The sequence below is a fragment of the Carassius auratus genome, linkage group LG28B, assembly GCF_003368295.1.
Source record: "Carassius auratus strain Wakin linkage group LG28B, ASM336829v1, whole genome shotgun sequence".
Lineage (NCBI taxonomy): Eukaryota > Metazoa > Chordata > Actinopteri > Cypriniformes > Cyprinidae > Carassius > Carassius auratus.
This window is the reverse complement of record NC_039293.1, coordinates 5419967-5484946: the sequence shown is the minus strand read 5'-3', so window position 1 is coordinate 5484946 and position 64980 is coordinate 5419967. Positions and strand designations below refer to the sequence as shown.

The 64980-nt window shown below is 36.9% G+C and overlaps 2 protein-coding genes across 3 annotated transcripts; one reads left to right on the top strand and one right to left on the bottom strand.

The window, feature by feature from the left end:
* Positions 1-8042: 8042 nt before the first annotated feature.
* Positions 8043-16134, top strand: LOC113067843 (monocyte to macrophage differentiation factor-like). Its single transcript, XM_026240332.1, has 7 exons — positions 8043-8354; positions 10030-10111; positions 10223-10383; positions 10963-11037; positions 11273-11374; positions 13015-13084; positions 15147-16134. The coding sequence occupies exons 1-7, from the start codon at positions 8329-8331 to the stop codon at positions 15348-15350; spliced, it is 720 nt and encodes a 239-aa protein (XP_026096117.1). The 5' UTR covers positions 8043-8328; the 3' UTR covers positions 15351-16134.
* A 4575-nt stretch (positions 16135-20709) lies between these two features.
* LOC113067842 (hepatic leukemia factor-like) lies at positions 20710-31873 on the bottom strand. 2 transcript variants are annotated; one of them, XM_026240330.1, is made up of 4 exons: positions 31571-31873; positions 29515-29862; positions 22471-22682; positions 20710-21618 (listed from the first exon to the last, which is right to left on the bottom strand). In XM_026240330.1, exons 1-4 carry the CDS (start codon positions 31689-31691, stop codon positions 21403-21405), a joined length of 897 nt encoding a protein of 298 aa, XP_026096115.1. In that variant the 5' UTR covers positions 31692-31873; the 3' UTR covers positions 20710-21402. The 2 variants fall into 2 exon arrangements, with proteins under 2 accessions (XP_026096115.1, XP_026096116.1); XM_026240331.1 differs by having other exon boundaries at positions 31577-31873.
* Between the last annotated feature and the right edge of the window lie 33107 nt (positions 31874-64980).

The window sequence follows — 64980 nt, the reverse complement described above, 5'->3', positions numbered from 1 at the left end:
ATAATTTGGACGATAAAGAAATTGCTAACAATAGTATAATAGAGCATGTTTTATGTTTTTAGGCGTTTAGATGCAGAAATGGACAAATCAAATGTAAAATAAAATGTAATTGATTAAATTAAATATAAATTCATTCTTGTTAGAGCAAAATAATAAATAAATACGTACACACATTAAAAAAGCAGCCAAGATGAATGAATTTCATTTTTTATATAGATTAAAATTGAAGACAGAAGCAGCTGGTATATGCGGTCACTTAATATTCAAATCCACTTCAGATATATTTCTTAACAGTTTATGTTCACGTGGCTGTTTTCGTTTATAGTCACCAAGCTATTATGTGTTTTGAAATAATCTTGTCCGTTATGTGTTCGTTCGTACGACGAAAGGCAGAATCCTGCAGCTCGAGAGATATATGTTATTCTGCCAGTCGCGATTTCAAATAGTCTTGCGCATTTAAACGGGTCACAAACACCTGCATTTAGCTCTTGTTGTGTTACAATGGGTTTATTGTGTGCATTTGTGGTAATATTTTATTCAAAAAAGCTCTTAAACAAGAATAAATTCGTTTGTTTTGAGCTCGACACTGTACGCGCTGATCGGAGGCGGTGATTTCAGATAGGCAGCCACAAATATTTCATTTTCACACAAACAGTTCAAAAACATCTGAATTTAGCTCTTGGTGTGTTCTAATTGGTGAATTGTGTGATATCGCTGCAATATTTTATTTGTAAAAGCTATAAAACAAGAATAAACTAGTTTTTTCTGAGCTCGTCATTCCACACGCTCGTGCTCAGAGCGGTGATTCATCTCTCGTGTTTCTCACGTATCACTGACTAGACATCAATTATTAATGAGCCCTGACCCTGTAGTAATCATACATGTTGGTTTAGCTTGTCAGTGTGAATTAAATCCAAGTATTTATTTGTATTTTAACCGATTTAAAAGTGAAACTAAAAGAGAGTCTCCTCCCTTTTTGAGATGCCTTTTTTTAGTCCAGGAATTAAACCTGTAGGGGCGCTATTTCTCTCAGACAATGGAAGTCTAAGCACACACACTCAAACAGAGGGACAGAGTGAGATGAGATGTCTGACAGTTTTTATTAATTTTCTGTTATCCATACAGTGTTGTAAAGTCATGAAACTATGCATATTTCCTCAGAATGACTTTTTTTCTTTATGACAAAAGGTTTTGAAGTGTTTGGAATTAAAAAATGCAGGAAAATTAATAATTCCATTTTTACTGTCATTTAAAAAAATCACCACGACAAAACCGTTCAAGCTATCCAAAATCCATTGGCAATTTAAGTTGTTTAAAATGTTTTGGCATCATGTAGACAAAGTTTGGTGTGTATAGTGTTACTCTCCTCAAATATTTATGAGTTCTGTGTTTGTTTATTTTATTTATTTTATTTTTTATTTTACATTTTTTTAGGAAGATTACAGCCTTTAATCTCCTCAAAATAAATGTGCATATAAACCATGAACAATTAAATTATAGCTGTATTTATAAAATGCTTACTAAAATATTAATTTTGGGAGAAGGCTATATAAAGCATGAACTGACTATTTACTAATGCTTAGCTAAGAATTGCAGCTATTATGAAGTGTTACCAATGCATTTACTAATGTTAACAATTGAGACATTATTTTAAAGTGTTACCAAATCCTTAAATAATTTAAAAGTGTTTTGTTATGATTTCATTAACCTATAAGCATTTTTGAAATAGTTCTGCTTGCATTACAGCTTAGTCTTCATCTGTGAGCTGAACAGTTTTACTGTTACATCCTTGAGATTATGTAAATTCAAATAAATGTCATGTCACAGGGTGTCAGAGGTCAGTATCAAATGAGTTTGAAATTATTATTTGCAGCACAAATAAGGTTTTTTAGGATTTTTTTTAATCCCTGAAACTGTCAGAAAAGGATAAGGCCTAAGATATTTCTTAAGCTGTAATGAAAACAGCACAATTAGCAACAACAACAAAAAAATAACAATTTAAAAAACAGTTTTTTTTTTTTTCTGGTGATTAAAGAGATGTTTAAGTCTCTCTCTCTCTCTCTCCCTCTCTCTGTTTGTCTGCCACTCAGCTCACACCCCTCCCCCACTCACACTCACACACACACACAGTCAGCCCTCATACATTCCTCAAACAGAGTGACAGAGTGAGATCAGATGTCTGACAGTTTTTTAATTTTCTTTTAATCATACAGCGCTGTAAAGTCATGAAACTATGCATATTTCCTCAGAATCACTGGTTTTCTAAATGAAAAATGTTTTTTAAAGGTTTGGAAGCTGCAATTTAAAAATAGAAGACGATTAATGTTTCACTTTTTACTGTCATTTCAAAAAATCACCACGACAAAACCGTTCAAGCTAACCAAAATCTGTTCGCAATTTAAGTTCCTCGATGTTTTTTCTTAATGTAGACAAAGTTTTGTGTGTATAGTGTACTTCCCCTGTGAGGAGTATTCATTAATTTTACAACTGTAAAATCTCAAAAATACACATTCAAATCAAAATAGTCGACTTCCTGTTGATCGTAGCTTATGACTGTGAATTAGAAAGTTGTCCGTCTTGATAAGAACAATTTATGTACCAAGTTTGGTGTCTGTAGCTAAAACTAACCCCCCCACTTTTGACAAAAGGTGGCGCTATAGAGTGCCTCTTCCACGCCCTTTTCAAAGCTTTTGCCATGGTTTAGCTATCTTTAATACTGATATCTGTTTCGAGTTTCATGTAAATCTGAGCTTGTTGTCTGCCTAAAAATCACCAGAACAGAACATTCAAGTTTGACACGTTGCCATGGCAACACTATATTAGCTATCAATATCCCCACAACAGATTTTCTTCGGCCGTATTTTGTCATTATTCTGATGAAGTTTGAAGCAAATCGAGTAAAAATAAGATGCTGAATTCAAAGAGTTTTGAAAATGATTCACTTCCTGCTGCCAGTTGGTGGGGCTATAACTTTGACTCCTAATAGTCACATATATACGATCGGTATCATACAACGAACAAACAAATTAAGTTTGATCAAATTCAGGAAATGTATGTGGATGTTATTAGACATTTCCTGTTTCTCATTTCTCGCCATAATTTCAACGCCTCGCCACGGGCAAACCGTTCGAGATATCAAAAATCTCTTCGCAATTTAGCATCCCCAATGTCTTGAGATCGTGTTCACCGAGTTTTGTGGTGAACGGATGGAGTTCCTCAGAGGAGTATATCAAATTCCAGAGCATGTGTTTTTCATAAAACCCTAAATAGCCAACTTCCTGTTGGGCGGAGCTTATGACATGCAGTGTGAAAGTTGTTTGGTTTGATGAGTTATATATATGTACCAAGTTTCATATGTATACGTGCAAGTATGCATGATATATGGCCCTCAGTACTACAGGGGGCGCTGTAGAGCCCCTGTGCCACGCCCGTGTATCAGACTCTGCCCGGCCCTAATGGCCGCAGGTTCCAAGGTGTGTGCCAATTTTCAAGAGTTTTTGAGTATGTTAAGGACCCCAAAAGCCCCCGAAACCTTGGAAAAAAATTAGAAGAATAAAGAAAAAAAAAAAAAAAAAAAATAATCCTAAGGAAAACAATAGGGCTCTCGCCCTCCAGGCTTGAGCCCTAATAATAATAAACGGAGCAATTCCAATAGGGTCCTCACACCATCGGTGCTCGGGCCCTAATAATAATAATAATAATAATAATAATAATAATAATAATAAACGGAGCAATTCCAAGAGGGTCCTCACACCATCGGTGCTCGGGCCCTAATAATAATAATAATAATAAACGGAGCAATTCCAAGAGGGTCCTCACACCATCGGTGCTCGGGCCCTAATAAAAAACAAAGCAGATACAAGAGGGTCCTCACACCATCGGTGCTCGGGCCCTAATAAAAAAAATGTATACTGAAAGTAATAATGTATGATAAATTCTAATAGAATTCTATCAAAATAAATATTTTCTAATAATATTAATAATAATTTTTTTTTCAGTCGTAAAAATGCACTTTAGAAGTTCAAAGGGTCAGTAAAAAAAAAAATTTTTTTAAGAAATTGTGATTGATATGTAAAAAGTTTTGAAAGAAATATGAAGCAGCACAACTATTTTCAACACTGATAATAATCAGAAATGTTTCTTGAGAAGCAACTCAACATATCAGTATGATTTCTGAAGATCATGTGACACTGAAGACTGAAGTAATGATGCTGAAAATACAGCTTTGATCACAGCAATAAATTATAAAAAATAACCGCATAAAAATTGTAAATATTTAATAATAAATTGTAATAATATTTCACTATACCACTTTTATATATATATATATATATATATATATATATATAAATGAAGCCTTGGTGAGCAAAATAAACTTTCTTCAAAAAATTTACAAAATCTTACTGATCCCAAACTTTTGAACAGTAGTGTATTTACTGTTATGGAAACTGTGCATACATTATTTAAACAGAGCATCATAAAAATGCTTGCCAGCTCACAGCGCTGGTGATTAGATAAATTAGATAAAGTTTATCGTTGTCGAACCATCATTAACAAACACACACTCATCTGTTTCAAAGGTTGAGTGACTCATAGTAAATATTTAACATAAAGACAACAGAAGATAGCGTTGTGTCACACTAACACACGAACGAAGAGACACATATACTTTGTTTCATTTCCATTATGAAAATTACTCATCAAGCTATTTAATGGGGTCTTTAAAGGGGTCATATGATGCGATTTCAATTTTTACTTTCTCTTTGGAGTGCTACAAGCTGTTGGTGCATTTAGAAGATCTGTAAAGTTGCAAAGACTAAAGTCTCAAATCCGAAGAGATATTCATTATTTTATAACATCATTTGACCCCTTTAATGAAGACCCTTCTGAAATACAAACTTTTAGCATTAGCTCTGTTAGCTAGAAAAGCTAAGAGCAAGAGAACAACATATCTGACATCTCCACTGGGATAAACGCATGCATCCAGGACAAATTTCCGTAACAGAAACATGGCCAGGGGAGCAGGTTTGATCCGGGCCGGTCCTGAGAGGCTCTGTGAGGAGACAGACAGAGAGGATTCTGGGAGCTCGGCGCTGTGTCTGGGGCAGGGTGTTTGTCCCTGCTCTCTGGGATATTATTTCAGCTTTCTCCTCTCAGGTGGACCATTTTGTTACGTCACCGCGGTTCCTACTCTCTTACAGTCCATGAAAGAGTAATGAGAGATGTTTCCCTCTGGGAAAAACTATCTGGGTGTAATTTCATTTTCAAATCCCTCCAGACTTTTACCTTGAGACAAAGTGAAAATGTTGTTCGTTTGGCGACCTGGATCTATGGATGGTCTTTTTATAATGAAAACATTAGGCTAGCCTAGGTTACCGTTAGCATTTCAGTTGATCTATGATTTTAACTGGAATATATTACATATTTTGGGTGTGTGTTTGGGTACATGGGGGTAAGTGATTAGGGACAAAATTTCTCTTTTCGGGTTGGAGTATCCCTTAAATGTTTTCAGATTGAACAGAAGATTTGACTGTTGAGAAATACGTCATGAAAGATTACAAGAAGGAAGAGAAGGATCAGCTTTCCTGTTAGTGTCTTAGTGTAATTCCCCAGTTTATTTAGCCCTCTCAGCTTCCTCTTGCTGTACTGCACTCTCTCTAGCAACAAGAGTTAGCTGGTTTCTGAGAGCTGGGCTGCGTTGAGAGTGCAAATCATTGCGATATCCAAGAAGGATCTTAAGGACCTTATCTTGGTTATCATGCATTTATCTGAGACTGAAGCACATAATGTCAATCCGCTCTAAAAGCAGTTGGGTTGGTGCCATTTAAACTCATATTGCACTCTATCTTGTCCTGCAAATAAAAATCACAGGTCCTGTGATGGTTTTATAGGACTTATTAAAAAAAAAAACAATTTCTGCAATGTTTTTTGGTTTGTTTTATTATTTGGTGCATGTGGTTGCACTTCTCAGTTCTATTTCTGGTGCACTGTGGGATGCAACAGCTAAACAAGAACCAACCCTTGTGAGGAAGTGATTTAAGCCTCCGTCTGAATGGTGTAAAGGTCAAGAACATTTGCTCATAATCCCATTAAATCGTGAAAATGCTGTAACCTGTGTTCATTTTTTGATTCTTCTTTGTTATACAAATGCTAAGAAGAATTCAATGATTTTAATGTTATGAAGACGTGTGTGTGTGTATGTGTAAAGACCTCTAACACTAGCTTGCTCTGTTCTTTTTCTATTCTATTGGTTTTTCTTTTTATTTATTATATTATTTAAAATCCCATGCTACGTGTACTGTGTTTAAGCTAACTGAGACTTGTTATAGCACTTATCATTGCTCTTTTTGTTGTTTTTGATTGCTTCCACTGTCCTCATTTGTACGTCGCTTTGGATAAAAGCGTCAGCTAAATGAATAAATGTAAATTTAAATGTAATGTTACACACATTATTTTAGTAACACTGATAGATCGTTCATTCAAAGTTAACTGGTCTTAAATAATATTCTCAAAATGTTAGCACATAAATGTTGTTCATTGAATGTATTTTTTTCCACCTTCTGAAACAGTTTAGTTGGACATTAATCTAAAATGTTTTAAACTTTACAACTTATTAGTTTTAGATGGTTCAGAGAACATTTATGTTTGCAAAATCCTAAACAGAACAGTCCCTTAATGATTTCGCTATAGATTCACATAAACAAGAATGCACGTTTTCTTTAAAAATGTAAAGAAATTTCCAATTTCCAGTGTTGAATGTTCCAGCTTAGACCTAATGTTTTCATAACTTGATGCGAACATAAGTGAAATGTTCTTAGAACATTTTTTTTCTTAGCTCGGTACGGTACTTTGTAATAAGATGACCTGGCAAAAAGTCTGAGACTATTAGACCTACAGTCAGAAAGCTAAACCCGTCTGTAGTGCAGTTAATAGATCTTGTTATTGTCAACACTATACTGAATGAGTACCATATTTTTTTATTCAACAAAGTATTTGAGTTTTATATAAGGAGAACAATATTTTATTCTTGCACCAATGAAAAACCAATTGACAGTTTCTCTGAAAACAAGAAACATTCAGTAAAACTCTCAAAACAAGAACATTTCTTTTCTTTTCTCAGTGATGCTTGGATGTTTTTTCCTGGAAAACAAGTCAAAATGTAGGGACACACGACACAGACGTCTTCTCAATTCAGTTAACAGCCTTACATAAATGTTGGGTGACATCTAATGCCATTGGTGCTGGTTTATGTAATGTTTCTTCTGGTCACAGAGTCCAGAAGCCATGGTGGCTCTTCACCCAAACACGCTGTTTCACATTCATATTGTGCAAGTTTGCCTTCAGCAGAGTTGCAACATGCAGGTCGGGACACATTTAATGCGTAAGTGTATGTGTGTTCATACACAGAAGAAGGTGCCAGTCCAACCGGACGAATATTCCTGCATCCTGAGGGAAATCTCAGTACAAAACACGAGCACAAGTGCACAATTAGCTACACAACAACACTTTGATGGTATCAGAAAAATATCACATGATACAGATAAGGGCAGCAGCAGTAGGCTATCACCTGGTAAAACCACGTACTTTGGAAATGTATGAACACATTTCCATATAACATGGTATTTACATGTATCTCCATGGTATTTGAAATACCTGAAAGTATAATTTGACACCAAAGCTGTAAAAGATTACATTATGCATATACCACGGTATTTAAATATTGCTCCGAGGTCATTTAAAGATTGTGCAAGTCCAAAAGCATGGTAGATTTTATTTTTAGAAATTAGGAAATGAGTAGTGTGTTGCTCATGGCATTAGGTTTAGGTTACTGTAACACAATCGTCCTTTTCGGTGTCACTTTTGATAAGGACACGATTCAAACAGGTATGGCAACTCTCTCGCCACCATAAGCCCCGCCCTCTATTCTTGCGTCAAACAAAGCGATATCATTCCTGCTGATGATTGGTCGAACGCATCGAGCGGCTCACGCCGATCGCGCTCCCATTGGCGGAAGGACCCGTCAATCATGTGTGCCTAAAAAAATGCTTAAAATGTACGACACCGGCTTTCGATTTGACACAGAAAGAGGGATAAATGCAGAGAAAGAGAGCGGAATCGTACACGAGGTGAAATGATGCGACAAAACGCCGTTTTATGAATGATTTGGGGTGTATTCGAGCAGTTATGGTGCCACGGACGCGTTTCGTTTCGATCTGGGATTGATTTTTGTGAATGGAGATTTCGTCGTAGGCCACGGACATCTGAATCAATTTCATTATCTGATTGATTTACTGATCTCAGATCTGTTTTTATTTGAGATTTCGCGAGATGAAGAGAGTTAATAGTTTCCAGAGGTGAGTACTGATCAGTTAACGGGTTCGACTACGTGCTTTTCTGATTATTAATGCATCTCTGTTGTTGCTTGTTATGTGTACTTTGTTCATTTATGCAGTCTGTTCAGAAATCAGATATTGAATGGATCATGCATCTTCAAGCTGTATCCAGAGAGCAGATCGTGCATGTTTATTGATTCTGTGCTGTTCTGAGATCAGACCGTTCACTGACATACAGACACATCCTGATGTGATGCTTTTGTTTTAATGCATGATGTTTATTAATGTATTCAGTTCATGCATGGAAAGCAGGGTGTTTTTTTTTACTGACTGTATATTCTGTATTAAGAGATCAGACTGTATTTATTGTGGTCTGAACATGTATTTTACAGTTCAAATCAAGCCAATAAGGTTTTTTATTGATTTTCTATTTGGAGATAAGACCATGCATAGATTACAGATTATGTGTTTTTGTTGACTGTATATTGCATAATCACAGATCAGACTATAAACTCTATTCTTGATGCAGAAATCGGACCACAAACATGCTTTATTTATGAATCAGAACACACATTGAGTTTAAAGCATGCTCTGTGGTCTGATCAGGCCAGTAAAAATGCACTGTTTAGAGATGAGACGTTGCATTGACATAAGATTGTCTCCATATTCTCTACACTGACTCTTCGACTCGTTTCTGCAGTCTGATTGTGGTTTTCTGCTCTCCAAGCATCAGCAGTGTCAGAATTGGTCCGCATGGGTGTAGGGACGCAGGGAGCGGGGAATGCAGCATGGATACGGATGCGTGTGTGTTTTTAATGAGCATGCACCACTGCATCACACACCACAATGTTTGACATCACTGCTGCATCCTTGAGGAGTTTCCGACTTAAACAAACAAACAAACAAACAAAGACCTGAGAAAACAGAACATGTGCATGAGTCACACTGCAGATTATGAGGCTAATGGCCATTTACTGATGGGGTGAAAGATATGAGAGAAAAAGAAAAGTCACAGGGTGTTGTCTATGCACAAAAAAAAAAAAAAACAACAACAACACATCATGCATATGTTTGAAATAAAATATATGAATCTAATATATATATATATATATATATATATATATATATATATATATATATATATATATATATAATTAGATTCATTCAGAAGTATAAACGTCTCTTAGGGTTTAATTGAGTTTCGTTTTTTTATTTTTATTATTTAGAAATGTTGTAGTGTGTATTTTGGAAACATTTGGATGCATTTGTTTTTCATGATGAAAATATTTTGATTGCAAGGCTTTTGCATATACATATATATTTTATAGAAGATTATGTGTGTGTGTATATATATATATATATATATATATATATGTATGTATATATATATAATTTTTTTTTTTTTTTTAGCTACAGTTTTAATATAGTTGTGTCTGTTTTATTATTTTTAAATATGAGTTTATTTTTATTATTTCCTCCGCTTTATTTTAGTTATTTTCAGTTTTGGTAATTTGGGAAACTAACTGGAATATTTACAAAAATTATTATAAAAAAATTTTGTTTCCTTTTCATTATTATTATTATAATTTTTTTAATTTCTAAATAATTTCAGTTAAGGAAAACAACACCTTTTCCGAACATATGTCAGATGAAAGTGGTGTTATTAAATATGAATGCGTGGTTTGTTGTGTTTCAGGTTTATGAACACCCGAGCCGCTGTGAACTGCCGTTACCAGCCCACATGTTACGAGCACGCAGCCAACTGCTACACCCATGCGGTAACGAACATGCATTCCTTCATCAATAGAGTTCAACAGATCCAGCTCAGTGCTTGCCTGGAGTGTCATGTGACTCAGTGCTTTATTTCCTCCTCAAACTCTGGCCTGTAGCTGCTGATTGTGCCGGCGTTCGTGGGCATGGCTCTGTTACACCGGCTGTCTGATGACCGCTGGGAGCGGTTCACGGCCTGGGTGTACGGCATGGGTCTGATCGCTCTGTTCCTCGTCTCCACCGTCTTTCACATCATTTCCTGGAAAAAGAGCCACTTGAGGTATGATCGCACAGCATCACGGTGAAGGACGGTGGGAGTAACAAGCACGTTTAGATGCAAGACTTAATCACCTCAGTTATTGTTTCATGTGGATCACTGCTTAATGATCCATTGCTTAACATTTACACATCCAAGATCCAGGTGAGCTTGTTTCTTCATCAGATTTGGATAAATTTAGCTTTACATCGGTTGTTCAGCAGTGGATCCTCTGCAGTGAATAGGTGCCGTCAGAATGAGAGTCCAAACAGCTGATAAAAACATTTACTGATGGACTGGAGTGGTGTGGATTATTGTGATGTTTTTATCAGCTGTTTGGACTCTCATTCTGACGGCACCCATTCACTACAGAGCATCCTTTGCTGAGCAAGTGATATAACGCTCCATTTCTCCACATGTGATGAAGAAACAAACTCATCTGCATCTTGGATTACCTGAGGGTGAGCACATTTTCAATTAGCTATTCACTAGTTGTGCACTATAATCAACTTTAACATGCATCAGAATCAGATATCTCGGTGCACATGGTACACAAACTCACAGTTCACATGAATATTGTCTCCTGTGTGCTTTATTCCTCAGGACCATGGAGCACTGCTTCCACATGTGTGACAGAGTCGTCATATACTTCTTTATCGCTGCCTCTTATACACCATGGTATGTTTTCTTGAAACACATTTATTGCTTTTGCATTTAGATGCATCTAAAAAAAACAACAACATACTACTAGCTTCATAATTAAATGACCATGTTTTTATGTGTGTGTGTGTGTGTGTGTGTGTGTGTGTTTTTTTTCGTTTGGTCACTGTACTCTGCGGGTGTGAACGATTCAGTGTGTTTCAGCAGTAAAGTGAAGCTTTGTGAGCACTAATGAGGGAGTGTTTTCCCGCAGGCTCAATCTCCGGGAGCTCGGGCCGCTCGCCGCTCACATGCGCTGGTTTGTGTGGCTGATGGCGGCCGCTGGGACCATCTATGTGTTCAACTACCACGAGAAGTATGTTTGACGTCACCACCATGTCTGTAGATGTCAGGGGATGCCAGATGCATGAGATCTTTATTATGCAAAATTGATAATAGACACACAGTTTTCGGTTATATGGTGTTGAATGTGCAATTACATTGGTTGTGATTATTGGTAGAGTATACACAAGTATTTTGCAAGTCCCAGTCATGTAGAGTACAGTGAGGACACGTACAGTTCAATACATAACATTTTAAAATATTACAATTATGCACTTTATTATTTATCAATTATTATTGTTAAAATTAGGAGCAAGATTGATAATCAGTATGCACAAAGTGTTATTGTTTTATTTTAATTTTATTTTTTTGTTTTTTAATGTACAACTTGGCCAGTTGGGATTTATTTAGGGTAGCCACAATTATTTAGCATTTTAAAGTCTCAATGATGTACAGCCACCCAACTGAACACCTATGCATTTTAAATAAACAAAATAGTAAATATTTAATGTTATGATTTGTAGCATTCATAAATTATTAATACAATCATAAATTATTATTGTTATCATTTATATAACATCACCACCAACAACAACTATTATTATTATTATTATTATTATTATTTGTATAACACCACCAACAACAACAATTATTATAATTTATACAACAACAACAACTCTTATTATTATTATTATTATTATTATTATTATTATTATTATTATTTATTTATTTAACAACAATTATTATTATTTGTATAACACCACCAAGAACAACAATTATTATTATAATTTATACAACAACAACTATTATTATTATTATTTATTTATTTAACAACAACAACAACTATTATTATTATTATTATTTGTATAACACCACCACCAACAACAATTATTATTATAATTTATACAACAAAAACTATTATTATTATTTATTTATTTAACAACAACAACAACAATTATTATTTGTATAACACCACCACCAACAACAATTATTATTATAATTTATTAAACAACAACAACTATTGTTATTATTATGTATTTAACAACAACTTATTATTATTATTATTATTTATTTATTTATTTAACATCAATTATTATTATTTGTATTACACCACCAAGAACAACAATTATTATTATAATTTATACAACAAAAACTATTATTATTATTTATTTATTTAACAACAACAACAATTATTATTATTATTATTATTATTATTTGTATAACACCACCACCAACAACAATTATTATTATAATTTATTCAACAACAACAACTATTGTTATTATTATTATTTATTTAACAACAACAACAATTATTATTATTATTATTATTATTATTATTATTATTATCTATATAGAAATAAATATTATTATTTATATAATAATACTAATAATAATACTAATAATAATAATAATAATAAATTATTTACAAAATACTTTAAAGTGTTATTTGCAATATTGGTTTACACATCCTACAAATCTGTATTCAAATATATAGCATTTTTATATATAGCAAGTTTATTGCAGATAAATAATTTCTTAAATCGTATGTGGGTTCAGCACAACAGAAAACATGCACAAAATAGAGGATGAAATAAATGAACAATATTTACCTCTGTAGTAATTCCCCTCGAGTGAGAGAGGTGTGATTGTCATGGTGTGTTTGTGTTTGTGTAGGTATAAGTTAGTGGAGCTGGCCTTCTACCTGACCATGGGCTTCTTTCCTGCGCTGGTGGTGACATCAATGGTGAGTCTATGAGCTCGTCTTAATCTGATCTATGTGCTTCTAAAGGCCAAGCGCTAATTAGCAGACCCCATAATTAACCCGACTATTTAAAGCTGGTGTGGGACGAGTCATTACAGAGGACGGAGAAAGCCTTAACAAAAGCCTTACAAATGACTTCAGAAGTAATTCTGTAATATAGATTTGAAGAAAACTAAATGTTTAGCCACACTGATGTTTTATTGTGAAACAAGAAATTTCCGACCTGCCCTTGAATGTTATTCCCCTGACGGAAATCTGATCACCTTCACCTTTGACCCATATATTATTATATATTTATAGATATACATGTTAGGCTAGTTTAATATAATGCACTTTATAATGTTTTTTTTTTCTTTTCATGTAATCCCAGTCATTTTAATGTATTGTTTATAAAAAAATATATTTTTAATTGTTCTAAAATATGTATTTATTTATTTTTAAAATATTTTTTTCTTGAGTTAATGAAATTATCGAGAATAAAATAAGGTTAATGAGTTAATTATTATTATTATTATTTTGTATAATTTAAATTTTTCTGCTTTATTACCAACAATACTAATATTAAAAATATATTACAATGATACATCCATATGATTCATATATCAATTTTCATTATTATTTATTTATTTATTTATTTTTTCTTTTGACTTCTGGATGAAATATGATCCAGGCATAGTTTGACAGCTTTTGTGAGACTCACCCTTACATACACAGTGTAAATACAGCACATGTGTGCAGTGTGTATTGTGCAATACAGTAAAGACTTGGGTTCGGTGGAGTGAGCAAACCGAGATGCTTTGAAATTCAATCACTATTGATAACCTTTGCGTTGGGTTTGTATGATGTTCGAGTCAGAGACAGCAGCAGATCGGTGTTCATTACATTCAAAATACAGCAAGTGTCTCGTGTACATCATGTTTTCACAGACAGTGACGCCACCTTGTGGTTAGGAGCAGTAGCTACACTTGCTTGAAAAAAATCCAAGGGCACCAATTAAAACTCCCTGCATTCAAAGCTCAACATTTCCTTTGGCTTTTGGATTATTGCAATAAAATAAACTCTGTGACCAACAAAGGTTTATGATTTTGTCTCTTCATTGTGATGGTTTAATGTCCTTAATGACCTCTGTAGTCCCATTTGGACACTTGTTAGCACCTGCCTTTTTCAAGACAAGAGTTTCAGAAAGAAAAATCGCAGGGATCCATCTTGCTAGTGTATTTTTATTTATATATATATATATTTTTTTTTTTTGTAGAATAAAAAATGAGAATATATTGATCTTAACCCCCAGCTTAACCCTAAACTTAACCTGTGTTAACCACAGACCCTGTTTCAGGCAATAAATCAAATAAAAGAACCTGTCTCAGGGTGTTGGCCTCCAAAAATATTTAATTCCTGCAGCACTCTATATGCAACACCATGAAAACATTGTTAAATTACCTTTTACACATATGAAATGAAAATATAGTAGATGACACTCTTAAAAATAAAAGTTATTTTATTGTCATTGATGGTTCTATGTAGAACTTTTTGTTGTAGAATAAAATGTAATTTTTTTTAGAAAATGTAAAAATTCAGATTTAACCTGAACTTAACCTGAGTTTAACCTAAACCTAACCTGAGTTTAACCTGAACCTAACCTGAGTTTAACCTGAGTTTAGCCTGAACCTAACCTGAGTTTAACCTAAACCTAACCTGAGTTTAACCTAAACTTTACCTAAACTTAATCTTAACCTGAATTTAACCCAAACTTAACCTTGAACTTGACACACATGGTTCTATGAAGGACCTTTAACAATATTTCAATTTTCCATGATAAAGGACCTTTTGTGCAGTGTTCCACACTAAGATAAAATGCTTCTTTTAGGAACTGACCACTGAAAGGTTCTTTGTGGAACCAAATATGGTTATTCTGTGGCATCAGTGTTCTTTTTTGGAACCTTTTAGTTTTATGGATTTTTACCTGGTTGTCAAACATGTCATAGCACACCTTTATTTGCTGATTTTCATGTCAGTAACTGTGTCTGGTTCTGGTTTTGATCAGAGTAACACAGACGGGCTGTACGAGCTGGCGTTCGGAGGTGTGGTCTACTGCCTGGGTGTCGTCTTCTTCAAATCAGACGGTGTGATACCGTTCGCTCACGCCATCTGGCACGTGTTCGTGGCTCTTGCTGCTGCCATCCATTACTACGCCATCTGGAAGTACCTGTACCGCAGTTCCTCGCTGGAGGACATCAGGGATGCTTGAGCCTCCTCCTCCATCACCAAAACATCACAACACCAACGGTTACCAGTACGACCATGCAATGTTTACGGTTTTCTATCCAACTGGGATCAGTGAAGTGTGTGTGTGTGTGTGTCACAGTACTGGATGCACATTTACCACAGTTGCAACAAGACGGCAATGGTTGTGTTTTTCCATTTTCATCAGTATTATGTAAATACATTCCACTAAAAGCAGATGAATTGTGATTCTTTTTGATATTTAATTATGTTTCCGTGCATTCAGTCTCACACACACACACACACACACACACTCAGTAGCAGTTTCTTATCATCTGTAGTGAATTACTTTACTTGTGTGACTTTCTGTATCAAATCTGCATTTTTGCATCTCAACTAACTGGGTTTTTACTTCAAACGTACGGCTAGTTGTTTTCTACAAAGCGCTGGGGGTTTTCTACCCTCCTTCCCCTGAGTTTCTGCTCTTTCAGCAGGATTTGAAAGCGTTGCACAGAGCTTTTTTTTCTATGCGGCACTTTTCTAACAGGAAGAACCACTTCTCTTTGATACTCCAGTTGTAGGCTGATGGCAGATAGAAACGATGTTGAATGCTTCTCTGCACAACCAGGTTTATGGGATGTTTTATCTCACCGCCTCAACCACCTTAAAGACACTTTGTGAAGTTTCTGAAAGTTGGCACAATATTTGATGGGTTTGTGATTAAGAAGTGTTGGCCAATGACATGTGAATGACATCCTGGAATAACATCCTGTTTCTGTTGTGATGAATCTGACAAAAATGGCTCATATTTCACCCCAAAATCTTGAAACTTTGAATTGCAAAAAGAAAAGTAGTTTAATCTGTAAAATTGCATTGCAAGAAACTAAAGCATACTGATTTGACGTGAAATATGACTCTACAATGTTTTCTACAGATTAATGAGATGTACTTCGATATCGACCGTGCAATATGTGCAAACTAAACGTTTCTGAACTAATGCTCTCTGTCTGCCATGATATCTCTTGCTAAACGGTGGCAGCATTCGCTCCTCTTCCCATCATGCACATGACGACCTGACAGCAGCAGGATCATCTTTCATCATTCCCTGGTTTCTGTCGTGTTTCTGCGATGCGACACTGTGAATGCGTTCGGCTTGGATCGCAGTTTGACTGGGCAGTTCTGTTGCAGCACTGATCTGAAAGCGATTCAGGAAACTACGCAGCTTCTCGCTAGTGAAGTGTTTTTCACACAAAGGCTGAAGCTCTTGTTTTGTAATATTTTCACTGTGCTGGTCTATGAACATCTTCTCGTGTTGTGTCGGAATATCCATAATTACTTGTTCATCCTGTAATGATGTTAAAGTGAAAGCCTTTTTTTCTTCATATGCTGTTTGATCATTTTTGCAGAGTTTGAATATGATTTGGGGATGTTTGATGAGATGTGTTAGGACTGCATGAACGGAGTCATTTTGACCACCTCTTCTTCTCTGGGACAGACTTTTGTAAAAATCTTTCTACATCCTGTTTTGGCACATAATTCTGCTCTGGCCTTCTCAAAACCAACCACAAAACCTCTTCTAACGCTTCTGATGTCCTCATCACACATCATTCTAGTGTTTCGGTGCTGGTGTTACTATAAAAACTACATGTGTCCAATAATGAACAAGTTTCTAAAGTTAATAAACACGAGCTGTAACTCTCATGCATGTGTGTCTGTGATCATTTCATCTGGAATATGAAGAATTAGCACTTCTATTAATTCATTAATCTCAATGTTCTCATGCTATTGTTAACATTATATTATCTTAATGCAGTGTGTTAATGTTGTGAAATGAGAGTGAAAATGATTATTTTGAATAGAAATTGTTAAGAAATTTACTTTTTAGAGGCAAATGAATTAGCAAAGTAATCTAAATACAAAAAAAGTATATGTATATATTTTTAGAAGTATTTTTTATATAGTAAAACATATTACATTTTATTGTTATACTGTATTTTGTTTCATGTTATTTTATTCTATTGTATTGCATTATTAATAATCCATGTATACTAATTATACATGTATAATACTAATTTATGTACTCTAATAATGTTTTGGAGTGATTTATCAGTGCATATTATTCCTATAAGAATTTTTATTATTATTATTATTTTAATCAAAATGTAACAACATACCCTGATTTCAATCATTTTCAAAAAGCATGGAACATATAGGCTAATGTCTAGAATTCAGACAAACCAAGTTATGAAAAAAGACAATCACAGACTTTGAGAGAAAAACTGAAGTCTTTATTGGACACTAAATGTACAGAGAAACAAGGAGTCAAAAGGTGGCAGCATTCTGCTTCATTCGCGTGACACACAAGCTCAAACATCTCCAGTCTCTCTCATAGACTGTCTGCAGGTGTTGCCTTCAATACGGCGGTTTTATTTCTATTCGAGACGAATAAGGGGTGCACCTGTCGAATAAGGGGTGGATTTTGGAGTCAGTCTGATTGGAGCAGCGCGCGAGCCCTTTCCACGCGGGTCCGATCCGGTCCAAGTAATATAAGCTTTAAAATGTGTCTGGAATCGTGTGTGGTAATTCAAGGCACTGGACTAAACAGGTTCAATTTGGTTATAGGTTCCTTTCAAGACTGAGGTAGTGAGTTTTACCAAAGTAAGTCAATTCACAGAATCTCACTGCTGTGTCCCAGAAAACAGGGAATAGACTAATGCCAAAAATGAATTTATAAGATGATGCATATGGCCTTTAAAGTAAGATGATTTGCTATGTGGGCTAATCAAACTGTCCTGGGGTGCGTTTCCCAAAAGCATAGTTGCTAACTTAGTTAGCAACTTTGTTTGTTGCAATACAATTTCCCATTGCCAACCAAGTTGCTAACAGGTTAGCAACTACTTTTGGGAAATGCACCCCAGCTCGAGATGTTTCTGGTCTGACGCTGCTTTCACGTGCTATCGGAAATGTCTAATTTCTGAAGTTGGGTAAAAACGAATTAATCGAGTTCAGCTGCTTTTATGTCGAAAGAAATTGATTATTATGATCTACTGCTTAAGAAAATCTTGTAAAAGCCTAAATGTATTCGATATTTTATAAATACCCAACATATGATGAATAAAATCTGGTTTGTTTACAATTCGCGCTAAATATCGAGATTATAAGATTGCTACTTTGTTCTTAAATTTCAGATAAATATGATGCTTTCGCTGTGTAAAATACATAATACACACCAATTTGTTATACGTCAATATAGAGGTAAGGAATGCGGCCATATTTACTTTTTTCAGCGTAAATTCGCGGGCGAAATCCAGTCATTCGTGATAGCGAAAACGTTTATTTACTAGTTGGTTAGGCTACATGATGTATGCTATGATTTCTGTGTGAGCAATGCTTTAGCCTGTATGTTACTTGACAATTGAAAATGGATATTTCGCGCGTGCGAGATCTCGTTAATGTTCACTTCTTTCCTCCGCCATGTTTAAAATGATTCAATCATAAATACAACCTGATACGCAGTCCAATTTGTTAATATTTACGGTAATTTTGATAGCACATGAAGGAACCATAAATGGTGGCCTAGGAGTCAAACCTATTTAACCTGAGATTACTTTCTTGTCTAACAAGGAGAGGAAACAGATTGGTGAAAGGCTGAAAACTGGGTTGGGTTGTCCTCACGCCCTCAGGGAGGTATTTCCGGGGGTCATTATTCACGAGAAGGGGTTTGGCTTAATCCTGGATTTATTTCAGTTTTGCACAGATAGAAACAGTCTACACAGGGCTTTATACACGCATCTCACATCTGCATTTATGCAACAAACAAACAGACACAAGGAATAAAATCAAGGGAAACATTTCTGCCCCATCAATCTTCGATAATACAAATCTGTGTACCTCTCAACTTTGGCCTGAACTGGGGCAGACGAGGACTTTAAAAAGGTAACCAGCGCATCAAACGCAACTTCTGACCTTTGATCAGAAGTCCTGGATTTAAACCCTGTAACTTCTAATAGAATAAACAGAATAAAAACTGATCTCAGAATCTCTTACGAAACCTTGCACTCAAACCCCTTCGACAGCAAGACTTTTCTAACATTCAACCAAGCGAAATCTCTCAGAGCCGCCGCACTTAACATTCAATATCAACACTCTGCTGACTCCATTATAGAGACTAAAAAAGCATAGCCTTTAGATTTCCATTCAAAGAACCAATAGCAATACTGTAAAATGCTCTGTAATGAAACACAGCATCAAGAGTGTGAGTTAAGACTGAGGAATTGCAGCTCCTCTCGATAGGAAAAAACTACTGATGTACAGAACACAGCTATAAATACAAGATATATATTTCATATTTATTAGGAGTTATGGTTCGAGGTCCGGCTGCTAGCGTTCCCTGAGACAGAATACTAAAGGCTATTTGAATATGAGGGTGCAGAAGGTTTTTAATGCCCAAAATAGAGGAAATGATGGCGGGTTTCGCATTAACTCCCAGTTATATTCTTTATAATATATCAAAACACTATGTCACTTAGCTCTGAATAATAGATATATATGTAAGCTATCATATATTTCTGGTTTTGTTGTGCCTTGAAAATATTCAGATGGTATTATATAGGAAAAATACTGTACAAAAAACCAACTTAGAATAGATTTCATATATATATATATATATCAACTCTGTTTTATCAATAAATCTGTGTGCTGTATCTTTTGGTCTGCAGTAAACAAACTGATTTCAACCACAGTATTTGAGACAACACCGTCCTGCTCAACGAACGCCTCAAAACCTCTTAAAACACATTCATTACAGTCATACACCCGACAGAAACGCGAAGCTACGAAACTAAAAGAAAGAAAATAAATCACTACAAATATCTGCTAGTGCAGACAAATATTCTAATGCATGCTCTGGGTAAAAAAAAAACAAATAAAAATTAAAAGACAGGATAGAATAATCATCCACCCTAAAAAAGAAGGGGAAAAAATAAAAGGAAATAAAAAGACCCATTTACAATTAGATTCAGGCCGCAGCTCTGAAACAAAAGTCATGCTGAAATATCCAATGAAACATTAAACAATCAGGAAAAATTACTATACAGCCATAACAATAAGAACAGCTACAACAATAGTAGTAATTAACAACTGAATATTTTTGAAAACATTTCTTCCATTCAAAAAAACAAAAACAACAAAAGTCCATAAATATATCAGGCAGATTATAGTGTAGGTAGAAACATTGCACCAGATCAGATTGTGAAACACGCATTAGTGCAGGGAGTTAGAGCGAGACAGACATATACGGATTCAGCATTTTTGGAGGGAAAGTTTCGAAGGGAAAGTTTCCGCACTACAGCGGAAATGATGGCGCTATGATACAGGCTAGCTTACATTTCATGTGTTTTGCCCTCTGAAGAGATTCAGGCTTATTGCTCCATGGACAATGTGGGAAAGACGCCAAAAACTACGCTGGTGTTGGTTTAAAAGAAATGGTCAAATAAAACAGACAAAACACACATAACAGGAAAAGAACAAAACAAACATCATGTTCTGATGCTAGCTAGTGTTTTACACACTTCACAGAACGAAAGGTGTCGGTGCGTTACAGCTATTCAACTAAAATACATTAATATACACAAAAAGAAGCTCGGGCAACAGGAAGTGGGTGGAGCCTCTGGGAAAAGGGGGTGGGGTCGAACGGTTCATTGACAGACAGGAGGGTGAGCGGCGAGGAAAATATTTATAAGTCTGTGTTACAGGTGTACAAAACACTCCAGAGAAAACCATTTCCAGACAAACGATCCATCGTTGGTGAAGGAATAAATGGACGTATGGAACAAATGAAAGGAAAGCGAGAAAAGTGAATGTGTGAAACTACACGAGGAAAAACACACGCATGAAATACACAATCAACTAAAGAATGCAAACTGGGTTTGTAAAGAGAAAAGTGAAAAGAGAAACGTGAAAAAAAAGGAGAGGAGAATATGTCGCCTCTTAAAGAGGTACGCAGAAGTCCCTTGGGGTTGGTGGTGGGCGGGGGGCGTTTGTGGAGGTGGGCGGGGTTTGTGTGGGGTGGGAGGGGCTCACAGAGGGCCGTGTCGCGCCTCGTATTTGGCCAGAATGTTCTTACAGCGGCCGAGTTCCTTTCGCAGGTCGGCCACTTCCTGTCTGAGCGCCGTGTTTTCTTTCTCCAGGAATCCCGCGCGGATGGCGATCTGGTTCTCTTTCAGCCGACGAGCGTCCCGGGAACGCTTGGCTGCGAAGTTGTTCTTTCTGCGCCGTGCCCAGTATCTGTCGTCCTGTGTGGAGATGGAGAGAGAGAGAGAAATAAATGAAAAACCAGTTATTCATTTTGTTATTAATATTAATTTTTAGTGTTCATTTTGACAGCAAATTTCGATTTAGTTTTAGTCATCTGAATTGTTATAGTTTCAGTCTAGTTTTAGTCGACTAAATATCATACAATTTTAGTTGACTTAATTTGAAGTAGATTTAGACGACTAAAATCTAAAGGGTTTATTTAAATTGTAATGCATTATTTATTTATTTTTTTCTGGTTTGTTTATTTTAGTACATTCTTTTAAGCTAAAGCTTCTAAACTAAATGAAATAAAATAAGTATTTTTTTTATTGACGTATTTTTGATATTTATTTGCTATGTTGTAGATTTGTTTTGTAATTTCAGTTAACATTTATTTTATTCCAATTCATGAAGAATATTTTTATGATTATATTTTTAATTTTTTACGTACAGCGTCACATTTTCTCACGGTTAGATCAGGACGCTACAATGTACTTAAGACATTAGTCCTGACTGAGTCTGACTGTACAGTATATCTTCCCAAATCGTCCGTCCTTAACATTTCCATCTCGTTTTTATTCGTTAACAGAAATTAGATTATATTTTAGTTTTAGTTTTTGTCATTAAAAACAGTTTTTTTTTATTATTGTCTCGTTTTCATCGATGAGAAAAAGTTGTTGACGGAAATTGACACAAATAATCCATCAACAAAATGAACACTGCCGTTTGAAAATTCCGCTGGTGACAAAATATTCTATTCCGTAAAAATTATCTATTCCGAGTCACATGACTCGTGACGAACTCTCTGATTGGCTGCTCTCTGTGCGTCATGCTTCGCTGTTTATGTTTACCTTCAGGTCTTCTGGAATGAAGACCTTGCGCGCCTTCTTGATCATGGGCTGCGGCTTCAGCTCCTCTGCTGAGAATTTGCGCTTGCGTGGGTCGAAGATTTCTTGTCCCGGGACGCTGGAGAGGGCGAGGTCGGCGGGGTCGGGCTCGTACCTGACCGGAACCTGGATGGAGTCTGGATCTATGGGACTGGGTGTGTCACGCGAAGGGAGAGCTGAGGGAGAAAGACAGAGACAGAGAAGAGAGAAAACCATTCAGGGTTTGTTTAAACATGTCTATTAAAATTATAGAAAGGAAACTTGCTCAGCAAGAAAAAAAAGTAGCATAATCAAAACATTAACATTAATATAAAATGCTTATTATACTAGATAAATGTATTTTAGAAAGTAAATCTTGTTCAATTTTGGTTATGTGCAACACCAAAGGACAAATGAACCCCCCTTATAGACACACATATTTACAAATATTTTAAATGTTTTGATTAAAATTATCATAATATCTGAATAAGTAATACCGATGAATAAAAAACTATATAAACTATATATATATATATATATATATATATATATATATATTTTTTTTTTTTTTAAATCAGTTATATATATATAAGTTTTATAGTTGTTTATTATAATTTCGCTACTAAGTAACAACAATAATAATAATATTTATATGTTTATAATATCATTGTTATTACTATAACAATACAATTTATTATATATTATGAAAATAAATTATTATTTATATTTTATTCATATTTTATAAATGTTTTATAGTATAATTTATATCACCAATAAATCATATAAAAATAAATGTTATATATACAGTTTTATTATTTATATAATTGTATTTTTTATATATTATTTATATGTATTGTATATTGTTTTTATTATTAGTTGATGTCTTATTATATCATTTGAACTACAAGATGGTAATATGATTTATAATGATTTTATAAATACAGTACATTTACTTATACATAATATTACACACAATAACACAAGTTTAACTGCACGTGAAGCAGACAATCTGAATCACACAACCAGATTATACAATAAGACTCAAAAGCTGCTTGTCCTTCATGAGCTGCAGCAGCGTGAAAATGAGAAGCTGTACAGAAACACACAGCAGGGGTCAGAGGTCACAGCTGTAAGAAATGGGAGGTTTTTTTCAGGACCCAGATTGCTGTTTAAGCTTGACAAAGGTCTTTCTCTATCTGTGTGTGTGTGTGTGTGTGTGTGCCAGATCACAAACAAGTAGACAGTAACTCATGAACTACTCTATCGAAACTGACCCGATCAAGACGAAAGTGCGATGTAATGATAATATCTTTACTGCCTTTAAATGATAATATTATGCAAGTTCATGCTTATGAGACAAAATCCTATAATAATATTAATAATAATAATAACAACAACAAAAGTAACAGCCTAATTAATAATAATATTTATATGTTATTATAGAGTATAATAATGATTGACTGTTTATGGTCTACAAGTAGGATAAGAAATATTCAAGACAATACATGATATATAAGAATAAATTCATGATAAATATTACTATAAATCAGTAATAATAATAATACGTATTTAAAATAGTATAATAAAGTAATATAACCTCTAATTATAATAAAACATATAATAACATATTTATTATGCATTAAATATAATACTATTCTAGCGGAGCGCTGACGCAGTGAAAGCATGTGAGAGTGTTTAGGAGTGGGACCGTGACCGTCCCATGAACCCCGGCCTTTTCACTTCCTCAAACACACACACACACACACACACACACAGAAGGAAGGAAGGAAGGGAGGTGTCTGTGTCTTTGGGGAAGTGGACGGCTGCAGGAACAAACCCCCCTAACAAGCTCTATTTTAACCTGTGATGAGAGCAGTGCCTTAAAACCAGCAGCTGTTAATGTCTTAGACTCAGAACGTCACCGCATTTGACAAACAGATACTGTTTACTGTACAGAAACACCTCAAAACACACCAAAAAGAGACGTGTAAATATATGTGTAGTACATGCACATTTAATGAAATTAAGGGGAAAAGTAGAAGACCAACGTAGATAATAACAATAAAATAATTGTTATTGATAATATTATAACTAATAATAATAAAATTAGAAACAGCACACAATGTCTCTATCCAAATAAAAGACAAATATAATGCAATAAAATATGAAAACAAAGTGACTTGTGACAAAGTGTCCAATAAATAATTATATTATATATATAGAGAGAGAGAGAGAGAGAGAGATTTGTGAGTTTCTTTCACTTTTAGTAGTTTATTCTAGCAGTTTATGTCTATATATATTATTATTATTATTTTAGCTTTAATTTTAGTTATTTTAGCAGATTAAGTTAAACAGAAATAAAATGAGATGTTGCCTTGCTAACTTGCTGATGCAAGTTTTTTTCTTATCCAGTTAATGTATATTTTATTTAAAGCAACAGAAATGCGTTTTAATACATTTTAGTAAAATTAAAATTAAAATAAAATTTTTACTTTAATTTAAGAAATGTTGTAATTTTGATGGGTCTCTCTCTCTAGTTTTTATCAATTTATCACAAATAATAAAAAATATTAACAGTTACATTAATTTTAACTTCAGTTTAATTTGTTATTTCAGTGCATCAAGTTAATTAAAATGAGGAATGTTTGCAACTTGGCAACAACCAGAAATAGATCAAAAGTTGATTTATTTTAGTTCATCTATAATAACCCTGCAGTCCAAATATGTTTTTGAGTTCAGTGAGTGTTTTCACTTTTTCTAAATTGATATCAAACTCACTAAACATTCTCTGTATTCAGTTTGGTTTAAATGTGTCCTGGAGAGTTTTAGGGAGCAGCAGACTGCAGATAAGAGCCTCTAATAGGATTCAGTGCGAGGAGCAGCTTCCCATTGGCTGTGTGCTTCTGGACTGTTCCACGGTGCAGGACTTCATCCGATCAGGAATTCTGATCTTTCCTGAAAACACTAAATCCCTCTGAAGCCGCCAGCAGCGAGGAAGAGCTTCGGGAAGCCTGCTTTGTTTAGAACCTTTTTTATTTTTAGTTTTTTATGCAGTTGTTTTTCAAAGATACATTACTAATTTTAAATGAAAAAAAAAAAAAAAAAAAAAAAAAACTTTGATTTTGAATGTTGCAGTTACAACACTGACCAGCAGGGGCTGAACTACGCTACAATTTTAGAGTGTATTTCTTTATCTTTTATATTATTATTTTGATTAGATTGTACATTTTTTTCAGCAAAGATGCATTAAATTATATTATATTTATTAACAATAAATACATTTGTATTGTTACAAAAGTTTCTTAAATACTGCAGTGCATTTTTTAACTTTCTATTCATCAAAAAAATCCTGCAAGATAAAGTGGCTCACAGTTTTCATAAAATTATGAAATTATGAATTTTCAACATTGATAATAATCAGAAATGTTTCAGTACATTACAATGATTTCTGAAGGATCACGTGACACTGAAAACTTGCGTAATGATGCTGAAAATACTTTGATGGCATGAATAAATTAAGTTTTACAATATATTGATATAGAAAACAAATCTTTTTAGTAGTGATAATATCTCACAATTTTACAAGTTTTACTGTATTTTTAATCATATAAATGTAGCCTTGGTGAGCAGAAGAGATTTTGGAGGTGTCAGGACATTTTTTTTTTTTTTTTTTTTATTGTTTTTAACTTTTATTTTCTTTTATTTTTTAATTGATTTAGTTGATGATTTAAGATGATTTAATTAACATATAATTACATTTTCATTTTATGAACCATGGTTGAAGAACTATTAAATCGCATACCAAATCATAATATATCAAATATATAATATTAAATACATAGAGTATTACATAAAATAATATAAATTAAAATGTTTACATTTAATATTAAAAAATACGAAATATTCTTAAGTTCTCTGAAAATAAATTAGAGAGAAAAGTTAAAAAACTTTATTTATGTTGATTATTTAATTAATTATTTTATAAACCATAGTGGAATAATAGTTCATGTATTAATATTTCTTAAATAATTTATTAAATTATTAATATGTGAATATATTTTAATAAATATCAAATACATATATTATTAAATAATATATTTTAATACAAATATTATTGTATTAAAATAATCTGAATATAAAGTATATTCAATATTACATTAATATTATTAAATTAATACTAATATTGCACAAAATATTATTAAGTTTGGATGGCTCTTCATTTGTAAAATGTATACTACCTATTAAAGAATAATCAGACAAAATTAATTGTGCCATTTAAGTTCTGTGAATTGAAATACAATAAACTCTGAATTTCGCTCAAGCCTGCAAAACAACAGTAGGTGGCTGCAGCCTACATCCCAAAACACAAGCTCTGTAGTGAAAACACTTTTATCTCAGTTTCCCTCAGGAAAAGCGTGTGTTTTCGGCTCAAGCGCACGTGAATCGGCACGACGCAGGCAATGTGAGTCTCATTGAGAACATACTGTACTTCTGTTCGAGAAACACACACACACACGGGTGGGAGGGGCGGGGCGTGTCAGCGAGCGAGGGGCGGGGCCTAACCAGACCGCTGGAAAGGAATGGGAGGGGCGTGTCATTCGCTCTCTCTGTGGCACACGCGGGCGCATGTGTTGATCACATGGACGCGCACGCTGCTTTGAGAACGCGCTGGTTTCACGTGAGCCGAAATGTGCAGAACAGAGCCTGAACTGTCAATCTAGACAGAAAACACACACACACACATGTAAATGCGCATGCAAGACCGCGGTCAGACGCTTTAACAGCATCGCTTGTGTTCCTAACTAATATATTTCAAGCCTATAAACCGAGAATTATAGAGACATTATAGAGACTCTTCTGTCTCTGTAAGCAGGCAGAGGGTTACTGTACACACTCTACACTTTTATTCCCTTGAAGTGGCTATAAAGTCTGCAGGTTGTTGCAAATCCTGGCAGATATATATTCTCAACTGCTTTCAGATGCATCAGAGGATGAGTCTGCTGTCAAAACATGCCTGGTTCAATATTTCACCCAATCAGAATAAGGAGATAGAAATGTCATTGATATTTATACACATGATATAGAACCTTATAAAAAAAGGAAAAAAAAGTTGATATAAAAAAAAAAAGTTTGCAATGACATTTACAAATATGATTTAATTTATTCGTGTAATTAAATAGAACAATATTTTTTTCAGAATGAATTTATTCAGAATGCAATATATGTTATAGATTAAATAAATACATTTAAATACAAAAAAACATATATTTTTACATTTGAATACATTTTTACATTTAAATAAAACAACTAATATTTTTTATATTAAACATAAAAAAATATTTGTAATATTTTTAATAAAATAAGACAATATATATGTTTCTTTAATATATATATAATAAATTCTTATCAAGTTTTTTAAAAAGTTTTGATGGCCTTTGAGATGATTCATTTCACTTTATTTTTAATCAATAAAAGAAGATTTTATAAACCCTTACACTAAAATATATTAAACTGTCAACTTGTCTCTTAACATCAAAAATGTCAATAAAATGTTATAGAAATATATTCCTCATATGTGAATAAATTAATCTCCTGAAACTTGTCGAAACGATGTTTCACTATTATATTATAATATATTATTACAAATTATATAATGTAAATTAGTGATAATTAATTATATCAATTTGTAAATAAAAGAAACAGACTTCTTAGGATTTTTCTGAAAAGTACATAAATAAATAATAATAAATTATTGTGATTGCATATTATTTATATTCCTTGGTAGAATTTACTGTGCATTTAATTGATGTTAATTTATGTTTGCTTGCATATTTATTTATTAATTAAAACTGTTTAAAAGGTTTCATTGTAATTCAGTAATGGGAATTCAGGGTGAAATTGTGCTTTATTATTATTGTTGCAATACAAAAAATGGTAATGTCATGAAAATATGCTTGATTTTCTTCATGCATAATAGTATTATTTTTACTCGTTTTGATTTTGGAGATTAAATGGACCGTGTTTTGTAGGATTTACACAAATGATCTCCATTTATGTTTGCTGGAGTGTGTTGGGTGTGTTTGTTTGTCATTGCTCATCCATGCGTGTTTAAATATAACATCCATAAACTATCTGCTGTAGTTTGGTGTGTAACAGGATGAATGTCACATTCATTCCTCTCACATTAGCCATAAAACATACATGATTTAATGCACTAACTGCATTTACACAAATTAAAGGCGTAACGCATGTTGTCGGAAATTTGTCACGACAGGTTTAATGGCTTTCAAAGCGTGTGAAGTATGTGTGAAAGTCAGTGGTTCATGAAGCCATGTCTGATCAGTGTGACGGGTGACTCTGACGGCTCCTCCTGAGCTGTCAGTCACGTCTGGGCAGAACTAAACGCTGTGATGCATACGAACGCACTAGTGCAGCAAACACCATCACTATTTATTTGTTTCACATGACCTGTACCATGTGCAAACCATCTATGGCTTTTCTTACAAAATCTGCAACGTCAAATGAATTCAGATGCACATTATTCCTGTTTTCCTCTAGAGAAAAACAGGCTTCGATTGATCTGAAAGGTGGCAGAGATAAAGCTTCCAACACAGCTGCGAGTGAACATGATCCGCAAACACCTGACCACATGGACTTCAGCCAAACACACAGTAGTCGCCGCTGAGCGAAGTCCAAGGAATCTGACGGACGCTTGAAAACTCCACGACAGACGCTTCAGGTTCGGATTATTACACTGTTGAATCTATAAAGCTCTACAGAGGTCAGACAACACTGATGATTAACCAAAGCGACATGCAGAAGATGATAAACAAGTAATGGTTCTTTATTTGCACCGATGATTCCATGAAGAACCTGTTCATTCCACCGAGGGTTCTGAAGATTCTAAATATGTTCTAAATACAGTTCTCGGAACTGTTCACTCAAAGGTTCTTTTTGGAACCCAGAATGGATCTTCTATGGAAAAGCTGCTATGTTTAAGAGCGTAGGTGAACAGAAACAGATGGGTACCTGCTCTGCTGGGACTCTGGAGGCAGTTCTGGCCCACGATGCCGGAGTGAACGGACGTGGCTGTCCGGTTACTGAGATCCACCACCGAAGGCGTGGGTGGGGCGGAGGGCGGCTGCTGCTGCTGCAGGGGCTGCTGGGAAGGCTGGCTCTGCTCGCTCCCAGGGTTGGCGGGAATATTGTTCTCCAACAGAAACTCCTCTAAATCCATATACTCCAGCTGGAAGTTGTCGCCATCATATGACAGGGTCTTGTCCCACAGCGTCGGGCCCAAGAAGGCAGACTGAGGAGTGTTGATGGCATTTCCATCCTCTTCCAACTTCTTCTCCTTCTCTTTCTCTTTCCCAAACCCTGGAGGAACAAGATGGAGGCGTTAGAGTCACTGTCCGGCTAAAACATTATCACTTTGTAATCGTTCATGTATATCTGTGTTGTGATGCATGCCAATTTTAATGAAAACATTGCAGTATTCAAGTCATTTTTCACTGTCATTTCACTGGAAATGTGCTTAATTGACATATAAAAAATATCCCTTTTTTTTTTAATGCAAAATATTATTTATTACACCTTTGTGTTGTCCCAAATCTGCATATATATATATAATTGTAATAAAGTAATACGACTTTGGGGTTAAAATAATTACTGCATGCTTGATTTTCAAAATTTTGCTATGCAAACATAATCCTGATAATATACTTTATCTTCTTAATACAAAATGGTGTTATATATTACACATCTGTGTTGTTCCAAGACTTAATGTATGATGATTTGATTAAATAAATTACTTTATTAAAGTAATTTTACACTGTAATGCGAATAATGCGAATTTGGGTGTAAAAACAGGCTTGTTTTCCTTAATTTAATTAATGGAAATTATTATTTTGTATTATTTATTACTTATGTTTTCGCAAACCAACAGTTCATTTAGAAAGATTTTAATAACAAAAAAAGTTTTGCAGTAATGAAAATTTAGGATGAAAATGTAAATTTCACAATGCAAAAACGCTTTATGAAAATATGCTTCCTCATGCAAAATATTTTATTTATTTTCCCCCAAAAGGCTTTGACTTTCATTTTCACTAAATAAGGAAATTTGAGCTTTACTCAGGCACTAATTTTTCATTTAACAAAAGTTGCAGCTCAAGTTCCTTAAAAAAGAGCACCACAGAAGTATCAGCATTCGATTCAGTTGAAATCATTTTACGCAGCTTTTACAACACGCACTGTTCCAACGCATCTTAAAAGAGCCCCATAACACATTATTGCACTCTGTTCAAGGTCTTCTGAACTCATATGAAAGCACAGACTTTTATGCTTTTTGTGATTTTGTGCTCAGTCCGGGAAAAATATGGCTATTTCTCAGCACTTCTCCAGAGAAGAAAGAAAATACAGTTTTACAAAGAATGACATGAGAGTGAAGAAACCGGGTGATCCAAAAACGCAACCAAATAAACATTTATTTTGCAAACTGGAGAAAACAAAAGACAGCATGCATGTGTTATATCTTGACAATGCACGACCTTCATATGGGTATCCAAAGATAAAACAGCCTTTTATTTATACTATAAACGTGTGATGAGGATTGAGGACAATCAGAGTCTCTCAGTAGCGCCCTCTATAGGGAACTATAAGTACAAATCATCTCCATTGCGTGCGAACTTCATTATCCAAATAAAGTCAGTGTCAGTTGAGCAGACTCAGCTTATTCATTCTCTATGTGAGTAAATGCTTAATAAACAGTAAAATACGCGTATTTTAAGCAGGTAACATCATGCATTCCGGCTGAATTCACTGCGCAAAGGATCTGCGTTTGCGCGTAAAATGAATACATTGCACTGTACTGCAATGCAAGTATCAACATAAATATGATAATACATATAAATTAACATCTAAAATCACACCAGAATTCAAATCAGTTATACATGACAGCATGCATGCATGAGCAGGTACTGATGCGCTTTACGCGCAGATTGTAATGAAAGCAAAGCGCGCACCGCGCCTGACACCCAACAGCTGATGCAGAAGACCATTTAAACTTTCCAAAGCAACATCCACATACCTTTACCTTCATCGTGGTGGAAGGGCAGCTTCATGGGGTTCTCCAGCAGGGATTTCAGGACGCCGTGGGTCGGAGGTAGGAAAGTTGGGTTTATAGAAAGAGGTCGAGACATCTTCTCCATCGCGTAAAGGAGATATCAGTCTTCCTGTAGAAACGGAATTAAAAAGCCAATTTATAAAGATGAGAGCTCTGCAGTGGGGTGTCGGAATACAGTCCTCAGCCCGTGCGCACTGGAGAGCGGCGGCTGCTCTGTTCTCGCGCGTCCGTGACCTCGGCTGGCTTCAGCGCAAAAGCGCAACTGATTCGCAATTCCATGTGCGAAGACTGACGTCCGTGACGTCAATGGACAGGCCAAGCTGTTGAATTGAGCCCCGACCAATGAGAGTGCGGGGGCGTGTTCTTCCATCATGGCTCGATATATTGTTGCACGTTCTCGATTGCATTCTTTTTGCGTTTCAAGATTATTACATTGTAACCACTGGAAATGTATTAACCCTGTGCTGTTTTAAAATCAGTAAAAGAATGTGAGAGGAAACAAATATTATAACAAAACATTGTTATTTTAGAATTATTTTTATACTACTATAGATTATGATTATGTATAGTAATATTTTAATTCACTTTCATTTATATATTTTCTGTTTTAATGTTTAGCAATTTTGTTTTGGACTTTTTTAACATTATTATTATTATTAAATATTACTAATTAATTATTTATATATTTAATTTGTTTTAGTTCATTTTAGCTTTTATTTATTTCCATTTAGTAATTTTAGTGATTTGATTGAAACTCAGTTTATCATGGCCATTTCTTTTATATTAATGTTACATTGAGTAATATTAATAATCAATATAACATTTATGTAATGATATTGATCTAGTTTTATGCAGTCAACAACCATGCTTTTAGTTTTGGTTAGCAATAACAAAAGTCTTCCAAACCTAGCGATCTGGATCTCTCTACAGAAGCAGAAGCTGCCTGTTGCCTTACAATGCTGCTTATAGGCAGCTCACTGTGGTTTTGAAGGACAGCTATAGAATGCTTTGTTGAACAACATTTAGAAAGCATATGGGATCACACTCTGAAACACAAAATGAACAAAGTTGACCTGAATGCATTGTTTTATATTAAGCCCTCCTGCATTCGACCGTCTCTAAACACAAAATCCTCTTCTTGGAATGGCCAGTGCTCCCTGACTACACAGTAACAGGCAGTGTTAGTAACCAGCAGTCACCAGAAAGAGAACACGCATGCATGTGATTGGTGCAGAGTTGCGTGCGCGGAACGGAACATCCAATCACAGCGAAGCCGGTGCGCAATGCGCTGACTTTAGGAACATCTGGGCAGCGTTCAGCCCTCGGCTGGAACTGACCTAATTTTGTCCAATAGCAGCATCCAGTCGGTAATTCCGGTGAGATCAGTACGGGCCACGGCACATTGAATGTCATGTGTTGTGTTCGCGGTCCCCGGTACAGTGAGTCAGTGAAAGCAGCTCCAGCTCTGACTTCACGTCTGCACATTTACACTGATGAGCACAACACCAGAGCTCTTGTGGAAATCAGCTTTCGTCGCCTATTGAGTCCCTAGATATAACAGTGGGATTATACAGTCGAAGGTGAGCGCTTTGAAATGAGGTAGTTATCTACTCTCATGCAAGTCCCCAAAATGTACCAGCGGCGACTTCGTGAGCGCGCAGGGGCTGTGCGCGTGCACCGGCAGGTGCGTGAGACGGAGCGTGCGACAGAGTGCGCATGTGTCATGCTTAGTAACCGCGGTTGCCACAGCAAAGGACTGTTGTGACGACGCGAGCACAAAAGTAGGACACACACACACACACAGAGAAAGAATGAGCAGTGACAGCAATGAACAGACGCCATGACAACTGCATCATCATCATCATCATCATCTTACAGCAGCTGTGAAATCTCACTGTATGCACTGAACACTGACACTGCAGATACAACAGGAGGATAAACCTATCTATCTATCTATCTCTCTATCTATCTATCTATCTATCTATCTATCTATCTATCTATCTATCTATCTATCTATCTATCTATCTATCTATCTATCTATCTATCTATCTATCCATCCATCCATCCATCCAAATCGGATTGTCCAATGTGAGGTCTTGATAGATTCTATTCTATTCTATTCTATCATCAAATTGATTGGATCGCTCTCACAGATTTAATGATGATGCTCGTGGGGTAACAGTGGCACAGATGGTGGATCTCATCTGTTCCCTGTCCTGAGAGATAAATTAGGATGCAGAGGAAACTCACTCGCTGCTGAGACTGCAGTTTCAGAGACGTGTCACCTGCATTCTCTCCTGTCTCAGAGAGTATAGCCGACGAAACGACAGATTTCACAATTAAAGAGATGCACCAGTCTGATAGGAGTCCAATGAAATACAGTGGCGTCTAAATATAGCGAGATGCACTGACGGGCGTCTGTGCCAAATGAAAGGAAGCTTGTTAGGATGCTGTGTTGTGTTGTGTTGGGTCCACTCACTCCACCCACAGGTGCACGACCCTCCGGCTGGAGCGAAAGACCCACGGTCACAGCTCCTGTCCTCTCCGCTTTCCTTTCACCCTTCACATCCTGCAGCAGCTACTGTATTCATCCTGTGTGAATCACAGAGGGGGGAGAATGGTAAAAATAGACACATTTCTAGTAGGAGTTATGTGAATTCATTCAAGCTGTGGGCCCTTTGCAGCACATACCACAGATAATAAAAGGATTATTGGCCAAATACATGAATGTTACAAAAAATATCTGCAGCAATGTATGCCTGTGTCTTTCTTAGTTGATAAAATGTCATAAATTATACACAAAACGTTTTTGATTTTTAGACAGAAATTAATATATATATTTTTTTAGCATGGATGCATTCACATGATCAGGATTTCAAATTACATTTTACAATATATTCACATAGAGAACAGTTATTTTAAATTGTAATAATATTTCACAGTTTTACTGCACTTTTTGATCAAATAAATGCAGCCTAAGTGAACATAATATACTTTTTTCAAAAACAAACTTTCAGGAAAGTGGTTCATTTATTTCTAATTAACTATATACTTTCAACAAAACTAAACTGACATATAACCATCCTAAATATTTAACAGATCAAGACATTTGGATCTTTATTGCATCTTTAAAGTGCTAGAAAACAGGTATAACACAAGATACTTGCTTGTGTAAACTCGATGATCATGTTTCACTCCAGACAATAGAAACATGAGATCACATTATTATCAGTTGAGGAAGAGAAATGGAGATTTTACAGGTACTTCACACTGTCAGATACAGTTTCTTTCCCGTAAAGTCTTTTGTGTGTGTTTTCATCGTCACCTTTTTTAATGCATGAAGAGATGCTTTGCCTTTTTCTATTGCATTGTTTATAAAGTACTGCATTTTTAATATCATCGCCTTTCATGTTCAAAATGAATGTACTATATAATAGATGTTTAATTATACAGAAAACCAAACAGTGATGTCTTTCTTGGGGGGGGGGGGGGGGTTCAGATTTCCAGAGAGATGCTTTTAGAAACACCTCCTTGTTTGTGTTTCTTTTAGCTGTTTCCTAGTTAAAGCATTTCCTTTATTGAAGCTCTGTGTTTCCTTCAATGAAAGCGGCTTCTTTCTTTGTATTTCTGGTCAGAACCTCCCCTTCGGTTTACAGGTAATGTCACTCCTACGTGATCAATGAATATAAGCAGCCAATGAGTTTCTACTTCCGACTCGCGAAGACATGTCAAGCATTCAGAAAGAAAATACGAAATGCAGAAACAACGGTGTGTTCTGTCTCCGCTGTGAAAATTCATGCATATAGGGATATTCAGCAATTTTAAGCTCGGTAGTTTGTGCTCACGACATTTACTGATGCATTTTTCAGATTAATTACTCTCTGTGGTTAGTACTATCACACAAATGAGAGAAAATGATGACACATTATCTGACTAACAGTATAGTTAACCGTTGGAATGGCAGGTAACTGTAGTTCGTTTTCATTGGCTGCCCCAGTTTTCTAGGGAAATTTGAAGGAATTTACAGGACTAGTTCATCCAAAAATGAAAATGTACTCACCCTCAGGCCATCCAAGATGGAGTTGAGTTTGTTTCTTCATCAGATTTGGAGAAATGGAGCATCGCTTGCTCACCAAAGCATCCTCTGCAGTGAATGGGTGCCGTCAGAATCCATTGGAATCCAAATCTGATGAAGAAATAAGCTCATCTCCATCTTGGATGTCCTGAGGGTGATTTGATGTTACTTGAGTGCGTGTCTGTGTGTATTGTAAGCGACCGAGACTCGACTGTAAACAAATGAACTCTTTGTGTTTGTGTGCATCATGTGATTTTTTTTTAGACTGGCTATTTCTGCCCGATACTTTATCAGCGTGAAGCATGGGTTTGACAAATACAGTAACTCAACTTTGGCAAAAACGTTCTCAGATGGGCTAATTGCATGTGTGTGTTCATACGCAGATGTTGGTTCTGATTGTGTTTCTTATGTGGAGTTGATAGCTTCACGTCTCTCAGGGGACGACAGTGGCAGGGCGGTCACTTCCTGCGAGATGAACGGAGGAACAACAACAACAACAGGCACATTCTCTGTCTCACACACACACACACACAGTCTTCTGTGAAGCGTTACAGTCTCGTAGACGTCAGTGAGCACTGTTACAGGTGTAACTCTTCCTCTCAGTCGTCTGGAGTCTCTGTGGCAGGCTGTGGAAAGACATGCAGTCAGAGCCAGAGCTGCTGTTATGTAACATAATCCAGCACTCGCTCCGCTGCGTTCCAGCAGACTCACGCTGAGATAACACGCACGAACCTCCACTGATGCTCATCATCAACCTCGTGACTGTCTGTGCACATACAAGAGGAAAATCATACATGACATCTCTTTAATATCTCAGCCGTGTCTCCTGGACAGATCCTCATATTTCTACTGAGAGCTGAGAGGGAGCTTGCAGAGTGAGGGAGCAACTTTTGAACAATATAGGGTTCCTCTAGAACTATAATGATTTTATATATTTTTTTAATAATAATAATAATAATAATTTTACATTAAAATGTATTACACACACAGTGTGGAAGCTCGAGGCCAGATTGGGAAAGTGGGTTATTTTAGGATTTATTTGGCCTGTTCAGCAGTGGGAACTGAGATCAGAGAGCGGAGAAGACGCAGATAATCCTGATTACAGAGAACATCTGACTGCTACACACACTCACACACACACACACTCAGAATCTCTCCCTTATTTTGACAAATACCCGATATTTATCATGCTTTATTGATATTTTCTCTTTACTGTCAGGGTCGGGGTATATTTTAACTGTATAATCATGTGAAGGACATTTTACCATGGTAAAAATAGATGTACTAAGTGGATTAACAGTCACCCGCTCTTTACTTGTGTTCACGTCACTAAACTTAGGCCGCTAAAACTGAATTAGCATACTGCTAGTTTTGAAAAATAGCACTGTTTTAGCTGGATAAACACACACACACACACACACACACATCAGTTCTTCAGTGCCATCATTGATTTAGTCTGTCTGCCGACTGTAGCTAGAAGAAGTACAAGTACGTGCAATTTCATTTGTTTTCCATTCATTTAAGATGGATCATCTCTCATCTGAGGATAGCGCGTCCAAAACACACAGTGCTGCCAGTTTACAGTGAAAATGGCTGTGAAACTGTGAAACTGTACATTACATTCTTTTATTAAAATATATTATAATATATAAGATGGTTTCTCTTTTAATGCTTGAATCAAGCAGTGATACAGATACTAGCTCTATATAGAGAGTGTTTTGTAAAAAGAAAATAATAATAATAATAATAAAAAAGCAAAAACTGGTAAAAGACAAATCTAAATTTATTAAACCTAAAACCTAAAATATTTATTTCATTCACATATATCAGAGTTAGACAATTTTGAAAGCATGCTTATTGTGTGTATATAAATAACATTATTTTCTTGCAATGTATTTGTATTACAGTTTTTGCCCGTTGCTTGAACACATTTTGCAAAACTTCGCTCATTGTGCCAAAACTCTACACACAAGTAAACATGACACAACACTGGGGAATATACCATTCACATCTGTGTCAAATTGAAACTCTAATATCAAAACCTAACATTCCTTTGTCAAAGTGTAACATCTGATGACAAAATGACACATACTTGCATCATATGCACACACTTTCAGATCAGGGGGAACACACTGGTCTACTTTATATAAAACACTGCAGTCTTTTAAATTTCACTGTTTATTCAGAAGGCATATTTTCAGGAGGTACATTTTCACACAACCAAAAAAGCAAATAGGTTCAATATTGTACATTGTAGCACTGTACATTGCAGTAACATGAATTCAGATAAAGCAAAAAATAAATAAATAAATAAATAAATATATATAAACACTATACTGTAAACACAGAAAATCATGGCAAAATGTGTATTCGTGGGCTCATGGATCCAAGCAATGTCTTCTCTCGCTAGGCACCGGGGAAAATATCCCCTTGCATGTCGAAACCATCCATGGATTGCTGTCACCTGTCTGTAGTCACAGGTCTGTTCCATTGCCTGCAGAAGAGACATGCGGCGTGTGGGTGGACTCTCTGCCCAGCTTCCCTCACAGTCAGGCCATGGTTGATGACATGGTCCACCAAAGTTGCTCTTATATCATCAGAAATAGGGGTCCGTGCATGGCCTCTTTGACCTCCTCTTCCTCCTCCTCCTCCTCCTCCTCCTCCACTTCCTGCTCTTCCTCTTCCTGCACCTCCTCTTCTTCTTGCTCTTCCTCTTCCTCTTGCTCTCCCTCCATCCATGCTTGCAAAGTTCTTGAAATGGCTAAACTGAGGGCTTTTTGTAGCTGGCTGATTGGTGTTCAGTTTTGCAAGTAAGTGTCTTCAGTTGTGTATTTGAGTGGTAGCAATTGCCCGATGTGTTTTGTATATTTGATACATGTGTTTTCCAAATGGCACTCTGAGATTTCACTTTTGAACAAAGTGTCTTATGTATGAAATAGAGTGCAGTGCAGTATGCAGGACCAAGTGTTTGCATAAAGGAGTAAGTGTGTTGCAGAATTGCAACTAGAGTGCAAAGCAGCACTTTTGTTTAAGGTATGGGTACATGTGTTTGAGGCATGGTAACAAAAGCTTCAAGTTGTGTTACTTTAGTCTAAGCATGGGTCTATAGTGTTCAAGCAACGGGCAAAAACTTTAAATATGATTTGGTACTTTATTTCTCTTTTTTTAACTTTTAATTGCATAAAGATGGATAAAAATTTGTTTAAAACTTCTTGCAATTACCTTTTTTATTCTGAGGCAGTAATGGGCTTCTATAGCATTCGAAGCATAAATTATGCTGCAATTACTAAATTGCACAGTTTTGTTATAATAATAATAATAATTTTTTTTAATGCAATTCAAAATTGGGTAAGGGTTAATGGACTAGTTTACCTATAAATAAACTTGCTCTCACATTTTCCTCACTCTCATGTCGTTCTGTGTGGCTTTCTATCTTCAGACGTTTAAACAGTTGATGATGCTGTAACTTTTCAGGACCTGAAAAATAAAACCACATTTAAGTATAATAACAGTCTATATCCAAGTCTTCTGAAGTCACATGATGCTTCGTGTGATAAACAGAGTAAAAGAGTATTCATTATTTCATGAAAATCTTCCTCACGGCCATTCTCATTCACACTTCCACATATTCAAAGGCTGTATTCAGCATTATACGGCCAAAACACTAAATATATGTGTGCATGACACAGATTGTAGAGCTCATTTTCGGGTGACTCATTACTTTAATTTTGGACTCTGTAGGGAGCTCACAAGATCTAAAGCTCTTCACATATGGTGACGTAGTGAGGCTCATGATCACTTTGGATTTCCTTTGGGCTGAACACTGTTTAGTCATAACAGTTCACAGTAAGTTTTCTTCTGTACAATGACTGATTTTCACTACAGGACAGTTCAGCTCTGAACTCGAGGGAATGAGCGGTTAACCAGCGATTCCCTCAGCTTTCTGGAAGCATCTGATGCCACTGTGCGGCTCAGGGGTCAAATCTTTTAAAAGCTCATGGTTTGTGCGTTCAACGGTGACGTGATTCTCTGTGCTGCACTGCTGCTGCAGCCCTCAGCGCCTCACTGTGTGAAAATCTACTGTGAATAATAATAATTACAATAATAATAATCAATTACTTATTTCACTGCATTCATACCCAAAAAACAAAATATACCTACCAACTAACTAAACGCACTACATCCCCCTCCACCCATTTCATTACCATCATTTCTATTACTTATCAAATTGTCACTGAGTTATTCCTCAAACCAACACTTTAGGGTAAGTTTACCCAAAAGTGAAAATCAGCTCATGTTTAACTTACCCTCAAAGCATCCTAAGTGTATATGACTTTCTTATTTCAGACGAATCCAATCGGAGCTATATAAAACAGTTTCCTTACTCTTCCAAGTGTTAGAAAGGGAATAGGTGGGTGTTTTTGTTCGACAGTCCAAAAGTAGTCAAATAAAGCATGCACATCCATAATAAAATGTGCCTCACACGGCTCCAGGGGGTAAATAAAGACCTCCTTGTAGTGAATCGATGTGTTTTGTATGAAAAAATAACCAAATGTAACTTATTATGAATACTTTTTTCTTACTTCTGCTGAAAGTTTCGGGGGGATGATGTAAGACGAACGTGCCATGCACGCTTTGAGGGTGAGTAAAACATGGACTAATTTTTATTTTTTGGTGAACTAACCCTTTAAAACTAACAAAATTATTAACTAATAAAATAAAACTCACTCACTCACTGATTTCCAATGGAACAGGGAAAAATAGTGAGTGAGTGAGTGAGTGAGTGAGTGAGTGAGCGAGCGAGTGAGCGAGTGAGGGAGTGAGTGAGGGAGTGAGTGATTGAGTGAGTGAGGGAGTGAGGGAGTGAGGGAATGAGTGAGTGAGCGAGTGAGCGAGTGAGCGAGGGATTGAGTGAGGGAGTGAGGGAGTGAGTGAGTGAGTGAGTGATTGAGTGAGCGAGGGAGTGAGGGAGTGAGGGAGTGAGTGAGCGAGTGAGTGAGTGAGTGAGTGAGTGAGCGAGTGAGGGAGTGAGGGAGTGAGTGAGTGAGGGAGTGAGGGAGTGAGGGAGGGAGTGAGTGAGTGAGGGAGGGAGTGAGTGAGTGAGCGAGTGAGGGAGTGAGGGAGCGAGTGAGGGAGTGAGTGAGTGAGTGAGGGAGTGAGGGAGTGAGTGAGAGAGTGAGCGAGTGAGTTAGTGAGTGAGTGAGTGAGGGAGTGAGTGAGGGAGTGAGGGAGCGAGTGAGGGAGTGAGCGAGTGAGTGAGTGCAAGTTAGTTTTAGTTAGTTAGAACTGTCACATGTGCTCTGTGTCTGCCCTAAGTTTTGGTGTTTTTGTGTTTTAGTTCCTGTTCCTTCCTTGCTTGCTTGTTAGCTCCCATGGTTACCCTTGTTTGTTTCTAATAACAGAAATGTTTAAGCTTGATTTCTAGTTTATGGTTTATCAGTTCATGGTAACTAACTTTTTGCTACATCTTTCCATAATACAAATCATCAGTGATCACGATTATTGATAGTTAGATAATCAGCAGGATTTAAATGTCCATGAACATTTCATTCCTGCAGGATAGTAATAAGAAGTTGATATCTCAGTAATTGAGCTCAGCCCATGAGTGCTGCAAGTTTTCCCATCTCTGTGAGAAAAGAGAGATGTGAGAGGAGAGACGGGGAGGTGTGAAATGCCACACGCTCCACTCAGCCAACAACAATCACAGACGGATGATGCCAAGCTGCATTTCCAGTCAATTTCATTAATGTTTCTGCATGAAAACAGGACTTTTCTTGCTCTGTTTTGAAGCAAAAGTGCTTCATTCTGTAACTTTTAGAAAAGTAATTATTCCTCTATAACTATATAAATACATACATAAATTACATTCTGACAACGGGCATGCTTGACTCCTGAAAAAAAAAATCTTACAGTGTGTGTGTGATTAATCATTTATTTCTGTTAACATTTATTGTAATTTCAAGTAACAAAAGTTTGCAGTAAATGAAGAGGTATCATATCAGTCCCAAGTTCGGTATGGAGTACTGCAGGGCTCAGTTCTAGGACCATTGTTTTTCACCCTGTACATGTTACCCTACCCTCAGAATTAATTGATAGATTATTAAAAAAGGGAGCTCTTTAAAACCACTGACATACCTACCTACCTACCTACCTAAGTAATTAACTAAATGTGTTCTGTTCCAGTAATTTTCCCCTGGATTATTCCCAAAGTGTACACTCAGTAACACACGGCACAGGTGCGTCTCAAGTGTCAGGTGTTGGTTTCCACAATAACCCTGCCTCTGCTACTTAGCCAATATATATTTCTTTCTCTCTTGTTGCACTCACACATACAGGTTTTGAATAAAATCTCAATCTCCCAGTAGACTTATTCACACCAGACAACGTCTCATTACAATGTTGCCATGGCGATATGTGCACTCAGAAAGATTCCCTATCGAGGAGAAAACAGATCAGGATCGATGGCAAGCAGAGAAAATGAGTCTTTCATCAGGGGCCGACACCAGGGTCTGATTAGTTCCTGATTATTGTCCTTTTCAATGAGCCACAGTGTGTTTAGCTCATGGAAAGATGAGAGAGCGACAGATGTAATTGGGTTTGAAGCAGCGCCTGGTTTTACACCCACTGCGTTTCATTAGAGCTGCTTTGCCGTCAACAGGACTGAAGCGGTTTAATCTACAAATGAAAGACGACTGGAGATCTGCTGTATGATCCACGAGCACCAGAGACACCAGATGAAAGCACATGTAAAGATGATAATAATAACTTTTTGTTCAGCATATGATGAGTCACGGATACTAACAAAGTTGAAACTACATCCAGAAATCAAATCAGTCACATGCATAAACATTTGCTGAGAGAAGAAAATGGCTTTTTAGAAATAAATATGTTGTTATATTTTCATATCACTGAACATAAGCCATTCCAGTCCAGTCTGTTATACACATTCAAGCTGATATCTGTGGCTATTTCTCAGATTTTCACATGCCATATTTATTATTTATTTATTTTATATATTTTGCTCCAGAACTATATAGGAAAAGATAACATGGTCAGAGATTAACAAGTGATTTTTGCCCCCATTCACTTTTGTCGAGGACAGATTTTTTTAGAACCATATATCAACACGCCACATGCATATTGTCAAATATATATAAAAAAAAACAATTAAAAGAAATAAAAAAATAATAATAATAATTGAAGCAGTCTGTGTCGTTTTTATGTACTCCATGCAGCTTTATGAGCTCGATTTAATTAAGAGGTAGCATGGGATATTTTAACAAACTAACTCACTAACTAGATTTGTCTATTTCTAGAATATTATATCACAGAATTATTCCACTGAATTATTTCTAAAGCATGATATAAGTCTGTTGCAAATTCTTTGATGATTTTCTATTTCTAATTATTTTGCCAATGCAATTAATATGCATGCTAGTTAAATGAGAGGTTGCATGAGATATTTGTACATGCAAAAAATTATTAATCACACCACAGCAATATTTCAAATAATAATAATAATTTGTCAAATAGGTGTGACCAAAAGGTAAGCACCTTCCCACACACGTTTGGACTGTAAAATATTGATTGATTATTGATTCAAAAAATCCCCATGGACATGCTGTGCATCAGCAGCCCTGCCACATCTCTAATATCTGAGACTGAGACATTATTGTTTAGAGTCTCTGATCTTTCTTCATCTTCGCATTTCCATGTTAGGCTTGTTAACTGCCAGCGAATGTCTTCGTTTATCTCAGTCGATGACGTACTACCTCTGATAAACCATCTGATAGCCGTGAACACTGAATACGTCATAAAACTACATTCACCACATATTAAAAGTGATATTCTTTAATAATTTACTCAAACACATGTCGATCCAATGCCATATTCTTAAAAATAAATAAATAAATAAATAAATAAAAAGCTCCATACTTGATTTGAGAAACACAGAATATAACATGCACTGCTGAATTAGGCACAATACATCCATGGACATTTGTTAAAAGGAGGAGTGCATTTTGATTTCTCATTTGTAGCTGTTTTGCACCGAACATCATTGTTTGGAATTTGGATTTCATGACAGCGCTGGTTTATAGGGTCAAATCTGATCTTGTAAGTTCCACTTTTAACCAAAAACGGCTGTGAAGAGATTGATGTAAATGTGTACACCCAAGTAATTTCCCACAGATCAGTGTGAAACCTGAAGAAATCACTGAGGAAACAACAGTCAAGTGTTAGCATTCACTGCGTCTGCTGAATTTAGGTTTTCATTTCAGACCATTTAGTGCAGTGTTCTAAAATCTATAATACAGAAAATTTGAAAAAGTGAAATATTATTACAATTCAAAATAACTATTTTCTATGTGGATATATTTTAAAATGTAATTCATTTCTGTGATCAAATCAGAATTTTCGGCATCATTTCTCCAATCTACAGTGTTACATGATCCATCAGAAATCATACTAAAATGCCAAAAAAATAATAATAATAAACCGCAGTGTCAGATATAGCAGCTGATTATGGTCTGACTTCAGTCGCTCTGTAATATTCCTCTTTTTATCGTCATATGTCATGTTAATATCTGATCTCGGCCCCTTCAATGACCTTGTCATGAGCTGCAACAGCATAATAGCTTCTTACATAAAGAGCATCCGTTTGGGATGAAGGTAGAGAGATGAATGAATGCTGGAAGATGCTTGAAACAAACTCAAGTGTGTCTCTGTTAATTAGGGCTTCATTCAGGTCAGTCTGAGAAGAAAATTACACACAGGTTCTGGGCTTCTACTTCACTCACAGTCAAAGCCATAATTCACAAGGCTACAAAGAAACAAGGCCGATTCAAGATGATGCCAATTTAAAAGGTCATGAAAGGAGAATTAAATTGGGTTCACTAACAAACGTGTACCATATTTGTCAAAGCCGCTGTCACTGTGACCATGGTTCAACCTGACATCAACCTGTCAAAGTAAGGCAAAAAAGATAATTAATTTAAAAACAAACAAACAAAAACCATCAACAACAACAATGTATAAAATATAAACACAAATATACCAATAAAGAAATTGTCAAAGTTGCTTTAAATAACATCAAATACTAATTACGTCATTTACATTTTACAGTGGTGTAACATTTACTCGGGTGTGTGTTTGATGTGGATCCTCACATGGTGAACACAAGATTGTAGTGATGCAATTTTTCACATAGTGTGTGTGTGTGTGTGTGTGTGTGTGTGTGTGTGTGTGTGTGTGTGTGTGAATGCTATTTAACCACAACAGGTATCTAGATGCAAGTGTGCCACTCGTTACCAAAAACACAAACACACACACACACACACACAGGTTCACAGCTGACTGAATTAGCACTAAAATGCATACAGCACCACACACACACACACTAAAATGTTTCTCAGCATGTTTTTGTTCTTCCTGCTGGTTTGTGTTATGTGATTATGTATCGCTTCTCTATTAGGCTGTGGCCTAATGGTTAGAGAGCCGGACTAGATACCAGAAGGTCGCCGGTTTGAGTCTTGGTGCTGGCAGGAGTTGGAGGGAGTTAATGAACACTGCTCTCTTCCACTCATAATACCCATGGCTGAAGAGCCCTTGAGCAAGGCACTGAATCCCCAGTTGCTCCCCGGGAGCTGGATCTATAGCCAGGTGTGTCTTCACTTCTCACTGCTGTGTGTGTGTGCACTTGGATGGGTTAAATGCAGAGCACCAATTCTGAGTATGGGTAACCATATGTCATGACTTTCACTTTCTACCTGTTTGCCTCTTGATAACACAGAGATGTTTTGCTTCTCCGTTTCCCTCAATCTATAACTATATAAATACATACATAAATTACATTCTGACAACAGGCATGCCTGATTCCTAAAAAAAAAAAAAAAAATACAAAATCTTACAGTGTGTGTGTGTGTGATTAATCATTTATTTCTGTTAACATTTATTGTATTTCAAGTAACAAAAGTTTGCAGTAAATGAAGAGGTATCATATCAGTCACAAGTTCGGTATGGAGTACTGCAGGGCTCAGTTCTAGGACCATTGCCGTTCACCCTGTACATGTTACCCTTGGGAGATATCATTAGGAAATATGGTGTTACTTTTATCTGTTATGCTAAAGATACTCAGCTCTATATGTCTTGCGGCCTTATAAAACACACCAATTCTGACAACAGGCATGCTTGATTCCCAGGGAAGTCGTGGCCTAATAGTAAAGAGTTGGACTCATAACCCAAAGTCTGTCGGTTCAAGTCTTGTACTGGCAGTGATTGTAGGTGGGGGGAGTGAATGTATAGTGCTCTCTCCCACCTTCAATACCATGACTGAGGTGCCCTTGAGCAAGGCACTGAAACCCTGGGTGCAGCAGCAAAATATGGCTGCAAATTGCTCTGGGTGTGTGTGTACTTTGGATGGGTTAAATGCTGAGTATTGGTCACCATACTTGGCTGTATGTCATGTCACTTTCACTTTTTTTCAATTCACAAAATTAACAGAATATATATATATATATATATATATATATATATATATATATATATATATATATATATATAAATCCTACTACTGATAAAAAACAGGGGTTTTGGTGATTGCACTGTTGACTTCTTTTATAATTTTTTGCTACTCTGATGTGAGAATCGGGTCTCCGGTGGATGATTGTGCCAGCATATGGTCTGTCCAGGTTGAGCTGGAGGACACACTGTGCACTGACGTACAACGACACATGAACCGCCTCAAACTACTCATAAAAACAAACCAGCAAGACACGTACGCCAACATATGCTGCATCTCTGCCGTCTTTGTGTGTGTTTGTGTGACCTTTCATCCCCTCACTGAGTCAAGTGTGTTTGCAAAGAAGCTCTTCTGCCCCCAAACTGATTTGTGGCTAATGTCTTTCTTTGCATGCTCAGAGTGATTTATCTAAAAATAAAGCCACTCTGCTTCTTATCTATGGAAATGTCCTCCGCAACGGCGCAACACTGTTTTTCTCTGCCAGCAGCACGAATGCCAACACAATCGATGCGCATATGTGTGCTTCCTTTAGATATTTTTGACTGTAGCGGTGATGTTCCTTGGTTCTTTTGAGCCTTGAACGCCTACACCGCCCCCTCCAAGAGGGAGAGAGAGAGAGAGAGCAATGAGGAAGAGGAAATGTTGTAGTTGTACATGTGGAGGTTGTCGCACTGAAGTTGTAAGAGTGTGGGCAGGCGAAATAAAAAAGCACAGGTTGCTCTTTTTTATTATTTACAAAAGAAACATAGACGCAGATTGACAGAGGCGTCTGCATTCTTGTAGCAACAGACTGACAGTATAAGCTGAATATGTGGGCTATTGAAATCAAATACTCAACGATTGGCTTTTAAAGATAGTGACACACTCCAGATACAACCTGCTGTATTTAATGCCAAATCTGCACGCTGATTTCAATCACAGCATGAAAAGTATGTCAGCTAAGGTGAACAGGGTCACATTGTTCATAAAGGGCACTACGTGGAATCTGTCGCGTCAAACGAGTTGAATAAAAGGTCATCAGAGCGACCTCACGAAACAGGAAATCATGTGCGGGTGCAAACGCCTTACTCTCATGAATATGATTTAGTGAACAGGGCAAGAGACTTCCTGGTTTGTGGGCTAAGTAGGCCATTAACCACTTGCTCAGATATTGCACTTGATCTCATCATTTGTGACCTGATTCAATATAAGTTAGCTGTTATATTGCCTTTGTACTAAAGCAAATTGTTCAAATATGTACAGTATTTAATAAATAAAAGATAAATACAAAAATTGCAAATACTTTTATGATTTACGTCTTCAGCAAAATACAATGCATCTGGAAAGTATTTAAAGCGCTTCTCTTTTTCCACATTTTGTTATGTTAAAGCCTTATTCCAAAATTCATTCAATTCATTATTTTCCATAAAATTCTACAAACAATACCCCAACATGACAACGTTAAAGAAGCTGGTTTGAAATCTTTGCAAATTTATAAAAAGTGAAGTGAATACTTTCCGGATGCACTGTATAACAGAATATTTCGAAAATTGTGGAGATTGTGCAGCAGCTTGAGTTAACATTGAGATCTGTGACTTGTTTGTAGATTTTGCTCTCTTTGCCAATCTGAGCACAGTATGAGACACTGTTTGGATGAAATGACACATGTGAGGAGCAGATGACTTCAGCTAAAGTCTCCATTTGCTCTCCATTTATTGTCATTGCTGTCTAACAGTGATACTGTGTGTGAATGAATCACACACACACACACACACACACAAACCATCAATTTTCCTACAGGCGTCAAACTGTTTGTATCATTAAAGCGCTGGCTATAGGTTGCTATTGGTAACGGCTTAGGTGCATCTGAATATTTCCACTTTGCATAAATCATTTTACAGCCTGATCAGATGGTAATAGATTTGCATATGATGGAGAAAATATCTCAAGGGTGTTTGACTCAACCGAGAAAAAAACTCTTCAAACTCACGCAGAGTTTTCAATGAAATGCTTTTCAGTTTATTCTGTTTTGGAGTCACCTTGACAGTACGGACATGCCCACATACAGCCCGAGGACAAATACACTGATTTTAACTGAACACATTATTACATAATCTATGACACACCATAAAACGGCTCCTCCGGTGTTGTTGTTTCTTTTCTCTTTTTTTTTTTCATAACATCAACTAATGAACTAGAACTAATTCAAGCAATCTTTATACAAAACTTCTGTATACTGCTTGATAACGTGCGTTTTTAAAGAAAGTTCAAAAAAAGGAACATTTGCTAAAAGTCAATGGGTGCCGTCAGCATGAGAGTCCAAACAGCTGATAAAAACATCACAATAATAAACAAGTAATCCACACCACTCCAGTTCATTAGTTAATGTATTTGTGAGGTGAAAAGCTGTTTCTTTGTAAGAAACAAATCCATCATTAAGATGATTTTAACTTTAAACTGACATTTCTGACCAAAATATGAGTTCATAATCCATAATAAAGCTTCCTTCAGTGAAAAGGTCCATATCCTGTTGTTTCTAACATCAAAATGCACTGACATATTTGTTTCGTTTTCGATCCATGTATATTTCTCCTGATTCAGATGAGACAACCTTTCCAATGGAAAAAACAAGAGTTTGGACTCTCGTTCTGACGGCACCCATTCACTCCAGAGGATCCATTGGTGAGCAAGTGATGTAATGCTACATTTCTCCAAATCTGATGAATAATTGATGATAGCGCCTCCTGTAAAAATAGGAATTTGTGAAAATGGTGCAGTCATGCATGGCGTATTACACGTTCAATCCATATGAATACATATGTGCGCATTCGCATAGTGTTTCTTTACTTTACTGGCCTGGCACGCATAATGCATCTAGTTGTTTTCTTGGATTTGCGGGAATAAAAAAAAAAAAACTTTACAAAAAAAAAAGTCACTTAAAAAGATCAAAAGTGAAAGCAAAGATGTTTTAAACAGGACAAAAGATCCTATTGCAAATAAACACTCTTCTTTTAAACTGTATAGCAGAAACAAATGAGATATTAAGGAGATCTCATTTGTGATTTCTTCCCTTATGAGACGACACTGGAGTGACCCTGATAACCCTGTCTCTGACACACGCTCTAAACATTAAGATACACAGAGACTGGAACGCTTCCTGGTGGCGTGATGCCAGTATCTTTATCATGAGGAACCTATTACAGGGGCATCTGAGGTCTTATGCAATCGCTAGCACAGGTTAGTAGAAACAGCAACAAGTGCTTTACACGCATACCAGGTTTGTTTCTCAAGGCCTCAAACAGTTTACAACAAAACATGGGGCCGCACAGCACAAACACATGCAGAAACCGTCGCATCAGCAAAGAGAATAAAAAAAATGCAGAAACTACTGGTTCAGAGCAACAGGAAAACTCAACTATTTTTGACACTGCTCAATGTGGTTAAAATGTCACCTCTGCTTTTACACTTTCGTTCAAGAGTAACGAAGGAAGCTGATGCACAAAACACATCAAAGCAGAGTGTAGTTGTATCTCAACGATTTTTAAGTATCAGTTGCACTGAATAAAAGTGCATCTTTATAGCAGTTTTTGCTGTGAGTGAAAGAAAAAAAAAACACTTATTATAACTGTTGAATAATTTTGGCCAATAAGCAGAACACCCAAGCAACCAAATAACAAAGCCAACACAAAAACTAAAGCAACTACCCAGACTGTCTCCAAACTGTCAACCATTCAGAACCCCTTAACAACTCAACTGCATTCATAACACCATGGCAACAACAAGTTACAAACCAGCCAACGCTCCTTGGCAACCACCTACAATACTGTAGCATTTCCCAAGCAACCAGTCACAACCAGGCGGCAAGGAAGTCGACCGGAAGTTGAAGTCGGCCGCGTGCCGCCATCTTGTAGCAGAACTTCACTTGCGTTTAAAGACTCAATTTGTCCATTGTTTATTTCTAAAGATACACGACAATGTATAAAGGGCACCATTACCTTCTATGTTACATTATGGCCCCGTAGAAACAGTTTTTGTAAAAATAGGCTAACGATTGCGTCATAACCACTCGACTCTCTGTCACATTACCGTACAGACAGGAGGAGAAGCTCGCAGGCAATTAACTTAATATGGCGTACTGGCGTTACATTTTAAAATACTATACAAAATAATGAATCAGAATACTTACTCCTGCTCACTCACGCCAAAGAACTCCCCGCTCAAGCACGCCGTCTCTGCAAGATTAACGATGGCAGTTTTCACGCACAGCTACTAGAAGATTTACATCTGTCAGACAGGTTGCTGACGTCATCAAGCTTAGTTTGAGTCTGCGCATCAGAAACGGAAGTGCTAAAAAATGCTAAAAATGGGCTTCACTTGTCTAAATTGAGTTCCAATGGGGTCGCTGTGTCCATTTCTTTTACTGTCTATGGTCACAACCCAGTAGCAACCACATGGAATTGCTTTAGCAACCACGCAGAACACCCTAAGAACTTTTTTACAATGTACAAACGCTTAAGTCCCTTTCACACTGCGAGTCCAGAAAATACACGGGTAATGTTTCCCAGCAATTGTTTGCGGGTCACTAGATTTTTCACTTTCACAGTGCCAGTCTCGGAGCCTGCTGCATCTACAGTCCCGCACTCAGAGTCCCGCATTCTCAGACCCCTTGCAGCTCGATCTCACGGCAATTCGTACATATTTTATGAGGTGGCTAATTCGGACGAATTCGTAAGACCACACTTGTACAAATTCATACGATTTTTGCCAAATCGTTGGTATTTTACGAGTTACACAATTCGTATGAATTTGTACGAATGACCTACACCTTAGCCCGCCCCTAAACCTAACCAACACAGGGGTTTAGACAAATCTACCAATCCGTATGTATTTTACGAGGGGGCTAAGGATGCGGGACTCTGGGTGCGGGCCTGTAGATGCACTTGAGTGACAGGTGGATTGCCGCTGCTGACACTGCCGTCGAGCTAGGTGGGCGTGGCTTCAGCAACCAGCTCCCGCCTTTTTGCCCAATTTTGATTGTCCGGGAGAGTCACGTTGTGATGCGGTGCCAAGATGGAGACGGCCCGCTCTGCACACTTTAAGCTTCAAAAACACAGGAGTCTGCGGGTGACATCACGGACACTACGTCCATGTTTTTATACAGTCTATGGTTCACAAACACAACACCTAAACGTCCCGTGAAGATACGTGACATCAGGGCGTGACGTGTAATGTACGAGTCGAGAAACGCTCAGAAACCATGCAAAACACCCCTAGCAACTTGGCAGCAATGTGCTTTAACTCGGAGCACTCTAGCAACTGCACAGCTACAGCTCAAAACTACTTAGCAGCCATCTAGAACGTCACAGAAGACATACTAGTAACTGCATTAAAGCAAGTTAAAAACCACCCAGAGCTCAATATTCATAACTCAGTTAGCAATGCTAAACTAAATGCATTTAAGTACTAATGCAAGCCTCTGCTAGAATCCAGCCTGGACCACCAAGTGGCATGTTAACAGCTACTAAACACCTGACTGCATAGTACCACCCTAGTGACCACCCAAGACACCCTAGAACATGCACCACGAACACTTTCTTTAAAAATGGTAAACATCTCATGTCTGTATTGCATAAAATGCACACATTTTTGCTTTCATTTATGTATTTGTAATAAGTTTAGTTGACTTCATTTTTTTCCCCACAATCACAAGTGCTCTGTTTGGCCTCCTGGACTTCCTCCGGCTGAGGAATGCAGCAAACAGCCAGAGAGGAAAGTACATTGGGTCATTATCACAGGGAACGGAGCCATCGGGAGGGGAAGAGCAAGCGGCAGATGAAGGTTAGGAACAGTAGCGTACTGTGTGCTGCAAGGTCTGCTGGGATTGGCGCTCCGTGTCTCCGGAATGCAGGTCTGATTTTAGCTGACAACCTTCGGTCTGCGGAGCAGCAGCCCCTGCTAATGAGCCATCAGACACAGGCTGGCATGAGACTGCAAAACACACACACACACACACTAATGCAATGATGAGGCCTGGATGTGAGATCGTGTTAAAGATCCCTCTCTACCACCCCCCCTCCTCTCCCTCTCTCTAATCAGCCCAGTTGCTGAATAATACAAAGCAAACACTGACCTACTTTTACACACAGGGAACATGCGAAAACGAAAACCAGGAATGGATCGGCTGGACAGGAGCAAGAGCGCTGAGAGAGAGACAGGGGTGGTGGAGTGCACCAATCTCTGCTGTGTTCACTTGGAGTTGATGCTCTGGTCCCTATGGCCTGGGTGGGAGACCCGGATGCTTGTGTCTTAACCCCTTTCTAACTTAAATGTCCAGTCGGGCAACGGTCTTCAAATTTCGATCAAAAATATAAAAATAATAATTAAGAAATAAATAAATACAAACCTCTACACGGCCCTTAAACATGCTGTATTTTAACCAGAAACTACATTGATTTTTAAAACAAACAAACATTATTATTTATTCAGCGGCTTGTTACCATCATGAAGTGGCCTTAATGTAAATTCAACTTTATTATAAAGATTATTAAGTATAGAACAAATAAAATTCATGGCATTCAACAGAGAAAATGTATTGAACAATATAATAAAATGTCATAAAATATAATGTGTATATGATCTATGGATTTTTGTTTTCTATGTAGAAATGATCTACAGTATATGTTATGTATCGATGTATCGTATGTTTGTTGTTTAAAACAACTTCTGACCATTATATATTTTCAGATATAATAGTCAGTTGTTGAATGTGAGTGTATATATGTAAGCAAAAATGGTGTGTGATTTTACTTCAAATAATACACACACACACACACACACACACACACACACACACACACATTCAAATCTAGTTAATCTCACAAAATGCAGAAATTCATGCAACATTAACTTGTGAAGAACCATGACTTGCTATATTTATTTGTGAGCATATTACATAGAAACACTGATCTGCTGTTTGGGGAGAAATGTGTTTAGTTGTCACGATGAGACAATGTAAATCATAATGGTCCTACGAACAGGTTTCATTTTCTTTCAGGCCAAACACAATCCTTCTTCTTTCTTCTGATTCTGTGCTTAAATCTGTCCTAGACATGTTCTCAACAGCTTTCATGAGCTGCTCAGTGGATTGCAGTCTGTCTCGCTCCGGGTTTTCCAAGTGTTCGTAATGTGATTAAACACGGAGGCACCCAGAATACCACAGGCAGGAGGGCCTCTCCTCTCCTAGAGGCCAGTCTCGTATCCTCCTCTCTCCCACTCACTCACTGACACACACACACACACACACACACACAGAACGGGCCCTCACGCATATGTCAGACTATCCATCTGATCCACACACCATTATTTACCTCTCCCTCTCCTTGATTTTCATGCAGGAGGCTGGTATTTTCCATTCCATGCAAGGCAACGCTCCAGACAAGATCAGACAGGCTTGTTCATGGGCTCCTCTGAAGCCAAAACACATCCCTTGATCCAAACTCCACAGCTCCATCACGGCTCCAGCTGATTTTGAGTAGGCCCAAGTCTTTTCTACTTTTCTGTCTGCCGTCTGATGAAGTAGAACAATGTTTCGCCCCATGCTGAGAGTGTGACAGAGAGAGAGAGAGATTGTCAAGTTGTCAAGGACAGGCCGACAGACAAACGAAGGGTTTAAACGATTGTGTGAAACACTGAATGAATGCTACTCAAACGCTGCAGCCAATATCGTCATGAGATGTTGATGTTAGAACCAGACATCAGACATGACTCAACCCGCAAATGAGACCCTTTCACCTCGCTCTGAAAGAGAAACAAAGAACAAATCAATGTAGGAAAGAAAGAACAGTTTTCCTAGACGACAATGAGACCAAATGGATATAAATCAGAGACTTTTTCCTGAATGTTTCTCCTGAGAGAAAATAAGAGGCCTGTAATCATAGATGTCTCATTTCTTAAGTTTCCAAAGAGGTATCGACAATGTCTCAAACTTTGCAACTCAAAACACTTCTATATAACCTTTTCCTTGTTTAATTCCAAATAGAATCTTAAGGAATTTTATACACTATATGACTTTAAAACAACAGGCATCACACATATCCATCATATACTAAACGACTGATGATCATACACTTTAAGACTTTAAGTTGTTCTTAAACACAACAAACTCACAAAGACACATGGATCTTTTTCGCTAGGAGCAAATTTAAGTGTTATAAAAAATGAAAAAAATCAAACAGGACCCTTTTCTATTCTAACATGACATAATGTCCCTGTATATAAGGCAAGGTTCAAAAAGAAAAGATTGATTCAGTCAGTGTGGAAGACCTTGAGTGGTCTTCAGAAAGCAAGTACTTATTCCAGCTGAACTTGACCTTGAGCCAAAAACTCTTCACCAAACTCTTGCACATACACTACATGGACAAAAGTATCGGGATACCTTCTTTTTTTTCTTTTCTGTGAAATCTGTCAAATCTGACTTCTTAAAATCTGCAGACCGGCTTTGAGTATTGGTGCAAAAATCTGCACTAAAGTAGACAGATAATTGGATTCAGTCCTAAAATAATAATAATAAATCCATCCTTGTACAATCTTAAAAATAAAGGCTCCATACAGGGGGTTTTTCAGTCATGCCATAGAAGAAACATTTATTGGTTGCACAAAGAATCTTTCAGTGAACAGCTTTTTTCAAGAATCTTTAAAGAACTTTTTTTTTTTCCACTTTAAATAACCTTTGTCAGTTGATGTCAATAAAGAATAAAACATTTTAAGAGTGTAGGAAAGAAAATCATGAACAGTATAGTATCTCTTGTAAATCTTGTTTCTCATAGACAGTAATGATATTAAATGGAAAAACACATGGAGGCTTCAGCTCCTGCAAGACTCCTGAATGACCTCTGAGTAATAAAATTTGACTCTGGGATGAAAGCGAGGAGTCAGGGGTGGTACAGTAAACGATACCCCCTGGCAGGAGGAGATGTTTTGCACTCTTACTGAGAACCTGTCTTCCTGGTACCCAACACACACACTTATACAGCAGGACTCATATCATAAAAGGTCACACACATTGACTTCTGTCTATCTCAATAGCCACTTCTCTGCATAAGCTTCAAGCACTCAAAGAACAAACGGTGATTACATTTTGAACAAAACTTTTTCTGGAAAACTTTAAACATTTCTGTGTGACATAACCATGACAGAGTCGAAGAAATACGCTCTAGTAATGCCATTATGCAACGATGTAAAATAACAGCTGCAATCTTAAAAAAAACAAAACAATTAGGATCTAACCTGCCCTTGGGGTACTTTGTTCAACCTGAGAGATCAAGCATTTCGATGCTGTGGAGCGATTTTCAGCCTGTTTTCTTTTGAATCCTGTAAGTGCATTGTTGAACGTTTAAGATCAACTTCATCTTCTCTAGATATTGCATCTAGATTTTCTTAAACAGATTTTCAATACTGTTGGACATGATATTTTAACTATTTTTAATACTAGTCTAATTACTAGGGTTGTTCCTGACTGCCTAAAAACAGCTACAGTAACCCCATTATTAAAGTGGCTCAATCTTGATAATATAATATGCTATAATATAATATGATGTAATAATTGTAGGCCTATATCAAACTAGTAATTTCCTCTCAGATTCTTGAGAAAATTGTTGACGCAGCTGCAGTCCCATTTGATGTCAAATAATATTTTTTGAAAATATTGCAAAAGGGTTTTAAGTCTCAACACTGCACTTTTAAAAGTTATACATTATATTTTACTATAAACATATAAAGGGAATGCTGTGGCTTAAGTGCTTTTAGACTTAAGCTGAACACAATATCTTGATGTCCAGGTTGGAGAACTTCGTTGGGTTACAGAGCAAGGTGTTGAAATGGTTTCAATCTTTTTTAGTGTTTCCATTGGCCAACATAGTTCGTCCTCATGCCCGCTTGCTTGTGGACCCTCTATGTTCTGCACTTTGGACCAACTTAGTCAGGGTACGTTTTTCCTTTTGATGGAATCGATTCTCAACTTTGGAATTGAATCTTGATCCTGAACACCACAGATATTGATTATCTTTGGCATTTGATTGGATTCCCTATGGAAAGCTTCTTCATTTAATTTCTTTCAACAGAGAGGTGGATAAAGCAAGTTGTACTGAACTGAAAAGGGCCATGAATGAGGAATCGATTCCTGATTCCCAGTGCCTCTGAATCGAATCTTCTTGGAATTGGTTTTCAGCCTGGAATTCTTCGTTATACTACTTCTTCAAGCTAATTATCCCTAAAGGTCCATTCAAACGTTCTCAATATTAAAGAATAGTAGAGTTCACACCACAGCTAGAACAATAAAGTCACTTTCTCAAGGGCAATTGTCGTGGTATTGCCAGCCCGAGACTTGAACCCACAACCTTAGAGTTAGGAGTCAAACTCTCTAACCATTAGGCCACGACTTCCCTATGTGCGTCTTCAGGAGGAAAGGTGCTGCTCTGTCGTTTGTTTGACCTTCCTGGATGTACTGTAACATCTACAGCAGTAGAAAGGCAGGAGAGCAGTGTCCCAGGAGAGGAGGCCCGGAGCAGGAGAGTGTCCAGGAGGCCCCTGGGGGTCTGGAGATGCTGGGATATGCTTATTCATGCAGGAGAAAGACACAGAATCGCAGCCCAATGATGAGCCTTTCATCCCGACCACAGCCTTTCAGTGCAGCTAATCGAAATGGACAGGAGAAGAAAGACAGAGATGGGGGAGCATCAAGGTTTTAAAAGCAACTCAGAAGCAGCTTTTCAGTGGATGTTTGTCCTTGTGCTAATGTTCAACAGCAATGCACAAATGTATAGAAACACAGTCAAACGTGTCAGTGTGTCCATCCCGCACGGTGCATCTCTGGTCAGAGTGATGTGTGTGTGTGTGTGTGATTTCCAGCTCATCTGAGGTCAGAACGTTGCCGCAAATTCAATTTGGAACTTTGGCGATGAGTGTTTGAATATTTGAAGCGTTGCCACAGCGCTCTCCTGTAAACACAATCAAAACAGGAAGTTTCTCTTTGTCAGATTCTACATTACAGTCATATGAGGTATTCTGAAGTTGATCCCTCCTGTGGGTCTCAAGGCAAACGAAGAGCCAGGCGCTTTAGACTACAAAGACTTTATGAATGATACGCATTTCATTTACAGTAAGCAGAGAAGTTCGGGCAGTGGCGCGCGTCGGCGTGCTAGAGATTTAGAGAAGATCCAGGGAGGCATATAGAGAGTGAAGATGCTCAGATTGGCTGACGAGATATAGATTTGCTTTGTTTCCATGGGAACAGCAGACAGCTCTTGTTGCTGAGTAAACCTCATCAGGGGAAGTGTGTGTGACAGGATACACAAGTTTGTGTGTGTGTGTGTGCACTGAAGAATCATCATGAGACTTTCACCAACATACAGTCACTGATTTTAGAATAGCATACTACAAAACTTTCCCTATTTCTGCAATATGTTTACTATTCTCAATATGCAAACAAAATACCTGGATTACTTATTACATTTTTCATAATGTGCACTTAACTTGAACATTTGCAGTTAATTTACTCACCCCTAGGGCATCCAAAATGTAGGTGACTTTTATTATTATTATTATTATTATTCAGTAGAAGAGTAAAGAAGACTTTTAGCTGAAACCGTGGTCCTTGGCGATTCATCAAATGCAACTCAGTGGCTACTGTCACTTTAAGAAAAAACATATCAAGGAACAGAACAATATAGTGAATTATTACAAAGCGAAACAATCGGTCTGTGCAAGAAACTAAACAATGCTTAAAAAAAGGCAGTATAACACTGCCTTGACACATAAGTCTGAAGTTATAAATCATTTTCCCTGGTGGATGACAACCAGCTAAAACAAGCCACAAACCACATCAAGTCAGAGCACCATGCCAGTACACTAGTATGCAACTGTGAACATAGCCCCAGGCCTTTTAACATTCACACCTTACTCGTGGACATGTTATTCTATGTAAAGGTTGCATGATCTTATCAACAGTCAGTATCATTGTCCTCACTGAAAGGAAAACATGATATATGGAGCAGATAACATCAAAAATCTGATTAATGTTCTTATGAAATAAAGAATCCATAGTTCCTTCTCTTCTCTTCCTTCTCGGTCTATATTGGAAACTACCTTGCCTTTTCTAGAGAGTTTTATTTTCCTTTCCGCTGCACCTTGCTAAGTGGAACCTAAAACACCCTGCAAAGGCAGCAACACCTCATGCAGTAACGTGAAGCACATGGGAGACCCGTACTGAAAGCTAAAATGGTCAATTGGACACTTTATTGGACACAGTCTTGTGGACTTAACAGACAAACACACACACACACACACACACACACACGGTGAGCACTGTAAGTCTACAATACTGCAAGTGCACATGAAGTGTGCCATTTGGGACAGGGCCTAAGAGTAGTATTCCAAAGTTAACAACATTGAGAAATCAATGCTTGAGTTGTGTTTAAATGTGTAAAGATTTCTAAAAAATTTAAATACATTTTACACACAATTACTGGGTAATGAGTTATATCATAGGTTCTTTCCACTACTAAATGAAATTGTTTTCTAATTGAAGCTGCTTTTTAAAATGCGTATTGAAATACTGCAGTGCATTCCCGGCCTACTGTTTGGAACAGGCTTTATATACTACAATGTCATCGATCTGGGCAGCTCCCTTGGTTTATAAAAGGTTCAGTGGGTGTGTTTTGATATTAAACAATCAAAAGTGACTCAAACTTAAACAGTACGTCAGTGGGAAGGGAGGCATGGAAGAACTCAAGTAGATGTAGAGCTGTTCTTACTCAGGTTGTGGATTCTTTGCGCTATTTTGGGAGATGGATAAGTCGAGGACATTGCAGTCTGCCAAAGCAACTCTTTGGTAAACATTCATAGTTTATCTTTCCAGACCTCACCAAACAGCACATAGAGGAATAATTCCCAGAGTCTACAGACCTGTGATGTAATGATGATGTCTGACAGTTCTGATGGGTTGATTTCTGATTGGTCAGTAAAGAGTTGCTTAGTTTACATCATCATTATCTAAATCCATTTGATTGAAAGAATAGTTCACCCAGAAATTAAAGTTTGATTAAAATATACTCACCCTCAGGTCATCCAAGATGTAGATGAGTTTGTTTCTTTATCAGATTTGAAGAAATGTAGCAAGAAATCACTTGCTCAGCAATTGATCATCTGCAGTGGATGGGTGCCGTCGGAATGAGAGTCCAAACAGTTGATAAAAACATCACAATAATCCACACCACTCCAGTCCATCAATTAACATCTTGTGAAGTGAAAAGCTGCGTGTTTGTAATACACATAAAACGTGAGTCTATAATCTTTAACAAGGAAAGGAAAGAAAAGGAAGCTTTGCATTTCACCTATCCAAGTGTGAACACACACCCAAAGCACCTGCCAGTACTGATACTCGAACCTGCAGCCTTTGGGTTAATAGTTTGACTCTCTAACCATTAGGCCAGGACTGCCCTGCTATAAACACCTCCTCCAGTAAAAATCTCCTGTTGTCTCTCACATTGAAAATCCACCCACATATTAGCTTTGGACTCTTTTGGGTTGTGCTTTATTGCTTGCCACAAGCTGCGAATCGGCTCACACCCCCGATCAATCGGGCTTAAAATCGGGCTAGCTTTACTTGTGGATTATTGTGCTATAATCAGCTGTTTGGACTCTCATTCTGACGGCACCCATTCACTGTAGAAGATCCAGTGGTGAGCAAATGATGTAATGCTACATTTCTCCCAATCTGATAAAGTAACAATCTCATCTACATCTTGGCAATCCTGTTCTGACATTCTTAAGGTCATGTGACTTCTGAAGTCTTGGTGAACGGCTGATGGTCACGGGACTAACACAGAAACGTCCCACACGGAAACGCTAAAAATAGCTGAATAAAAGCAATCTATAAGTGACACTTTACTGATTAATCGAGCTTCCTTTGAAAGGAAAGGAAATAGATGATTCATCTGTTTGTCTTTTGCTCAATTTATCTCATAATGAGATTTGCAAAGAGGGAGTTTGATGGGTAAAACCAAACCTCTGAAGCTGATTGTTTTATTAAGATCTCTGATAGAGAGGGAAATACTGTCTGTGGCCTGGCAGATACTAACAGCAGCGGTCATACTGATAGTGGACTTACAACCAGTACTATGCCCAGCAGGTGCATTTGTATAGAACGGCACCTGGACCACAAGATCTCATCAGACAGACAGATAGAATCAACTCCATCTTGATATCTTTATAATTTTCCTTTGTTCTTGAATATTTTTCCATTCTCATCTTCTGCTTCCGGATTCTTAGCTGTGCACTGCGGAGAGAGAAAACGCCATGAGCGCAGATATGTGTCAGGAAGAGAAAACACACATGCTTTGATGAACATCCATAGATTTTTTTTTTGTCTTAAGAACAGTGAACCTTTGAGTCCAGCTGAGTTTAATTCAGCAGAATAAACCAGTTACCCCCCAGAGACCCTCTGTGCCATTAACCTTTAAAATCTGTCCTTTCAGTGTTTTATCAAACACAGAAAGAGCAAAAGCGTGCATCCGCTGGTCTGCAGGAACACAAGAGCCACAAAACAATGTCATGACTATTTTAGAGAACTGAATTTAAGCTATATGTGGGTCACAAAGCCACATCTAAATACTCTCATGCATTGTTAACACTTATATCGAACTTATAAAAGACTTAAAGGGGTCATCGGTTGCTAAATTCACTTTTACATGTTGTTTTAATATAAATCTGTTTTGGCGGTGTGTGTACACATCTACTCTATAATGATAAAAAACCATCCAGTGTTTTTTATTTAATCTCTAAAAATAATATCCCCTTTATCAAATCAGGCCGTACTCAGCTTCTTGTCTGTGTGACGTCACACGGACGAAGGCCACTCCACGGTTGTTGATTGACAGCACCGTCTTACCTTAGTGAGCTGTTACAGTCCCACCACCATTGTTTCACCGCCGGAGCAGATGTAGATTAGAATTTAAACATGATACTTCCTGTTTCCTTTTGTACCCATCCTATGAATGCAGTCTCATTTAATTCTAAGTTGAGGAAACTTCGTATACACAACAGAGGATTCGACCTCTGGAGGGTGCAGCCTTCTCAATGAGACACAGCTAGTACCTCAGAGCAGGGCTCCTCACCCCCCAGAAGAGAGGGGTGGGGTCAGCAGAGCTCATTAGCATTTAAAGTAACATTCAAAAAATGGGTTGATTCCTGCAGAGCTGATTTTGACAAGGTAAATTACAGATTTTAACCAAAGTATGTTATAGACTTTACATTAGGACCCTAAAGAATCTTATCAACTTGTGGAAAATGGGCATCTGATGACCCCTTTAAAAAATAATGTCTATATAAAATGACTATTATGGAGAACTTAAACTTTTAACACTTAAACTTATGAAATAATTTATAAAAAAAATAACTTAGACTTTGAGAACTTACAGAGAAATTAAATAGAACTTTTAGAGAACTAAAAATCGCAAAAGAACTAGAGAACTTAACACTCAAATACAGATCAAAACTTACAAAAATTAAACTTGAGAACAGAACTTTTAGAGAACTCAAAACTTACAAAAAAATTGGAGAACTAAACACTTGAAATTACTTATAACTTTCAAAAGAAAAGAAAGAGCTAACAAAAACGTACAAATAATTAAATCTTAAGAAAATAAGTTGTAGATAACAAAACATAAATCAGAGAGAACTTAAAGAGTACAAAAGAACTTATAGACAACAAAACTTACAAAAGAACTTAAAATAAAAATGGACTTATAGAGAACTTAAACCTTACACAGAACTTAAAACTTACAAAATAACTTACATACAATTTAAAACAAAAAAATGGAAAACTTACAACTTACAAAATAACTTATAGACCTTACACCCCCATTTTATAGAGAACTTACAAGTTATAAGATAACTTGAGAACCTAAAATGTATTACCTATAAAAGAAACATACAGGGAACAAAATAAACATTTTATGGACTTAAAGCCCCTTTGCTTTCTATCTTTTGTTCTTGTGGAAAACTCTTAATGCTCTCACTAAATAACATTCAGACCACGGAGCAGGTCAGGAAAAGGAGAGGAGGAAAGAGGTCCTCTAGCCTGCACTTAAAGAGAGCATGCTGTTCATGACACACGGATGTCCTAATCCAGAGATTAGAGGAGTCTGCTTCATTCATGAGATTTTCAGATGCCCTGAGCCTGACAACCACGCAAAGGGCTTTTTATAGCTCAAAACGGAAATTAAACATGCCATCAGTGTGTTTGAGGGAACAGCTGTTATAAACCCATTTAAGTGAAAACGACCCAGAGGCGAACAAGAGACGTATTTATCCATTGCAGCATGGGGATGTCTAAGTAAAATTGCAAACCAAAAAAAAAAAAAACATGGTTAGAGATTGACCCAAAAATATATTGGCAAAATATTAAGTAATGCTCTGCTTGAATATCTATTGAGAGCCTTCATTTCCTTCACTAAATGGATAGCAAATCTCTCTGCACCAAACTGAAGCCCCTTCATAGGAAACCACATCTGCCCAGCTACATCCTCCTGTGCGCAGGTGTCAGGCAGCTGCGTCCGGGGGACAATCGGTCTCATTTATAACATAATCTACAGCCAGAACTTCCCCGAAGACAGAAACTGTTGACAACAGCTCCACTGAGACCCAGAGACAGTCACAACACACCAGAGTGAAGAAGCAATTAGACTGCTGATGTCGAAGACCCAGAATGCACCTGTGAGGCGCTCTGACATGCGGGAGGACATCTGCTCTACCGAACCCTGTATAAGAGAGGAGGAACATGATTGAGAGAGAGAGAGAGAGAGAGACTGCAGCCTCCAGTAGTCACTGTTAATCCTGCGCTACGATGGAAGGATAGTGTGTGTGTGTGTGTGTGTGTGTGTGTGAGAGAGAGAGAGAGTGAGAGTGTACATGTGGTTTGGTACAACATCCCCATTTGTGTCTAATTAAAGTCTAGAAACACAGATGTCTCCAACTGCACGCTTATTGATTAGAAAGCCGGTACAGAAACAGCACACAAACAAACCTGCGATATATTTATTAACTAGAATAGTTAGTCTGGCAGCGTGGAGGTTTATGCTGCTCTGATAACAGATGGATAAACATTAAACTTGCTTCGAAGAGCAGAAAATCTGGGTTTATGCCAAGTCATGTAGAAACTGGATCTGGCTACATGTATAGAACTGGACTGTGATCTTTAAGATATGTATAAGACACATCCACAACCCATTTTACTTCCATATTGTGACATATTTGGGATATTCAGTGACAGGACTTACATTTACATTTATTCATTTAGCAGACGCTTTTATCCAAAGACAGTGGAAGCAATCAAAAACAACAAAAAGAGCAATGATATATAAGTGCTATAACAAGTCTCAGTCAGGTTAACACAGTACACGTAGCATGGGATTTTAACTAATATAATAAATAAAAAGAAAACAGATAGAATAAAAAAGAACAGAGCAAGCTAGTGTTAGAGGTCTTTTTTCTTTTTATAATTGTAGCCTATAATAAATGAAAAGAAAATAGAATACAAAAAGATTAGAAAGGTAGTTAGATTTTTTTTTAAGAATAGAATTAGAATAGTGAGTGTTAAAGTTAAAGGGTCAAATAAAGATGGAAGAGATGTGTTTTAAGCCGATTCTTGAAGATGGCTAAGGACTCAGCTGCTCGGATTGAGTTGGGGAGGTCATTCCACCAGGAGGAAACATTTAATTTAAAAGTCGGTTAAGCCATTAAACCAATGTCAAGAAAATGTAATTATGAAAAAAAGTAAAAAAAAAAAAAAACAATCTCAAATATGACATCAAAAGTCAGTCATGACAAAGTTATGAGGTAAAATGTCAAAGTTCTTACATCAAGTCATAATGTAGTCAAAATGATGACTTAAGCTAATTATAAGAATTTATCTGTGACATAAATTTAAATTATGACATCAAAAGTCAACTGACAAATTGAAATTATGAGATAAAATGTCAAAAGTAGCACATGCTAAGTCAAAATTTGAGTCAATATTTTAAAGTCAGCTGATATAAAAGTCACCTTTTACTGCCAAGTCTTTTTTTTTTGAATGTATAATTAATGTATATGTATAATCTCAATTTCAATTTGTCATAATTATGGTTTATGTCATAATACGTTTAAAATTTGTCATTAACATTTTTGTCTAATTATCATATGACTTATCGCAAATTCGATTCACGATGATGTCACAAATGTGACTTTGTGTGTCATCATTTCAATTCATGATGCCACAACGATAACTTTTATATCATAATTACGCTTTACCAAACAATTTCTCATGTGGCTTTCCGTAGATTTGCACCTGTCCCTCACACAAAACGATCACACGGCTTCTGAAGTCTAGGAATACAGTGCACAAGTCATCACTTTTACGTTGTTTGGAAATTTAAATATTCATTCCTGCCATTTGGTAAACTCTCCACTTCCACACGGCACCACGGGACGAGAACAGACCGACACTGAAGAGAGAGAAATGCATTAAATTAGGCCATACTCCCGTCTCACTGCTTCAACACAGAGCGCCACCATGAGGGGAGTGTGTGGACCTGCAGCTTCATCTGTTTGCCTCCGACACATTTCTATTCAAGGACCCAAGAAAGAAACACACACACACACACACACGTACAGAGAGAGAGAGAGAGAGAGAGAGAGAGAGAGAGAGAGAGAGAGAGAGAGAGAGAGAGAGAGAGAGAGAGATCCCAAACACCTGCCTCAAGTACA

Coding starts and splice junctions, on each gene's coding strand:
- LOC113067843 (XM_026240332.1), top strand. CDS start 8,329: ATGAAGAGAGTTAATAGTTTCCAGAG. Junction 10,384..10,962: donor TGGAAAAAGAGCCACTTGAG/GTATGATCGCAC, acceptor TTTATTCCTCAG/GACCATGGAGCACTGCTTCC. Junction 11,038..11,272: donor GCTGCCTCTTATACACCATG/GTATGTTTTCTT, acceptor GTTTTCCCGCAG/GCTCAATCTCCGGGAGCTCG.
- LOC113067842 (XM_026240330.1), bottom strand. CDS start 31,691: ATGGAGAAGATGTCTCGACCTCTTTCTATAAACCCAACTTTCCTACCT. Junction 29,863..31,570: donor CCACCACGATGAAGGTAAAG/GTATGTGGATGT, acceptor TTGTTCCTCCAG/GGTTTGGGAAAGAGAAAGAG. Junction 22,683..29,514: donor CCAGAGTCCCAGCAGAGCAG/GTACCCATCTGT, acceptor TTTCTCCCTCAG/CTCTCCCTTCGCGTGACACA.